This window comes from Myotis yumanensis, unplaced genomic scaffold (assembly GCF_028538775.1).
Source record: "Myotis yumanensis isolate MYYU_CA2020_CCGP unplaced genomic scaffold, mMyoYum1.0.hap1 SCAF_17, whole genome shotgun sequence".
NCBI lineage: Eukaryota > Metazoa > Chordata > Mammalia > Chiroptera > Vespertilionidae > Myotis > Myotis yumanensis.
Window position 1 is genome coordinate 8,708,974 of NW_027223768.1, and position 71,229 is coordinate 8,780,202.

Genomic DNA, 71,229 nt, shown 5'->3' on the forward strand with positions numbered 1-71,229 from the left:
ACCACCTCATAGTTGTTACTCTCCTACAATCACTGCAGGGATTGTAAGTTTAGAACAAATCACTTTGCCCTCCACTCGCATGGGACCCGACTGTTTACTTTAAAATACATGGTTTTGCTTTAACTCTGGGCTATAGAAATGCTTATTTTCATTCCACAAGGGCACGATCTGAGGTCCGAGAGGAACAGTGGCTTGCTGAGCGTTCGCAGGTAGGCATGGGAGCTGGGCCTACATCCTGGTACCAAGTTTGTACCTCCACATCGGACTGCTTCCTCAGCACCAGGGCCCCAGCTCCCCACTGTCCCACTCAGGCCGTGGAGCAGAGACTCTGAGGTCACTGCTGAGTTGGGCCCTGTGTTCCCGTGAGCCCACACTCCCATAGTTCTGGGGCCCCTGCCCAACGGTCGGTCCCTTTCCTCCAAGGAACAGGGACCATGTGGCCCAGGAGGGGCAGCCCCTCTGTCCTCTGCACCCCAGGTTGGGGGCAGCCCCTGCTCCCATCACACAGTTGATGCCGAGACGGTGGTGAGATGGACAGCAGTCCTGGGGTTCATGGGAATGAAAAGAGCCGTTTGGTTGAGTTGCAGACCTGTCTCCCGCTGCAGGATGTCTGTGAGGGGAAAGCAGGTCTCGGGGAGGCTGGGGCCTGCGGTGGGAGGGGGTCAGAGGACTGACTTGGAACATGAACTAGGGTCAGGCTCTGTCTCCCAGATCCAGCATCTTGCCTCAGCATAGTCACTAGGAGAGCTGGGCTGTGTCAGGCCGAGGCGGCAGGGACTTTGGTTGCTGGAGGGACGCTTTGGAGAGGGAGCTGCTGAGGGGAAGGCATCTGCTCTGACCTCAGGGCTTTCCGTGACCCGGGCACGAAAACCTCAGTGAGGCGAGCAAAGGGAACGTTTACAAGACCGACCTGCCACTGCTGCTCCTGCGCAGAACACAGCGGCGGTTTTGAGCCGTTTTTCAATGTGTCCAAGCGTCTGGGGCCTGGCGACCCAGGATGGCCTCTTGGGGGCAGCCCAGTGGGTCTGGAAGCCAGAGCTCCCCGCTGTGTGGGGGGCAGAGTCCAAGTTGCAGAAACCACCAGGCTCAGGGTTGTTTTTGGACCCCTCAGTTCAGGCAAACTGATAATCCCATGCGGTGTGTGAACACATTGGCTCCAGGCTCGGCCTACAGCCAATGCTGCCTTTGGGGAGGGCCGTGGTTAGTGGGGTCAGGGGACCTCTGTTACCCACCCCTCGGCCTCCATCCTTCCTCGGAGGCTGTCTTCCCTCCAGGTCTTGGGGACCCATGTCCTGAAGTGTGGAGTGGCTCCCAGATCCAGACTCCACGCTGGTGGAGACAAAGCCAGCTTCCCAAAGCCCCCGCCCCCCGCCCCCCTCACCACCTCCGGGGCCCAGCAGGCCTGCGCAGCCCTAGGAGAAAGCGCCCAGGAACTGTTTGTTAAGAGGGGCCAGGATGGCTGAGGCCCTGGCACTGGTGCCCAGTGAAAAGCCGCAGACACAGGTCAGTGGGAGGCCTCTCCCCCTGCAGTCTTTATCTGACCAGAATGTTCTGGTTGGTGTTTCTTTAACATAAATCTTTATTCTAGTTGCAGTAGCGTTGATAGGAAAAGCAGGCTACATTTCATCATGCTTTCGCCCTAATCAAATTCCTCTCGTGCCAAAGCTCTCAACGTTTCTAATTCGCCCTATTTGGGTTGGGTTGGGGGTGGGGTGGGCCACGGAGAGTTACAGAGGAATAAGCATGATTATTTGCTTTTTATATCAGAGGGACAATTTGGGCCAGTTCTCATAAAAACTAGGGTCAGGGAAGGGGCGGGGAGCAAAATTCCCATTTCAGTGTAAGTTTCTCTCTTGCGGGGGAGGTAGTTGTGCCTTCAGAGAAAATACAAAACAAACAAACAAAAAAGTTACAGGGCAGCTTGAGGCTGGTTATAGTCCTGTTCTGGACTGTAACCTGGAGTCTGTCACCTCCATCTCTGTCACCTCCATCTCTCTCTAAGACAAGATGCTCTTGACGTTGTCAGTGTTGATTAGCACCCATCCCTCCAAAAAAGAAGACCCCCCAGGGTGCAGGGAGGCTGGTAAAGGTGAGATGACACCTTCCCCCTCCTCCTGCTCTGGGTCCCCCTTTGCACACCCTCCCGCCCTCCTCTCTCCCCTGGTGGCTCCCCTGTTGGGGACCAGCGGAAAGGCACTGTTCCCCTGGCATGGCCCACCTTGCCTGGTGTATTTGTGTCAGTTTTCCTACCCCCACCCTCTCTCTGAGATCCCATGACCCTGCCCACCTTCAGACACTTATGAAAATCACCCAATTAGAACAGAAACATTTTCAAGTTTTTTTTCAGAGCAGGTCTCTGACTCCCCTGAGCAGAGGCTGACATCGGAAGGGCTGCGAGGCCCTTCGTGGGTAGCAAGAGTGTGGAGGCCCTACTATTTCCTCGGGTAAGAAGTCTCTCTGTGGGAAGCGGCTGGAGGAGAAGCTGAAGACAAGCCATTTAAGGACTAAGACAATCCGAACCGTGAAATCAGATCCGCCGTGACAGGCCTCATGTGGTTATTTCGGTGCAGCTCTGCCAAATAGCGCCTCAGCTTTTTGCAGATCTTCCCCTAGAAGCCAGCCAGCCTCTCGGGTCCTTGGTGCGAGTCTCCTCCTGCCTACAGAGTGAGTGGGCCCCCCCAGGACGGAGCCTTCTGATGAGGCCCCACAGACGCCCCGAGTGGAGCAATCAAGGCGCATGCATCCAGGCCGAGGGGCAGGTAATCCAAGGATTAGGAAGCTTTGGCTCTGGAATGCAGAACAAAGTTGCCATCCAGCAGACTTCCTTCCTAATCACGTCCACTGTGGGCCAATATCTGAAACCAGTTAGCCTTCCCGGAAGCAGTAGTGCCGGCTGGGGTGGGCTGAGGGCTCCAGGCAGGCCTTTCAGGGGAGCCAGGGGCTGCTGTGGACAACCTCTCCCTTCTCCCCGCACCCCGGCCGGCCCCAGACTTGCGGATGGTCACCCTGGGGAAAATGACCGGAGTGGCAACACACAGGATGCTTCCAAAAATTTAATAAATAATGATATTTCTTTAAAACTGTATAAACTATAAATTACCATGCAGTCCTTATAATTTAAAATAATTTACAGGTTGAGGTAGGGAGGGGCCCAGGAGAGTGGAGGGAGCTGGGGCGGGGCTGGTGTGCGGTCAGGCTCTCCTCCCAGCCTTCCTGCTGAGCACACACACGCAGGCCGTGTCTATCCGGATGAACCGCCAGGCAGCCTGCTTGTCGTCCATGGTCAGTGCCTTGACGAAGGTGTGCGTCGTGGTGCAGTACGAGTTCCAGTGCTTGGCGTCAATGCCCCGGCACCCGCTGTCCACGGGAGTGGGGTCCCGGCACTTGGTCTCGAAAAAGTACTGTTTGAACACACTGTTGTTGATGTTCACCTCTCCCAACACCATCACCTCCTTGCCCTTGATGTCCGTGGCCGTGGTCTTGTCCCCCACCCACACGCTGATGCTGTCGCACACCGAGAACTCCCCCCTGTGGAAGATGGGGTGGGACGCGGAGCGCTTGCTCCTGTGAGTCCTGTTGAAGGAGGCCGCACCACCGGCCTCCAAGTCCAGCGGCTGGCTGTCCGCGGCCACAGGCGGGGGCTGCGTGCTGAACAGCACGCGGGGTGAGCGCAGTCGCCGCTTCTTAAAAAGCTTGGGGTCCACAGTGATGTTGCAGGTCTGCCCTGCCACCCTGGCGGCTATCGCCCGGGCTGGGGCGCTGCGGGCTCTGCGGAGGGCTGTGTCGAGGGAATGCTGCAGGTTCGTCCAGTGGGCTTGGGGGACGGGGTGCCCTGCTGGGACATCGCTCTCTGCCTGTGGTTCTGCCTGGATGCCGATCAGAAGAGCTGTGATCAGAGTGTAGAACAACATGGACATCACGCTATGCACCTGAAACGAGGCAGAAACGAGGGTCACGCACGGAGGCTCTGTCGCACCAAGGCAGAGTCTGGGTCGCGCAGAATCGGCCTCCCAAGAGGATCACAAGGAGGCTTCACTCAGGAGGCCGTGGGCAAGGGGACCCTGGAAATTACTTTCAGCCTGGACACTTTCGAGAGGGAAAGGGGGTGCTAGGAGCAATGACACTGGGACCACAGGCATAAATAGGCCTGGCTCAGACACCCGGATATGCGGTCATCCTCTCAGGGGTGCGCTTTTCCAGGAAGGGGCAGAGGCCCTGAAAGTCTGCCCTGTGGCCTGGTATGAACGTGGAAGCATCGCTCACAGAATCCCTGGAGCTCTCTGCCTGCCAGCTGGAGGCAGCCGTGAGCGGGTGCGTGTGCACAGGCATGTGCACCAGGAGGCAGCGGGTGAGTGGGCCTCCTCTTCCCTGTCCTGCCCAACAGCTTGACTCCCCGGACGGCAGTGAGCAGGGCTGCCTGGGACATGTCCGGAAGCCTTAGCAAGAACACACACCCTCCTCAGAGCTGCACTGTGTTAGCTCTGAGATCCCGTGACTCTGAACACTTATTATGAAGCCATGAAGCATCGTGTTTGGCAAAAGCTGTGTGGCTCTGAGACCATCTTAGTCAGCCAGCCCGTCTGGTCAGCCGCAGGCCTCGCCTATGACGTGACGCTGATAACGTTCCCTCTCTGTGCGTTGTTGTGAAACTTTTCAAATATGTTCACTTCTAATTTCTCATTAGTTTGTGAGTTAGGTTAGGATTTGTCCTCTTTCTCCCATATATGAGGAAAGTGATCCACAGAAAATCAACCAAGAGGCTTAAAGCCACTCACACACACTGGAACAGAAATAGAATCCAAACCTGGTCCTTTACGGAGCGAGTCCACCCTTCCATGCTTTCCTTCCTCCCTCACTTTCTCCTTCATTCTTCAACATGTCCTTTCTTTCTATTATTTGTTCTTAATGAGAAGAGATCAAGTGGCATATCTGTCTCTCCCCAAGAGGCAGTGCAAGCCCTGAGCATGAGCCAGACGGGCTCCGAGCTGCATGTGGTTGCCCACCAGTAACCAGCCACCCCCCCACCCGGTTCAATTAGCTGTGGCACTAGCTCTCTTCTTGAGCTGGTGAGCCTCTGTTCATATGCGTAGATTCATATCAATTGTCACCTCCTCTGTGAAGCTTCCCCAGGTCTTCTTAGCAGGGTAAGAGCATCCCCTGTAGAGGGTGTTCAGATTCTAAGTCTATCCCTTCCCCCACCTCTCCTCCCCATGCCCATGGGTCCTTCTGCTCCCTGCCTGCTTGTCCAGCCGGGCACAGATACCACCTGCGTCTTGGGACCTTCTCAGATCACTCCAATCAAAAGTGATCTCTTTCCATACTCAACTTCAGAAGTGTGTGTGTGTGTGTGTGTGTGTGTGTGTGTGTGTGTTCTCTCCTACTAAATCAATGTAGTGGAAAGAACTCTGCATTGGACCTGGGGTTAGAAAACCTTGTTTGGATTCCCAGCTTGGCTACTTGTTAACAAAAGGAAGTCACTAATCTTTCAGAGCCTTGGTTTCCTTATTGATACAAGTGGGCAATAAACACCATTTCGCAGGGTTGTTGATAGGATTAATTAGGCGCTCATAAAATCCGCGTTAACGCTGACTCACTGTCATATCCTGTGGCCAAAGACTTCATCTTTCTGAATTATATAGCTGCTTCTTCCGCACCCCGAGCTCACTCCGTCTACATCTTGTCATAGCACCTTGTCTTACCTCCATCAGGCTTCTTTCAAAGTGTAATGATTGGAGCCTGGCCCCCCACTGGCTGTGCCTGGGGGACAGAGCTGTGTCACAGCAGCTAGTCACTCCATCCCTGGGTGGGCGCCTCCCTCGTCGCCTGCCTGCGCATAACCCTACCACCCTCCTAGTGCTGCGGATAACCACTTACACGCCTGTCTCCCCAAGAGCGAGTTAGAAGCTGTGCCTTTTGCATTTAAATATCCCAGGGCCATGGGCAGTGCCTGGCATGTAATAGGTCCTCAACAACTATCGGGAGAAGGGACGGAAGAGTGAACGGGGATGGCCAGGGCAGCTCCCCATCTGCCTTCTGTCCACCATAGCTCATGTCTGGATTTTGTGCCTGTGGCCACACCCAGCGTTCCTACAGCTTTAAAGCGATGCATTCCGCTCAGTACCGTGCTTTTCTGCATCTGGAAAACAGCTCTTTGATCAGATACCAAGAGCAAGACCATCACATTCTTTTCTCTTTGGTCACTTTGAAAACACTCGTGTTTGCTCCAGTTCTCCAGCCGGCCGTGCAGGGGGTTGGGGCGAGTCTGGGCTGCTGACCACGCCTGGTTCTGTTGGCCAGTGGACGGGCCGATCCATGCCCAGCGGCTGTCAGAGAGCTCATCACTCAGGTGGCAGCGAAGTCAAGCCCTTTACTTTGGCTCCCTTTCATGCTTCATTTCTCTCTGCTTCTTAGTACACGGTATCTCTCATTGGGTAGATGGAGGGAGAAGAACTGAAACTGATATTCATCCCTCTCTACCCTAATTAGAACTTGGATAAGGAAATGAAAGAAAGGACTACACTGTAGGGTTTTGATGGCAGTAAGGGCCATATTGCTCCCTGTTTCCCCTTTCCAGGGGTTCCCCCCTCACTCGAGTCTCCCCATTGGTGCTCTCATCCTCTTCTAAGGATTCACCTGAAATTGCTATGTTGTCGATGCCTGGAGACGGACATCTTAAACGCGAGGCATCTGAAACAGTCCCTCTTAGGGCCATCACCTCTTCCTCTTTCCTCAGCAGCAGCAGCCCACTGGGGGCCCCTTGCTGATTACGCAGCCATTCCACGGCTACTGTCTCCGGACCCCTCTCCCCATCCTTCTCCGAGTGTTTCTGCGCATGCCCCTTTCTCCATGCCTGGGCCACTGTCCTTCACTCTCCAGCTCCGGACCTGGGCTCAGCACCGGACTCCGCTCTTGTCTCGTGCCCTCCCTCCAGCCCTGTGGGTTCTGGTTCAGGAGCATCTCTTGAAACTGTAATCTCTCCCCTCTATACCTGGGCCCTCATCTCTCTTCTCCCAGTGCCTGCTACCCCTGGCCGCCCCACTTACCTTCTTAGGGTGCTGTTCTGAGCACATCAGCCCGCTCTGAGCACCCAGTGGTGAGCCGGTTGTCTCACGAGCCAGTGGGACTGCTCAGCCGCACGTCAGGCCCTGCCCGCCTTCACTGCCTCACACGTTTAGCATTCCGGGTAAACAGAACTCCTCCCCGGAGCGTCTGCTCTGCGCTTCCCCACCACTGGCCCCTTCAGACTCTTCTGTCCCAGGCATACTCCCCGCCGCCCCTCCCTGTGTCTTTCTGCTCCCATCTCTGCTGGCTGGACTCCTTCCTGTTGTCTTTTAACACCCAACGAAGATGCCACCTCCACTGGGGAGCTCTTCCTGTTTCCAAAGAGACAAACTCTCCCCCTCTCCATTCTAAAAGCATTTCCTCCAGTCTCTTGTCACCGTTGTGTTCTCTTATCCTTCCTTCCAGAGCAGTGGTAGCCAACCTTTCGGACCTCATGGGCTGCCAGTGGTCCGAGGACCACCGGGCGACCGATATTCTGGAGGGCAACCTCCCCAAGGGCAGAACATCCTGTTCATCTTTGTTGTGTCAGGTGACCTCGCTCCCGCAGCTAGCTCCGCCTCTAAGAATCTGAGTGTGTGGCAGGATAAAAGGCACCGGTGGGTCCCCCCACTCTTAGTCCCTTCAGTGCTCCTTAACTTCTCCATCTGAGTGGTAACATTTAAGGTAGCTTCCAAGTCTGACCTTCTTTGAGTTTAAGCAATTACAGTCACACTTTGGAGATATTGTGGGTTTAGTCTCAAACGACCACAATAAAGCGAATATTGCGGTACAGCAAATAACACAATTTTTTTGGTTTCCCAGTGCACATAAAAGTTATGTTTACACTTTCCTATAGTCCATGAAGTGTGCAATAGCATTGTGTCTAAAAATACAATGTATAACATCTTCATTAAAAACGACTTCATTGCTATAAAATGCTAACCGCCATCTGAGCCTTCACTCAGCGAGTGGTAATATTTTGCTGGTGGAGGGTCTTGCCTCGATGCTGATGAAAACGAAATATCTGGGAAGCACAGCAAAGCGAAGCGTGATACAATGAGGTCTGCCTGCACGAAGCTTCCAGCTCTGCTGAGCGGCCTTGGCAGAGCTCTCACAGGCTGATGCTCCCTCTCAGCCCACCGTTCGCACATAGCAGTGGGGCCTGGTGGCGTGTACTCTCGGCGGGGATTTGCATCATGGACAGACAGTTTCATTAAGATTTGAAGATATTCTCATTTGAGTTTCAGAGGAAAAGGTGTTATTTTTTAAAAAATATTTATTTTATTTACCATAGTGTGCCCTTATAATCTTTTTAAACTAAAAAAGTCTTCCTTTAAAAAAAATCATCAGTAGGAAAAAAAAAAAAAAGAAACGAGTGTGTTTTCTATTTCAGTGATATAATGCACAATGCAGTTTACAAAAGAACATTCTCTCCTTAGTTGGAGTGAACCCGGCAGGACTTTCATCTTATTATTTTTAATAACAACCTTTGAAATGATGACAATCCTGACCAGGGCTCCACTAAGCGGAGCTCCAGAGCTCCATGAGCTGAATGAGGGGCCGTGAAGATAGGCTGAATGTGTGAATGCTCCCTGATTGCCCTGCTCCTCCCAGAATGGAAGATAAATGACTAAGAGTGCGGGGACCCACCGGTGCCTTTTATCCAGGTACGAACAGGCTGCCCAACCCTTTTGTCTCTTCCTGGGCCAGGGGTACCTCACACCCGGCAATAAGAAGAGACATTCCGGCATCAGGTGAATGAGCTTTGCTTAGGTTTTGGCCTCATCTGAATAGGGGATGAAGCTGCTGGACAGAGCTAAGCCACTGGCCCAAATTGGAGGGCTGAGGCACGGGGAGGCTCGGCCACCTGCCTTCGGAGGTGTGTTGCGGAGGGGAGTAGATCCTTCCCGCCTCCCGGGGCTAGCGCCAAGAGCTCTTAGTGATGCTCGGGCCAGAGATTGCATCAGTGAGCCAAGGTCACTGCGTGTTAGTGAGAGGAAATTCCTGCGGCTGAGGAAATCCAGCCTCCTCCTCCTCCTCCATCTCACTCGCCACATTATGACAGTGGGTCAAGGGTCATGTCTTGTTTTACACTCGGCCTCCGCTGTAAATGTAAGCGGCTGCCGCCTTCAGTTGTAGACTCAGACACTCTCAGTGGTCGGGGCCTGTGTGGGGTGTGAGGGATTCTGCGGCTCCTCAGCTCCCCGGGGAGGTAGCCCCGACCAGGGCTGCGGTGGAGAAGGGCACCCAGCCCTTTGCTAGCTTTTCCCAGGGGGACTGGAGGGGACGTCAGAGGGTCTCAAGTCCAGAGGTGCAGTGCATGGGAGTCACCCGGAGAAGGTGTTAAACCACAGGCTGCTGGGCCCCTCCCCCGGATTCTGATTCGGTAGGCCTGGGGTGGGGCCCGGAAATCCGCATTTCTCACAAGTTCCCAGGGGATACTGGTGCTGCTGGTCTGGGGACCACATTTTGAGAACCACTCATCCAGCTCCATCGTTGAACTTGACAGAGCAGAGCAATGGGCCTTGAAGGCTAAGCGACCTGGGGTTATGCAGCGAGTGAGTGGCGGGCTCCACAGGTGGGCCCTTGACGTTGCTCAGCAATTTCCGGGGGACAGAGGCCTGAAGTCCCACACACGTCGTAATTGCTGGGGTCCTGGGCTAGGTTTACTCAACCCCCGACATCAAAGTGAAAATTCCTTTCAACAGACCGTACGTCTTACCCTCCTTAGGCCACAAATCCAGATACCAGGAAACATTTGGATACTTAGTTATTTTAAAATCTAGTTTATCAGGTTTCTGGGCCTCGCGTAAACTTGATCCGAAAGCACTTAAAATGCCCCTGGTGGAAATAAGCAGCCTGAACACGCTGGCACGTGCGGGCACCTGTGGGTTTATTGGTCACTGCAGGGCAGAATGGAAACAGAATCTACCGATCCTTGTTCTTAGAGACACATCTTAAAATGAATGAGGTGAGATCCTATTATCATCTCTTGGGCTTAACTGTCTCATTAACCATCACAACAAGCCGGGGATGTAGGCCTTGTTATTTTCATTTTGTAGAGGAGGAAGCAGACATGGTGAGAGTAACTGGACCATGGGCACATATCTGGAGGGAAAGGAACTCAGAGCCGGGCCTCTGCCTCCACATCTGGGCTCTCCCCTCACTCCATTCCATGGCCAAGGGCACGGGAGTGATCAAGGACCTCGCATTTCATAAGGCTGCCTGCACAGAGAGAGCAGGAGCTGCGTGGAAGGTCTGACTGGTGCTCTCTGTCTATGTGAGGCCCTGTGTCCTGTCACTTTAGTGGTGGGCGCTCAGACTCCCAGCATGTCCCTGGAAGCCCTGAGAGCACAGGGACTTCCTCTCCCACACGGGCCAGGAGAGTCACATGTGTTGGAGGTAGGCCTTATGATCAGCAGTGGGATCCACTGCCCCTTCCCCAGCCTGGGGCTCATTTCTAGCCCTCCCGGCCGTTCCAGAGCCAGGAACCACGGTGAGATGGACACCCCCGGCGCTTACCTCAGTGTGGCCAGGACGGAAAGCTGCTTCCTTGGAAAAGCCGTTATTGGGCCCGGACGCTGAGCTGAGCTTGGGTCCAGCATGCCATCCAGCCACCTGGACTGCACGACCACGGGCCAGGACTCTGTGGGAGGAAAGAGCTGGCATGAGATGGGTACTTTGCCACATTCTCAGGCAGATGGAGAGCTGTGCCCCAGGCAGGAAGGGAGGGATGTGCCAACAGGACAAACCCCATTTCCCTGCGTTCTGGGATTTTATCAGCATCAGAGCTCAGAAAGGAGCTAGAGCCCAGCTTCCCAAACTGCTTGGGGCTGACCTTGCACAGACCTATGGTGGCATCTTGTGCCGGCGCTTTTGGTTTCTGCTGGGACACAGTCTGGCTGATCTTATGCCCAGCATAGGTGCTTCCAATCCCACACCAGACTCCTGCTCCAACAGACCCCGAATCCAGCATCAACACGGATATTATTCTGTGCATCACACACATGTAGATGTAGTAGACCCAACCCTGGACCAGCCTAAGATAACACACAGAAGGAAAAGTCTTGGCACTTGTGAGTAAATTGGTGCTTTGGTGAAAATCCAGGCAACCTGACCACTTGACAGATAATGGAGAGCTCTACAGGACTGGGATGGGAATCTCAAGAACCATTGCACAAGCCAAATTCCAGGAATCAGAAGCTATGGAGATCATTCAAGGAGAAAAAAATGCTACCCAGTTTTAGGTTGTAGTTCCTGGAAGCAATGGAAGTTTTCTATTTTCTCACTTGTGTAAACTTCATGTATAGGTGCTTTACTCATTTATTCAGCAGTATTTCCTGAGCACCTACTGTGTACCAAGCAGTAGGTGCTGGGGACACAGCAGTGAATAAGACGACAAGGTCTCTGCTCTCATGGAGCTTATAGTCTTGTGTAAATAAATAAGATTATCTTCAGATACTTCTTATGCCATGAAGGAAATACGTGGGGTGTGATGACAGCGGGCATGTGGCGAGGGGCTACTGTAGACAGGATGCTTAGTGAAGGGTTCTCTGAGGAAGTGGCCTTCACATTGAGATCTGAAGGATGACAAGAAAGAGAGAGAGGGCATTTTAAGCAGAAGGAACAGCAAGTGCCAAGGCCCTGCGGCAGAAACAAGTTGAAGTTGCTGAGTGAGTAGGGAATCGTCCTAGGAAATGAGTTGGGATGCGGTAGAAGGAGCCAGGTCTGCAGGGACATAGCTGGGAACCATGGTTTTATCCTAAGGGTAATAGAAAGGGAGTGAAGGGATTTAAGCAGGAGAGTTACATGACACTTTTTAAATGAATGAATGAATGAATGAATGAATGACTAAACTATTGTGTCTGCTGCAGAAGTTGTAGGGTGTGGCAGCTCTAATAAAAGAAAAAAATGATAGGATGACATTGTTACCCTTCCTGTCTATATTCTCTTTCCAACGCCCCAAACTCCTTTCCCCTGGGCCTTTTTCAAGTCTTTTTCTACTGTGGATCCCCACCAGTTACCTTCCTTCAACCCCCCTCTCATTTTGTGCTACAGAAGCAAATATCAATGAAGACACTGCGGCCCCAAGTCCCTCACATAGAGAAGCCGAGGACAGAGAGGTACAAGGGCTTCCTGCTGCTAGAACCATGAACCAGGGTGCATCCATTCCTCTTCCTTACCCACTTTGCTCAAAATAGCCTCTTTGCTTTGGAAGAACCAGGAAAACCTTCCTACTCAATTGGGGTTCAGGCCTAGAGAAGAACACTTGCTCAGAGACTCTCAAAGAAGGTTATGTTCTGCAGCAAAGAACATTTCCACTCTCTCTGGGTTGGATTTAGCACAGGAGAGTGCGGATGTCATGCGCCCCAGGGTAAGAGGTTGGCACCATGGCGTCTGGTTCCATCACCTGTAGGAAAGGGGATCTGATCTAGTCCACACTCTTTTTTTTCTTTTTAAGAAAATCTTTATTGTTGAAAATATTACATATGTCAGGGTACCAGAAACGCTTTGTTTTGGTCCAGTTTGCTCTCCTTCTAGCGTAGGTCACTCAGTATCTTTAAGGAGCTTCCTCCGACGTAGGACGAGGAACTGCCACAGGTGATAGCAAAGGTCCCCTCCAGCTCTGATCGTCTGTGACTCGATGAGCGTTAATGTTTTCCAGCCCACATCCCTACTGCGTACTCGACGAATGCTTTCCCCCATTCAAACCCTGGAATTCCTTCATTCCATTAATTAAACATTAAACTTGCAGGTGCCATGCCAGCTACTGTGTGAGGTGCTAGGGACACAAATAATACAAAATAACATTTAACCTCCAAGAGCAAATAATCTCGAGGCGAGGAAAGGCCAGCACAGGAACTTGTCACATACTGAGCACAATGCGATAAGTATGACGGGTAGTGGGCGCGATATGGGAGGAGGACTTAGTCTTACCTGGCCAGACTCACCAGAGACATACGTTCCTAGAGGAAGTAACATCTGAGCAGGGTTCTTAAGGATGAATAGGAGCTCATTAGGGAAGATGGGGAAGAAAGGCATCACAGAGCCCCAGAATTCAAGAACTGGCAAGAGGTCCAACGTGACTTCACAGGGGGTTTGGGGAGAGGTGAGAGGAGTATGTTCTGGGCCTTATACAGAAGTAGGTGCCTATGAGCTTGTAGAGTTCACTGCTGTGGCCCGCCCACTGGCTGCAATTTCACAAAAAGCCCCCACTTTTTATCTAGGGAACAACCAGGGAAGGAAGGGTGACTAGAAATATTCTGGACATTCCACTATATGCCAGGATGGCCTCCAATCTAGAAGATTAGAAGAAGAGTGAAGTTCAAAGTAAATAAAAAAACGCTACAACCTCGAAGCACACCTGCCTTTCTGGGGGTCAGCTATAGACCAACCACAAAAGGTTCCCTGCCCCTATTTCTGCATTCTCTGGCCCACGCTGCCTTGGTGCATGCCTGAGTGTTGTGTCTGAGACCCTGGCCAGCATCTCCCATGCCTTCGGCCTTCTCTTGTTCAGTGCAGGCACAGGTGGCTCGCTACTGGGGAGAGAAGTCCACTGTCCAGGACACTGCAACACGAGATGATTCTCACAGACGTGACTGCCATTGTTTTTAGTCTCATGCTAGTAGCGGTTGGGGCTCTAAAATTAAATCTGATTTAAATATTACCAGTTTCTAATGCAAAAATATTAGGAACAAACAACCCAAAGGCATCTCTATTTTTAAAACCCTGTCTGTTCTCATGAGGTAATCCTTCATCAGATGGCTCTCACACTTTTATACATGCACGAGAATAAATCCCAGCTCCTCTCGGGACCACGCTCTGTTCCTTCCTGTAGGGCACGAAGGGATACTGGTGAAGTCTGGGGTGCCTCTCCTAGACCCGGACAGCCCTCTCCTATCCTGGGTCTCATGCTTTACAGCAGTGATTCTCAAAGTAGGAGTATTGGCAATATCTAGGAACTTGTTGGAAATGCAAATTCTAATGCACCCCCTCCCATCCCCAAGTTTAAGCCTGTTGGTATGGTCCTCTCTGTTGATGCTTATCTCAGTGTTCCCTTCACTTTCTTAAGGCCTCAGTGATATTTTGGTCAACTGCAGCCAAGAAGCTTAGATTATTAATGGCAAGTTGTTCAAAATCTAATCAATACATAGTTGAAGGACGCTGACCCTCTGCTGGTAGTTTATCAGGAGGGAAGGGCATTGGCTCAGCTACAGCAGCCTAACTTCAGTCAGCACCCTGCAGAGTCCTCCATGCTCGCACTCTGTGGAAGGTTCTACCTCCCTCTTGGCTCCCACTTTCTGCTGCCCTCCCTCACCCCAAACGCTCTATGGCAGTGCCTCTCAACCCTGCCACACGCTGGAATCATCTGGGGGAGTTTTAGGAGCTCCTGACACCTGTCCCACCTCCAGAGATTCTGATTTAACTGGTCTGGAGGGCCACCTGGGTCTCAGTTATTTATAAAGCTCCCAAGGTGATCCCAAGGAAAAGCCAGGGCTGAGAACCACTGCTGTTCAGTGAATGGGACGCTTGACATTGACTTTGATAAGCTAGTAATTAAGAGAAATTATCAAGAAATTAACATGGCTCAGCAAATGTAAAGTGCAGGTGTGGTCACATTATTGGCAACAAGGTGTGAGAATATAGCTCGCAGACTCTCTGGGGGATGCTGTCTCTATCTCCCCTGCTGCCCCCCCACCTCCACCCCCCACCCCTGGTTGTCTAGATGTAATTGACATTTGTGAATTGGAAGGTTTTCTTTTTACTCCTTGCATGCCATTTAAAATGTTGTTTGATGTCGGAGCTATGGTTAGCTTATTATTAAGCCCAAGGATTATTGGCTGACATTTTTAATACCAAAGATTTGGGGACGCTTGACCCAAAAGCTCTCTTGGATGACTCTTTAGAAGTAATGGCCGGTTCCAAGAGCAGCTCACACCACATGGAAGATGCTAGAGCGCTGGTGTGAAGAGCAGGCTCCGTTCTCCGGCTTCCACCTGCTGGTGGTCTGCGAGCTGGGAAAACTCACTAAAAATGTAGAGCTTAAGAACACATTGTGGAGGGCGTAATAATTGTTTGTGCTGTGGCTGTGGTTTTCACTGCTGTAACCATCCCCTTTAATTCTCTCCTCTGTCTGTTGGTTCTTATTCTGAGCCTCTACACAAAGAGAACATTTGGAGTCTTTTGCGTTGCATGTCTGTTTTCCTAATTTTTAGCCTAATCAGAAGTTTTCTATTATGGATTATGACTGTGAGGTTTGCTGAGTAGGAGCTCTTTTTTTTTTTTTTGGAAAAAAATTCAATTTTGGCCATTTTGAGATGATTTGATGTGTTTTAACTATTTAGTGGTTTTGGCACATCCAGTAGGAAAATAGTGCATCTGGCACCGAGGACTTAGGAAGACATTAAGGTTCAGCAAAACCACTATTCTTTTTCACTGGAAATTTCAATAATCACAGTTCTAAAGGGCCTTGCCACCCACTTCCCTAAAAGAGGAATGGTCCTATGGCTCTCTCGGAGATTCTGGGATAAATTACAAAACCCTTCCTGGCATTTCCCAAGAGAGTCAGGCAGCTCAAGGAAGAAGCTATTGTGGTTGATTGACCTTGAGCTGCAGAATCAAAGAGCATTTGCTAGGAATGCGCATGACACTCTGGGGCGTGCGGTGGGCCAGTCTGTGTGGCATTTCCCTGACTGGATTCCTGAGCTGTGCAATGCCAACACCACAGAAAGGCTTTGGGTACTTCCAGCATTAACGTGGTGAAGATAAGACATGAAACACACAGCGACCTTCTATTATAGAGCTGAGGGCAGTAAATACATTTTTTTTTTTTTTGCAGGAATATGCTGCTAAATAACAGTCATTGTAGTGCAGCCCATCAAGTTAGCAAATTCCAGTAATAAATCTGTAATCTCCATGGGAGTGTCAAAAGCAATCGAATAGTTTTTCAAACTTTTCTGTGACCCTAAGAAAACATCTCCTTGGTTCCAACCGGCTGATCCTTAAACCACAAGAAAAAGATCCATTTCAGCTCTGCTTTTGGCCTCTCCCTGCCTGTTGTTTCCATATTTGGGACTAAGCACAGGCAGAAGTACTGGGGGAAAAAACGGACTCTCAGGTTGGCTGGAGTCAAAGTGTATATCCAATAATACCAGCACCTATCGGGGTCCCCAGCCCACTGCAGACCTCGGGGGACCCCTTGGGATGGAATATGTACATGAATGAAAACAAAACGTTGCCAGTGAACATGAACTCAGATCCAAGCCCTTTATTCTATTTGTTTTATAGGATTAAATGTCCTCAGCTCTTCTTGAGCTAACCTCTTCCTCTCAGTGTGTGGTATGTTTTCCAAGCAATGGGTCAAGCAATGTTACAACATATAAGTCTATAATGCAATTCAGATGTAATTTAAGAAAGTCAGACAAGCTAAAGATTCATAGTCCTGAGAAAGACCAGGAAAAATCCTGGTTTAACAGACGCAGTGTTCTGGGGCTTTAAAAAAAGGCAGGCAATCCACCCTTCATTAAAAGAGGGATGCAGGACAAGCTATGGGACTCGAATGTAAGGATTCCAGTAGAATGCCGCCTTTACCTTTAAAAATGTCCGTGAGGCGAGGGCATTTCTGTGTCACGGCAAAAAACTGGTGCATCTCAACCAGCCTGCATCCGAGAGAACAAGGACCACAAGTAGCCAGCCCCAAACACCCCGGGGGGAAACTGAGTCCTAAGGCCACGTCAGATGCCGTCTGACTCCCCACCACTCTGGAGTGACAGCTGCCACCGTGTCTCCTGCTCCCTGTGCATGGCTTTGAAACCATCCCCATCCCAATGGGCTCCTACCACACAGGGACATACACAACGGATGAGGGAATGTCGGGGATGTCATGGGTGTGGTTAACTGCCCTGAAGGGCTGTTGGGTGGGTATCCTTAAGCTTCCCTCAGGGAGTCTCACCAGCTCTTTTACTGTCTCGGGAGGAAAGGTCAGGGGAGGTGGAATCCTGCCGTCCCTCCTAAAGTCACTGGAGTCTCACATAATCATATTTCAGAACATTCCCAGTCTTCTAGTGTTTCTCTCTTTAGGTTTTACTTGACCGTGACATAAACAGAATAAACACTCCGCACTAGGAAATTCACTCCGGAGCTCACCAGAGGCCCACAGAGTGCATCTGTCTCCAGGGACCCGGCACAGTGGGCAATTAGACAGTCAAAGATGGGGCAGAAGTTTTCCCTACTCAATCATGATAGTGGTGGTGGGGGGAGGTGGAGAGAGAGAGAGAGAGGGAGAGAGAGAGATATCAGCCACTCACCCCGTTGCTTCTAAAGAGGTAAGTTTGGATGTTTAAGACTCAGAGAAATAGAAACTAACTTCAGAATCTCAGCTGTTATTTTACATAATTCGACGTTGGAGCCGTGAAGAAAGGGCACTGATGACTCTGCGGTCCAGTGGCTTTCCCTGACAGCCGGGCCAATGGAGGCTCGAGGCCTGGGGCTGGTTGGATCCCAGCCCCACCGGTTTTCAGCTCAGTGACCTTTAGCAAGTGACTTAGCCTCTCTGTGCCTCGATGTCTCCACTCAAAAATCAGAATAATTATACCTTCCACCCTGGGCTATTGAGAAGATTAAATAGAATAAGCATTTAGCTCAGTGCCTGGCACCTTGTTGGTGCTACATAAAGACAGGGTGTCCCCAAAATGTATACACACTTTAACAGCTGATACCTCACTTAGTTTTCACTCCTTTTCAGGTTTAACGGATTTGAAATAATGGGTGAAGCCAGACTAAGCTTTGAAGAAAGAACATTTATCCTAAAGTGCCGCTAGACTTTTTTTTATGGGGATACATAAAAGATAAAATTTACGGTAAAAAACTGGCAGCAGTTGACAAATTGAGGACACACACATGCTGAACAAAATGATTCTTGATGCTTATGACTCCACTGCTTCACGTTATCAGCAGTGCCTGGACCAGAGCGGCCATCAGTTTGAAAACATCGGGAAAAAATTATGCCTGTCTGTAGAGTCTTTTAAATGTTTCAAGTGAACTGTATGTTAATCAACACTGACTTTATAACCATTCAAAGTGGGTAAACATTTCGGGGGACACCCTGTATTAGCTATTCTTAATATCATTAGAGACAGCCAGCTCCACTAGTCACCAGGCAGCGAGTTACTGGCAGGCTGGGCGCAGAACAGAAGGGAAGTCTGTGTCCACCCCGTGTCCCCATCTGGCTGTCTCTGTGCTTCGCGTCCCAATCGTGGCCGCAGTGGCTGGCCGTGCACATGCTCAGTGGCCCCGTCTGCAGCTGCAGGACGATTATCTGCAATCATTTGCCAGCCAAGATGCTGAGTAAGAAACTGAAACGTTTGCCTTTGAAATGATCCATTTTCTTCAGCCCTGTTGCAGTCAAACAGAGGAAGCTGCTCGCTATAACTAGTTGGGGGCGACAGGGAGGGGCCGGCGGTGCAGCGCCGTGTTCTTTGGGTTAACAGCATAGAGTTAACAGCATCTTAGCACAGGTAATTGCCGCCTTCCAAGGGAATACATCAGGAAAGTGTCCTCATTGTCAAATTTATGCTCAACGATCCAGGGATTTGGGACACATTTAGGCGCCAGCTGGATGGTTGACTTCTTGAGGCCTTTGGTGTTTTTCCATCTGTGGGCCGGTCCTGGACTGGGCACTTAATGATTGTTTACCGAACAAAACTGAAAACTCTTCACGCAGCTGCACCCAGCTTATTCAAAGGGAATCAGTATTTCATATTATGTTGGGAAATAACAAGTGGCCCTCCTTTCTATTCCTGGGTAACTGGGTGCGCCCCCACCACTTTGGCAATGTGGCGTTTCCCTGAAGGAGCGCGCCCCCTGGGTGGGTGACAGGTGCACTGCTGAAGAGCTAAGAGACCTCGCTCAGTAGACCTTCATTCCGCCGTCATCACGGGCACTAAAGAGCACTCACAGGTGTTGGACAAAACCTACTCCTTCCTGTTTCCAGCTTGCTTATTTTTCTTGTCCAGAATTTCCTTGGAGCAAGCTCCGCTCCAGCAGCCGCTGGTAATGTGCAATCCACTGGGATGGCAATCACCTCATTGTTTAGTTACCACCCCTGAAAGGAGGAAAAAAAGCAAGAAAGAAAGCAGAGCTCACACATACAGAAGAGGGTGGAGGCTGCGTGATGATAATGAAAACCATTTGCTAGCGTTTCACTCCTTCCTTTGTGAACCAGCCGAGTGGCTGGCACCAGGCCTCTGTCGGTGAGGGAGCTGCACCTCCAAGGCCTTCCAGGGACCCGCTCCATCCTGCCCATCAGGACTGTCACCCTCTGTCCCCAGGAAGGAGGGGGCTTGACTGACCGCCCCAGCTCCCTCGTCCACAGCCACCAGGCCATCTCCGGCTCTCACCATCGGTCTCCCCCAGGGCACCACCCCTCCTGTGTGATGGTGCATTGACCTCGGTTCTTTCCAAGCTCTGCCTGAGCCAGCCTTCGGTTCACTGTGTGGGACGGTCTCTCCTCTCTAGTCTGCATCCTGTCCGCCTATCTGTGTCCAGGACTTGCAGCCCAGCTTTCTTTTTAACTGTTTCTACTTTTCTTTTTATTCCACAGACCTGGTTTCCATATTCCTAAAATATAGATTCATACTTTTTTTTAGGATAAGAAACAAAAATAAATAAAAACTTACAAGTAAAACAAACAAAAAAATTCCAACAAACAAAAACCCCAAAACCCCGCAACAGGTAGAACAGTGTAGATTTGCCAAAGCACGTCTGTTTGGCTTGCACTGTCCCTGAGAGAGGAATCGCCTCCAAAGGCGCATGTTATAGGTATGGACAAGATCCCTCCCACCAAATGCTCTGTGCTCAGTAAGTCTGAGTGCCCTCCTCTCTGCCCACTTCTCAAATCTACCACAGCATTTATACACGGCCTATTCAGGTCCATAGAGCATGGCAGCGTTATCTCCATCAGCACCTCCATCACCATGACTATGACCTCCACCCCCATCATTGCCTCACCATCACCATCACCACCACCATCATCTGCTCCCACACTTCCTCCCAACACCATCCTATCACTACCTGTTACCACCATCAACATGACCACTTGCACCATTTTACCATCACTGTTACCACTCCCACCTTCAATACCAACACCACCACCACCACCACCACCACCACCACCACCACCAAAGGATTAAAGAACTTTCTGAAGTCAGAGAACTGACCACTGTTCCCCAAGACCTCCTCTTAGGCTGTCAATAGAATCAGCAAGACTGGGGGTCACTTAGTCGCTTCCCGAGTAGGTAGATGAACGGTTTAGGTCCATATAACACCCAACTGAACTGGGTCTGTTCACTAAAGCATTGCTCTCCTGTATATTCTATTATAGTATATAATTCTTTTTATTTTATTTTCTTTCTCCTGACATATTTTTGAGTCAACTTTGTTTTCCCAGTAATGTAGATGTCAACATTATTCAGTTTAGACCTTGATACATTTATCTCCAAAGAGGAATGACTGTCACAAGGACATTATGTACACACACACACACACACACACACTCCAGAAGGTAAATGAGGAATTATGGGCCTTGGTCCTCCAAAACGAGGCAGGTTCTTTTGTTTGCCTGATGGAATGAGTTAAGGAAAAGTGCACAATGTTTGCCGATCACTTTTGAGTCTTTCTGCGTCTTCACCCCTGGAGACAAGTGGATTTGTGCTTAGGTCTGCAGGAGGGAATGCTCTCTCTCACCCCTCCCCTCAGCCTCTGCCTAGACTGACTCCCTGGCAGTGATTGGCTCCCGCTTGAAAGAGGGGCGTTCCCTGAGAGTTAAAGGCCAGGCTCTCTCCTGGCCCTTCTGTCCCAGCAGGAAAAGGGACCCTCCAGCTAGCTGGCCCAGGAGGCAGGCTTCTTTCTCAGCCACTTGTTCAGACTAAGTGGGGAGCTTCTTCCTGTAGGGCCATGAGGGTGAGTATGCCAACACTGGAAGTTTGAGCTTGAGCTTGGGGGAGAAAGGGCAGGGGTGGGATAGAAATCCCCAAGGAGCCCCCTTAGGCTGTCTGAGAGGTAGTGATTAGGATAAGAGTACCTATATTTTAGGTGTAAAGTTCAATGTAATGTAATATGATGTGTTAAAACATGTTAAGTAGTTCCCTAGAATAAACTGTGGGTTAGAAGTGAATGCAATTACTACCACTGATCACAACATTTATTGTGTTGTATGTGCCAGGCGCTATACCTGGGGCTTTCTATATGTCCTCCTTTAAAATACTTACTAAAATCTTCTGAGGTCAGTATCATCCCCATTTGATAGGAAAGGAACTTCAGCTTAGCATGCAGAGGGGAAGTGCAAAGCCACCCTGCCTAGGGGATGGGAGGATGGAAAAGCCCAGGTCTCCCACTCTCTGATCTCTCCTCTTCACCCCGCTCTGATCTGCTCAAAATCTGACCATGCAAAGGAGCAACGGCTGGGTTCTCTGGGTTTTGCATTTGAGGGCCCATTTCTGCTCCTGTGATATGGATAATGTATGGGCAGGATTCTGCACATTTTCTATTCTTGAATTTACTCATTTCTTTTTAGAACCTAGTACCAATTTTCTAATTGTAATTGGCCTTGACTCCTCCACTTGTCTGTCACCAGACCCTCCTCGCTTACAATCTTGAGGGTGACCACAGACCATGCTCCCTCCTCACCGAGATACTCTATCCACCCAGAAACAGTTTCTTGGAAGACCCACAGTTCTGGCAGAAATGTAGGCACAGAAGATAGATGCTTAGAATGTGGGGTTGTTTCTTACTGGGCAGTTTATAAACATAGGAATGTGGTGATTCCAGTTACTCTCCTATATTTTCTGGATAAGATTTATTGTTAATTGTGAGACCATGGAGGGGGCTGGCGGCGGGTGGGGGGGGGGAGGGCACAGGCAAGACATGATCTACTCACTCTGGACTGGGGTGGGATTCTCTGTTGGTTGGCATTTTGGGCGTGAAGACCAAATCTGAGGCTGATGGAGCCAAGTGGGGTCTGTTAATATTGCCATTCATGGACATGCACTAGAAAACCACCTTATGCATTTACAGGAAAACATCGAATGTAATATCTTTGTTGAGTTTAATCAGAACCAGAGTAAAATTCCAGTTGCCAAGAATAGAAACTTACCCTAATGATTTCATTTTTAGCCCAAAATATACAGTGTTTTCTCTGCCTGCTCTGTTTGTCACTTTCTAAAACAAGAAATTACCCAGCGACGGCTTTGGTTTGAGGGATGGGAGGGAAGTGATAAACACTGAGCAGCAAAGCAAAGCGATCGAGTGTCGAAGGGCCTCGGTGGACGGGCATTCGGAAGCGAGTTCAGCTGGTGAATCGTTGCCTTTATTTCCCAGGACCCTGTGAACCACTCGGTCAGGGTTCCCTCGTCCAGGCTGTGTGCTCTCGGCAGCGAGCGCTTCATAGGGCAGAAGTGAGTCAAAGGCAAGAAGAGGAGGTTGAGTTACCATCTGTGTATTTTTCAGGCAGACATAGTTGTTTTCAGAGTTTCATCTTCTAGAAAATGGCCCTTTTCTAGAAGAAGGAGAGTCTCAGGCTGTGAGAAAGAGACAGGGCACCTAGGCAGAAGAGAAGCTGTTCGTTCTGATTTGTCATATGGAGTCGAGGAAATGGCTTAGATTAGGAATCATGCTGCTCTGAGTGCAGCAGAATGGTGGTTTCCACTTTCAGATCTGGGGTGAAAACCTGGCCCTCCAGCCTACTGCCACCAGACGCTCTTTAAAAGAGACAGGGCCGCTGCCTTCTTTGAACTTCTCAGGAATAGCGTGAGCAGGAAGGAACAAGTCATCAGAAGGCTCTCCACCAGGGAGCACTGACTGTCACCTATAGGACAACAGTGACATTTTGGCAGACGCATCAGAAGGGCACACACTGGCCATGAATCATGTGGCTTGGCCCCTTCCCACTGGGCACCATGGGAATCTGAGTAATGCTGGCACTGAGGATGGCCCTGGCTCTGGGGCTGGATCTGTTGCTTCCAATTAGGGGCCAGCCTGGGGCTGAGCCCAGGTCAGGGACAGAGGGAGAAACCGATCTCATTTCTGATCAGCTTGGAGCGTGATGAGTGCTTGTGGCATGAATGGATGAGTCTCGAACAGATGGACTCAGACCAGCCCAACACCTGCAGGCACTGGGAGAGCTGAGTGAGCTGGGATTCGCCCTACCGTTAGGAAGCCTGATGTCAGGGTGGAGGGAAAACGAAGATGTGGAGGGAGGAAGATGGACCTAGAGTACAAAGCAATTGAGAGAGGAGGGGAGTGGGAGAAAGAATAAGAACAGTAAACGAGGCGCGAGAGAGGGCAACAAAATGACAAAGGAGAATGAGCAAGGAAAGGAGGGTGAAGAGAGAGACCCAAAGGGCAAAGGAGCAATAGAAAGAGAGGGGAGCAGCTGAGAGAGGAACCGGCGAAAGGAGGAAATGGAAGATAAAGGCAGAGGTTGGGAGCAGACCTTGAAGATGGCCTTGGCCTCAGCTTTTGGAAAGTGGAAGAAATCCTTGCACAGATCATAGTCTGTGCTGGTGAGATGTGACTCTGGGTTTCCCTAGAGAAACAGCCCGAGCAACAGCTAAACAGCCACTAGCAACTCCCCCAAAGAACCCAGATTTCATCAAACTGGCTTCTGGTAACCTTACCAGATAATCCTGCTGATATTTTCCAATTAGCAGCCTATTAGAATATGATTTTTACTGGAAACATTCCATTTGAGCCCAAACCCAGTGATAACATTGCTTGGCAGAGTGACACAGTGATTTCATTCCATAGGTTAGGACAAGGCCACATTCCAGGATACTCCACAGCATGTTCAACACAAAAGTCCTTCATCCCAGACCCGCTGTGCTGGGTGTGCCAGACTGGCTTGCTTAAGATAAATGAGATTAAATGACCTCACTATTATCAGATTCAGAGAAAATGCCTTGGAAAGAAATGGCAAGTGAAAAGGATCAAAAGACAATGTGGGGGGAATTGGGGCTTCCCATTGATGCTCCGATCCAGCTGCAGTTCGTTAGAATGTAAACTGTGTTCAATCAAATCCTCTGTCATGAATAAAACCCCAAACCAAATCCAAACACAGATAAATGGTGATGTACTTGGATTTCACTTAGGGCTTGCATCATTGCTCCACCAGGTGCCATGCATAAGTCTCGGGTGCAGGCCACGGCTCCATTCTGCCCGCGCCACCGCCATTTCCCTGTTACTGCTGCCCAGCCAGTGAGTGAGTCCTTCTCTTCCTGGCACTCAAGCATTAACGGCAAACCAGGAAGGTGGGGCTCCTGGAAGCCACCCCCTAACAAAAACGACCAGATGGATTAGGAATGTTACAGATGCAGGAAAGCTTTCACGGCACGAGGGAGAAGAGACACAACTGGGATGAATGAGGAGACCTGGGGTCTTCATCAACATGAGGTTGCTGAGAATATCCGGCAAAAGGGCTGCCTGCTGAGGTGAGCCCTGTTCAATGCGGGAGAATGGCCTCTCATAAAAGAGTACTAAACTAAAAGTCTATTCAATTTTAAGCAACCAGGACAACTCAAAGGAGGAAGGGAGGCAGGGAAGGAAGAAGGAAAGGAGGGAAAGAGAGAAAATGCGTCATAGTGTCAACATGAGGGTGATTCTTCATGTTCCACAAAGTGAGCCTGGGAGGTGGAGACCTGCAGACTCAAGTTACTCAGCTGACTGCCTTCACTGAGGCTGGTACCACATATAACTGCTCATTCAGGAAGCCTCATCTTGGTAATATTAGAATAAAGCTAATTTTAAGTAGATGCATATGTTAAAGGCAGACACAGGGGGCGAAAGACTAGAAGGAAATACAGCAAATGTTAGCGGTACTTGAGTTAGAGGATTATGGGTAATTTTTGTTTATTCTTTATACTTTTCCATATTTTCTAAATTATTGCAATGATCCATGAATAGCTTTTATAATCAGAATAATGTATTTTAAAATACTTTGACAATATTATATCTAAAACTATTGAAATGTCCATAGATTTTACCTATTAATTCCACTTTTGAGACTTTATCCTAATAAAATAATCTGAAAAGGGAAAAAGATACACTCATGATTTTTGTGTGTGTGGGCAAATGATTTATAATTGCAAAAGCAGACGCCAAGTGTTCTTCAATAGTGGGATAGTTGTTAGTTACTTTGTGGAAATTCTTTTTCAGAAACTTCTCTGTAGTCATTCAATATGAAAAACTGTGAAGACAACAGGAACAAGGAGACATGCTTGTGCTGTAGTGTGGAAGGAGGGAGAAGCAGGTTCGAGAAGACTGGAATCATTGCAGCCTAGGGAAATCACATGTGCATAGGAGCCAGGTCTGGAAGTGAATACTTAAAATGAAACCAGTTGTATTGAGTGTTAGAACTTCGGGTGATCGCCTCCTCTCCTTCATTTTCCAAGTGGTTCATAATGTTGTTATAATGTCTTTATAATGAAAGTAAAGTCCATAAACCTTTCCATATGTTCTTTCTGTAGACCCTTCAGGTTTCGGGCGATACCAGATACATTCCCGCGTCAGTGTTCGCCCCACGGTGCCTAGCCTAAGCTGTTTCGTTCTGCAGTGGCTCAGTCAGTGCTGCTGACTAAGTCCCCAGGTTTACTCTGTGGCTTTGGCGGGTGCAGGTAGCGGACATGCTCAACCTGTGAGCAGCCTCTTTGTTTTCTCAAGTTACAGATTTATCATGTTGAACAGAGAATTAGAAACTGCTGAACAGCTCGGATGTCTGTGGACACATTCCCTGTATTCGGCAGTTCTTGGCCATGAATGTGAAGGGTTGAGGACTCAGATTCTCCTTTATCTATTGTTGGCTTGGGCGGCTGCATACTCTAAAGCTCACATAAGGTTTGGATATAATGTCAGCTTCTGATTATCTGTTACATGGGAGGAAAAAATTGGAAACAAACCGCCAAGCTATTTGTAGTGCGTATAGTTTGGTTTTGTACACCCCAGTTTGGGGGCAAGAGCAGTGGGAGGAGGCGGAGGGGAACCACCAACATCCAGTACGTGCCTGCCACTTGCCCAGCGTTATACTAGGGCCTTTCACCGTGTTGCTCACTTACACTTATCAGATAGACAAGGGAACTGAGATGCCGAGATATGGTAACTTGTTGCAGGCCACACAGGTTAGGAAAAGGAATGATCTAGTCCCAAAGCACATACTGACATAGTCCACAAAGTGAAACAAATCACTTGCCATTAGTCTAGAACTGACTTTAATCACCAGGGGTTCTTTTACCACCCGTGGTTCTCAACTAGGAGTGATTTTGACCCCCGACACCACCCCAGGAGACACTTGGCAACATCTGGAGACATTTTTGCTGGGGGGTGCTACTGGCATCTTGTAGGTAGAGGCCATGGATGCTGCTAAACATCATATTGTGCACAGGACCACCTACCACAGTGAAGAATCATCTGGGCCAAACTGTTAATAGAGTTGAGGTGGAGAAAGCTTGCCATATCATAATAGAACCCAATGTAACTCACCCCACTAACTTCACTTCCTGTTCACTTATGATATTAAGTTTCCGTGGCCCTGAACAGTTCTCAAAGATATGAAGCATCTGAGGTGCTGTTTATTGGTCATATAATTAGGAACCACTGAGCATATGTAAAGCAAATAAATGTGCATAAAATCTGGATGACAGTGCCAAGTTTAACTCTGAAATTTATGAGGGGAGTTCGTAGTGAAATTGCCAGCAAGAAATTAACAACTCCCCAAGTGTTACCAATTGTGGCTAACCCTAATCTGTATTAAATTCTACGATGAATAGCTAAACATTCACGGAGTCTCACTCGGGATTCCCATATGTAAAATCGGAAACTTGGCTGCTCTCCGATGACAAGGTCAAATCACTAAGTTTTAACACTTCAGCTGTGTCTATAAGCAGAGTGTAAATTGCTTTAGTTTGCTGTGGCTGGCCTATTTGGAGGGGGTGCACACATTAATTTTGTTCCTTCTATGTCATCAAGACAGCCCCTGGAAAACCGGAGTTAATGAATTAGTCAATATTTTTGTGGTTCACCATAATTTGGAGGCATAGAATTGTAACAGTATTTGAGAAAGACTCTTAGAAACTCTGCAAAACTGAAAAGGACTCAGGGATCATCTAATTTAGTCTTTAATCGATCAAGTGGTATTCATTGGATGACCTATGATGTGCCCAACACCATGCTCAGTACTGTAGAAAATACTAGGTAAGTATAAAGCATGAATTTTGCCTTCAAGTAATAAACAATATGGGAAGGAGATAAGACAAATGCACAGGAAATATTTAGTGAATAACTTGGGTTCTAAATTGTTTTGTACAGACTGTCAGCAATGACGGGTATTCAGGGAAGGTGTATCACATAAAATTGTTGATATTTGTTCACTTGTGTATCTGTCCATTATAATGACAGCTACCTGCGTGCAGGGACCTAGAAGGCACTTTCTACTCTGTATCTGTCTTGGTGTCTAGGCAGAGCCTGGCCCGTGAAAGCCAACTAGTAAATGTCCATTTAATAAGGGAATGAATGATCTCAATGGGTAATGGGACTGATCTTGGCCTTGAAGCCACAGGAATGTCTTGACCAACGTTTCCCACTCCTGGGATGTCCAAAGAAGTTTGGTAAAACAAGGGTTCCATGGCCAAATGGTTTTGGGAATTGCTGGGTTAGAAATAGCTCTCTCTAATCAGAGCTTCCCATATTCTAATACGCATTGGGTCTAGGACTCACTGACTTGGGGTCAAATTTATTTGCTCATGGAAACGTATCTTACTAAATATTTGGTAACATAAATTTGACTTAAGATACCAAGAAATCCACGTTGAGAATAATTAGTCTAACTATCCAAAGGAAATAGCTTCTTGAGTTGACTAATGCTTTGAAAACCAGTATGCTGGAGCTCATACAGTTATGATTTGGGGATCTTCTAGAAAGAGTTCAAAGGAAGTCCTGTCCTTTGGGGCCAGGCCTGTATGAAGGAAAGACCAGGACACTTTTTATGCCGCCCTAAGTAGCTGTTCTCAACGGCCTCTTTGGAGCTCTGGCTTAGAGAGTCCTACTTTGGCGTGTGGCCATGGCTTGAGCCTGGGACGCACATTTTTTAAAAATTTGGATGAGTCTTTTCTTAATATTCCCACTGGGCTTGTACTTTTATTTTTTAAATGTCTTTTGCCCTGAACTGCTCAACTGGGCTTGATAACTTCCCAGCAGGCTGCTGGCTGCAGAGCATGACCTGGGATAGCGCCTGTTTGTTTCTCTGTAAGTCTGCGCTTGCTTTGATTTGGGTGGGTTTCCTTCCATAGTTTCCCATTATGAGGATCACTTATGGGACCAAACCACTAAAAAGGCAAAAGCAAATTTGTGTTTCTTTGTTAAAAACATTTTCCTTTTGAAATATATCTTTCAAATGTACAGTTATTTTTCCTTTTTTGATCAAACTTTGAAACAAGTCTTCCAGACCCCAAAGGGTTTTTATTAAAAGACAAAGCAGTTTAAAAAGAATTGATGGTGAACTGGGGAGTTGAGTAACGTTCTATTACCATCAGGAGCAAATACAAGCAGACGGTGAGACGTTTTGTGAATGATTTCTATTTCAACATTTGAGCCTGAGGATACAGTTGAGAAGGCAGAACTAAATCCATTTTTGCAAGTAGCTTTGATTTTAAGATAAATTTGTAAAATGATTCCTAGCACATTGTGTCATATTCTATCTATCTCAACTCGTGGCCATGAATTTTGTACCTGGACCCCTCGCAAAGGAGCCGGTCATAGCACAGCCTTGCCTGTACTGGGACTGGGGCGGGGGGGGGGGGGGTGGGGTGGGGGTAGGGGGGCGCGGAGCACGGGTCCTGAGGATGGCATTACAGAAAGACCCCACCCAGTCCGTTACTGCAAATCATTGGACGTGATTCCAACATTGAGGAATGAAGTTGTCAAACTCTATGGCAATGTGGCAGAATGAGGCAGGAGCAAAAGTCTAACTCACCAAGATTTGTCTACCTGCTGCTATTGTGGGCGTATGGCACACCCTCCCCTTCAAGACAGGCCCTGTGACCCTAGTGGCTCAGGTCTCATCAGCTCTTTGGTCACATTTACTCTGCTGCTGTCCCCAGCGCTGGGCTCTGCCTGCGCAGGCCTGACGGGAGGTCACTGTGCACTGCTCTGCTGTGGCTGCTCCTGTGTCCAGGGTTCGAATGAAACACGGAGACCATCTCTCAGAAAATGTACAAGCCCTTTGGGCACAATGCCTCTTGTAGATGATATGAACTGGGCTTAAGTCACATAATTTATGGCTAGTGCTTGGCAACTGTTCAACTGAATTCAACAAACATGTAATGAGCACCTGGGCCCCGCAGGTGCAGCATGCTGGGAAGTTAGGAGGGGAATAGGCTGGTCTGGGCGGGGTAATAAGAGAAGCACACAAACAACTAACCCGAAACAGAATGAAAGTATACTATTGACTCACTTGCTTAGCAAATATATAGTGAGCACCTACTGTGTGTTAAGAGCACTGTTCTAGATGTGGGGATTCAGTAGTGAACAGAGTGGGGACGGGCTCTGCTCCCAGGGAGCTTAAATTCTAGTGGGGTGGACAGAAAACACAGAACAAATGAGCAACAAAAAGTCAGTTGGTGGTAAGGGCTGGAAAAAACAAAGCCTGGTGAGGTTTGGGAATCGCAAGTTGAAGGAAGTGCTGGTTCGGTCAGGGAAGGTCTTTCCGATGAGGTGATTTTATAAAGAGACCTGGATGAGTATGGGAGACAGCTCCGCAGAAACGGGGCCGAGGGTGGCCAGTGTAAAGGTCCTGAGGCAGGAGCACGCTTGGCAGAAACATCGACTGTGCCCCTGCGGCGGGGTCAGATGATCACCGCCGGAGAGAGGAGCAGAAGGTGAGATCTGAGACGCAAACAGAGCCAGCTGTTGTAGAACGTTATGGATCCTGGCGAGGGCTTTATTCTAAAGGAGAAAGGAAGCCATGAGAAGGCGTTGAGCAGGAAAATGACATGTCTTGATATGTTTTTAAAGGAGACCCTGGCTGGGAAGAGCATGAAGCAGGAAGATTGGTTAGATCAGCGGTTCTCAACCTGTGGGTCGCGACCCCTTTGGCGGTCGCCTAACACCATCCTGCATATCAGATATTTACATTACGATTCATAACAGTAGCAACATTACAGTTATGAAGTAGCAACGAAAATAATTTTATGGTTGGGTCACAACATGAGGAACTGTATTTAAAGGGCCAGAAGGTTGAGAACCGCTGGGTTAGATGGTTCTTGTAATAACCTGGGTGAGAGGAGGGGGCGGTCTGGGCTAGGATGGCAGGGTGGAGGAGGTGAGAGGACATTGTAAGTGGGGGAGGTGGAAGGAACAGGGAGATTAGGATCCCTGAAGTGATGTAGAAAAGTGGGGAAGGGGAGAATCAAGGATCCCCAAGATTTCAGCATCCAGCTGGATGGAGGGGTGATTTGCTGAGATGGAGAGCTCTGGGGAGGAAGCAGGTGTTAAGAGCAGAATGACACATTTAGGTTTATACATCTTAAATTTGAGCTCTTTAGACATACAAGTGGAGTGTTTGAGTAGGCAGTTAATACAGAAATTTGGAATCAGGCGGAGAGGTCAAGGGCTACATTTTGGAAATATCTCGCTTTGGAACTCATCTGGATAAGGAGCCTGCAGAACTAGGTCACCGAGGTTTATTACGGGATTCAATTTCTGACCTTCATTCTTCTGCAGATGAAATTAAACAAGTCTCCCCTCTCTGAGACCCCCCTAACCGCCAATGCGCCTTCCCTGGTAAGTCTCTGGAAGGTTCCTGAAAGCAGAGACTCTGCCTTATTTAGCTCCCAGCCCCTCACACGGCCGTGCATGCACCTGTCACATCAGCACCCACAAACCACAGCTGAGTTGGAATGCCACCTACTATGCCCCCAGGGCTGTGCTGCGTGCTGTGATGTTGGGAGTGGGATCAGGAACCAGTGGGGAGTCAGTCTCATCATACATCAACCAGCAGAGAAACTGAGGGACCATCTGTCAGGAAAGAGACTCACAGCGGCAAGGGCCCCAGGGTCCAGTCTTGTCTCTGTTACTCGGGGACGCTGGGTATGTCACCCCAACTCTGGCTTCAGTCTCCTCATCTGTCCAATGGTCTGGACTGATTATCTCTAAGATTCCTTCCAGATCCCTGCCTCACCAAAGGAAGCATTACTTGTAGGGTAGCTGGGAAGAGATCTAAGACCTGCTGAGGGCGGGGGGACTTGAGTTCGCCCTGATATTCCTTTCACACTCACATCTACCTCAGGGAAATTCAGAAAAGAAGACAATTGATATCTGCTCATTTGCCAGCTTTTTTCATATCTTTAAAAGAAAATTAAATATACATATTTATCTCAATGAATATATATATTTCATTTTCATATGACTAGTGATAGCTAAGATTTCTCAAATATTTTGTATATGCCAGTGGGTATGAAGTGGATGATCTCACTAGCTCATGCTAGCTCTGAGTACAGTTGTTTTCCTGCACAGAGGAGGAAACTGAGGCCATATATATGTTTGCCTTGCTGAATTTCAAAAACCAACCAACCAACAACCAGATACACTCTAACAGTGTTTTACTCAAATTACATCATTTTAACCTAGAAAATCTCAAAGAGTGTCATACAACTGAGATTAAACTTTTATATCTTAGAGCAATTAAAATTGTTTATTACCTAACTAGCATTTTAAGGCAAATTTTTCTCAACAGATAGTGTGTATATATATATATATATATATATATATTTTCCTCATAACCTCAAGATTCATTTATAACTAATGGAATATTTTTGGGGGATTGAGTGTAATTTTCTCAAACAAGTATGCAAAATTCCAGATATTCTATCGTGGTTTTTCCAATCCAGGGATAGCTAATGCTAACTCAGGGATAACTAATGTTAACATTTAGGGCACAGCCTTCTAGAATTTACTTTAGTTTTCTAAAGGATCTTATTTTGACATAGGCCTGGCCCCTCGGAGCGTGTGATGGAGAAGGGGAGGTCTTTCTCGTGCCCAGTAGGTAAAAATGGAGTTTGGCCTGGCAGTGAGGAGGTGGAGTCACTGCTCTTGTAATTTTCCAATGGGATGGCACTTGCCTGGAGCCACCATCTGTTTGCAGGGCAGCTCTGAGTGCTGGGCATCTGATTTCAATAAGCCCGGAGAGCGGTCCTGGCCTACAGCACATTAGCAGCAGGCACAGCTGCTCTGTCTCCACACCCCACAAGCCCACGGAGAGTTGGTCTCGTGGCGCCGTGGTCCCGCGTGACAACAGAAGACAGTGGTTGCTGTTGGACCCTGTCCAATCCTGCAGAGGTCAGCTCTTGACCCAGAGCCTTCTGGAGCGTAGAGAGGCCAGGCTGGTATTGTTCTTTATGATTCGTTGTGTTGTCTCAATTAGAAAAAAGAAATCTATGGAAGTCTGGGTGCAGAATTCTCAAGTCTGGAATTCCGCCCACATATGGAAAACAAGACTCACTCACGGAAACAATGCCACTGTGTTTGTCACCCACGGACTCGGGGATGCGACCACAGAGAATGATTGGCGCGTCCTCCCAGCGCTCTCCGCCTGGGACTGATAAAGGGCCATCCCCGAGCCCAGCCGCAGTCAGACCCCAGTCCAGCGACGGGGGCAGCAAGTGGCGCTCACTGTCTAACGGCAAACACAGCCCCGCCGCTGGCAGCCGGCCCGTGCTCACTGCCATTTTGGCTACTTATCAGCAATAAGATATTTTATTTCACAATATTTAGACAATGAACACAAGAACATAAACAAGTTAATTATTTCAATGTTAATAAGGAAAACATCCCTTCATCTCCAGACCACATGCGTTTATTTCAGTGGAGTGAGCGGGTCACCCTGGGCTGCTGGCTCTCGCGGGCCTTGTTAAGTGGGCAGCACTAGACTTCACCTTGCCCTCCTCCAACCTCTGTCCCTCCTCTGGCCCCCACAGTGCTGCCTTCCCCCTCCTCCGGGCTTACCATCCTCTCCCGGGGCTCCCTCCCAGGACCCTTGGGGGCTCCCCGGGGGTCGGGCTGCAGCTGGGCCGCATGGGGCCCTTGTGTGAATTAGCAGAATGAACCCTTTTCTCAGGCAGACTCAGCTCTGTGCCAGGGGGATGGTGTGGTGAGCAGAGAGAGCCCTGACTCACCCCCTTGGCTAGAAGCTCTGTGCCAATACAACCGGTACCACCGCCACGGAGACTGACTGCCCACAGCACCCTCCCGAGGACTGGACGGGGCTGGCTGCGGCCGGGGCTGACTCGCAGTGCCTGGCCCGGCCCCTGAATTGTTGCACAGGCCCGGAGGGTCCGCAGGTACCCCTGGGCTCCCAGGCGGTGTCAGCAACGGAACGGGGAGGGGATGTGACATCTCTGCAGGGCAGCTGGGCGCCCGTCTTCACGTCCACCCAGCTGTTGTCTGCGGAGCTGTGGGTGGCTCACCCTGTGCCAGCCTCTTTCCCACACCTGTCAATCCGGCCGCCCCCTCTCCTTTGTCTCCTCCGCTCTCTAACCACACCACACCTGCACACAGCAAGCACTCCAGCTCCCCGCCTCCCCGCCCGCAGCCCACCTGCTGGCCTCTGCCCACCTGCTGGCCTCTGCCCGCCCGCACACAGCCCTTTGGGGAGCCCTTCTCCCCAACCCTGCGCTCATCCCCAGCACCCTGAGAAGTGGATTCCAGTCCATGTGTGAGAAGCTGGTGATGCCACCCTGATCGCTCCTGAGTTCGCGTTTAAGGGAAGCCTCCTGGAGACTCACTGTCACCAGGTGGCGGTGCCTAGAGTGGTGCCCTGGGCAGACAATGTCGGGGAGCTTCACGGGACCCCCTAAATCAGTCCCCGCGTGTTCATGCCTGGCTGTCACCAAGAAGCCTGGTGGGAAGACTGACTGGTGCCACCCAGCTTTCAAATCCAGTAAGTGGTTGAGCTTCTGTTGCCCAGGGGGTGCCTTCCCCAGCCAGGACAGCTAGTCCTGATCAATAATAGTCCCAGCGCCTGTCCAGGAGCCAAGAGATGGTCAGAGGGAAAGGAATACATTTGTTGATCTAGAGCAGTGATGGCGAACCTATGACACGCGTGTCAGAGGTGACACACGAACTCATTTTTTTGGTTGATTTTTCTTTGTTAAATGGCATTTAAATATATAAAATAAATATCAAAAATATAAGTCTTTGTTTTACTATGGTTGCATATATCAAAAAATTTCTATATGTGACACGGCACCAGAGTTAAGTTATGCTGACACGCCGAGCTCAAAAGCTTCGCCATCACTGCTCTAGTCCTCAGCTTCTCTTCCCAGCCAGACCCCATGGCTGCTCTGTGCCTTTAAGATTCCCCATCTCACCGCCCTGCATGACTGCCTCATGGTGCCCTGTCCCCTGTCTAGTCACTGTTTGTTCCCCCACATTCTGTGTGCACAGCAGACACCACACACACACACACACACACACACACACACAGGTGCACACGCTCCCTGGAAATAAAGATGCTTCCATTGCAAACCACCCCCCCCCCCCCCCCCGGGATGCCCACCCCTCCTTGCTTCTTGCCCGTCTTGGTAAAAACTCAAAACTCACTTTTTTGTTTGGCCAATCTCTTCCGAGAACCGGGGTTCAGTGGGAGCGCAAGGTCAGTGGATTCCATTGTTTTTAAACTTGATCAAATCGTATATATTGTGAGCTCTGCCTTCCACTCACCTGCTGCTTCCTGAGCCTAGACACAGACTGGGGAAACCGGCGGTGGGGCCAGCTCCTAATCTGGTGCCCTCGGCTGGGCTCGCAGCCCTGGTTCCTGTGCCCGGGCAGCCGAGTTATATTAAGGAAGAACAGTGTCGGCCTGGCAGCCTCTGCCAGGCCCCGAATTCCTGAGGGGTCACAGCCTGACTTGAGATCGGCCTGGCCGAGTGTCTCCCGCAGCGCTGGGCAGGCGTGGGCGGTTGATAAATATCGTTCGATGGCAAGGGGTGACGAAGACCCCAAGAAAGGGCTCTTTCTTAGTTGCTCGCTACTAACTTGCCGGCATGTTCCGGATCCTGGGAGGAGCCAGGGGGCCCAGGGTCTGAAATAAACAGCCCCAAGGCCCAAGGCCCTTGCTGACAGTGCCTTTCTGGGAATAGGTTCTTGATCGAGTTTCTGCAGGAAAGTAGGCCTGGGCTCAAAGCAGGGTCTGTGCTGTCCACAGCTAGGAAGCAGGTGGAGTCCATGCAGCCTGGTAGTGTTGGTAATTGCCTCTCCCAAGGCAGGGGCTGAAGGGGAGAGTAGGCCTGCTTTGTGGCATCTGCTGCTTTCTGAGGTGTAAGTACTCCCACTGTGGCCAACTGCAAGCTACCAGTGTGACCTCGTGAGTGTGGAGAGAAGAGACGTTCCCAGTGGAGCAGGAGTGAGCCCGCATGAGCTGCTCCAGCCCACCCTGGCTGCAACATTGCCCGGGATGAGAAAGGAGAACTTCCTTTATCTTTGGAGCATCTCACCTTCTCCTCCTGTTGACCTTTCAGATCTCAGATGTACCATGCCTTCCTCCAGGAAGCCTTCCCTGCCTGCCCGATATGCCCTCTCAGACAGCATACAGCGCGTGGCTCTCTCAGGGCCCTGATCGGAGCGGGACCTCCCCTTCCTTTGTGTGGTTCTTGGTCACTGTCCTCCTGACCAATCTGCAAGCCCGCGCGGGAGGGAACTGTATATGGTTTTTGTCCACCTGTCTCACCAGTGCCTAGCACAGCTCCTGCCACAAAGCTGGTGCTTGAGAAATAGCTCATGAGTAAAGTAGAAGGAAAGAAAGGAAGAATGGGAGAAAGAAAAAGGAGAAAGAGAGAAAGAAAGAAAAGAAAGGAAGGGAGGAAGGAAGGAAGGAAGGAAGGAAGGAAGGAAGGAAGGAAGGAAGGAAGGAAAGAAAGAAGGAAGGAAGAGAAAGAAAGAAAGAAAGAAAGAAAGAAAGAAAGAAAGAAAGAAAGAAAGAAAGAAAGAAAGAAAGAAAGAGAAAGACCTGAGCTGGGCTTTGCTGCTAACTCTGATTTTAGATAAGGCACTTTATCCACTGTCTTCTTTCTTTATTTCCCCCTCTCCCCATCATATATTTAAAATCTTCCCCATGCAGGATTTCTCATGATTCTCTCGATGCTAGGATTCTATGGATCTTTGAGTCAGAATGGTTATGCAGGTCTTGAATATTTGCAGCTGCCTCAGCAAAGTCTCTATTTTTGTGTGTGTGGTGTGTTTGTGGTTACGTGTGTGTGCGCGCGCGCGCATACGTGCATATGTGTGTGTGGTGGAGGGTAGACGGGGCAGTCAGAAGAAGCCCGCAGAAGGGGGAGAAGTACATTTTATAATGAAAGGCCTTTATTCCCTTTTCATGTCCGAGGCTCCCAGGTCATTAAAGAATCCTCCTGACCCTGCGGTATTAGATCCATCCCAGTGATTCTTTGCCCGAAAGGCTAAAGGCTTCCTTGGAATTAAAATGCAAGTAAAAAGGGCCAATCAGCTTGTAGGTCCCTTGCAGGCAGGCCTGAGTGGTAAATGTCCTAAATGCAGCTAATGCCCAGGGCAGGGCAGTGCAGTGAGAACTCAGTAAAAACGACGGGATAGTTCGCCTGAAGACAGACCTCACTTTGGCAGTAAGTACTGGTTCTAATTAAGAACTTTGGTGGGACCCAAAGTTCCTCCATTTTTATGTGTTTACTTAGGGACATATGGGCAGACACAGCTTCAGAACACTTTATAAGTTTGGTAGCTTTGATCACAAATGAGACAACCCTGCAATTACTTCTCCCTGAGTCCAGCCAAGCTAGAGGGCTCTTGTCTCTGGCGTTTCTTTCCTATCCCGGTCCAGCTCTTTTTGGCCAGGCCAATGGCAAAAGCAAAGCTGTGGGCCCCTTTCCCTTGTGCGGCATAAGTTCATGCCAGAGACCATGGCTTTGTCGCCTTTGTGACCACTGTGAGAGGGGAAGCCACCTCCAGGCCCTGGTAAGAAAGGAAAGGAGCCTGGTCTGTGCAAAGCATGACACTGACTTTGCATGTGACGAAGCCACGTGGAGGCAGCGTGGAGAGAATCCCAGACTTCTGTGCGAGTGAGTTTTAGCTGCCTGAGAACGCCCTGTGACGGGAACAGACCCTGGAGGCGGGGGAGAGCTGTCCCGGCCTCAGTCCTGGGTCAGTGCTCAGGAACCCCTGTCTGTGCAGAAGCTGTTGACCTGTGTGAGGCGCTGTAGAGGAACCAGCAGGGGAAGATGGGTTGTGGCAATGCCAGCAATAATGACAAGAACACTAAACGTTGTGAGGCTATGTGCCTGGTGCAATGTTACCCATTTTATAAACATTATTCTATTTAATCATCACAGCAGCCTTATTATTACCCCCAACATATAGGTGGCTTAACTGAGTTATCCCACAAATGAGTGGTAAATCACAGTGATACTGTGGCATTGAACCTGTGTCTTCCTTGTCTAGAGGTTTCCTCCCAATGTCTTAAAACCCATTTCCCTTTCCTCTCACTTTCCAAGGACCTCATACTTTAAAATACCCCCTTGAGTCATTGACTGATGTTTGAAAGTTGACTCCAAGGTTTTATTAATATAATGAGGACAGCTGCCATTTGTTGAATGACTTTTATGTGCCAGGTACTATGCTGCTACATATATTCTCTCATTTAACCACTACTTTGTAAGGATGTATTACTATTACTCCAATTTTATAGTTCAGGAAACTGAGCATCAGGGGGAGTTTATATAATGTATTTACAGTCCCACAGTCAGTAGGAAGGAAGGCCCAAGGCCAGCCTTTTGCTTGCTCTGTTGCCTGTGCGTGGTCCACAGCCTTCTGACCGAATTCGATGGCTACTAAAAGCAGTCGCCTCTGGCATCAGCAGCAGCCGAGCATTATCGGCCATGCATTGCTTATGAATGAAGGGTCAGAGGTCACTTTTTGATGGCGTAGAAGTTTGACGGCATCAAACTTCTGTGTACCAAGCAGAGGACCTAATGATCAAAGTGGGCCCGGTGGCAAGCTGGCAGGCAGGCTTTGTGAACAGAAAGTCACAGGGGCATGTCAGCAGCTCTCTGGGGAAGCAGGGAAGGGATGGTCAGCTCGAGGTGTGACTTCCGAGGCTGTGTGATGGACAGCCTCATCACCTCAGCCCTACGAGGCACACAGGGCCCAGGCAGCTCTGAGAAGGCGTCTGCGGGAAAATCTGTATTTTCATGGACTGAGTCAGGGCTAAATTAAACACTAGGGTAATCCACCACATCTGAATTTCATCGCCATTATATCATTCTTCAGACCTTGTAAACGTTTATAATGATATTTTTGGTAGGTTGGAGTAAGCCGTCTACATCTGAGGTGTATTACTTTAAATCTACATTTATAGACTAATAAAATGAGGTATTGGCCAGCTCGTCTCCTATAGTCATATCCTCATGAGTATCCAGGCAGCAAAATGAACCAGGGTTATGAGTAAGTGTCCTGAGGTAGCCCTGAGGGCACAGGCCCTAAAATATCCATACGTGTCATTAGTAGGAGGTGTGGGGATGACCAGACCTGTGTGTCTGGGACCAGGCATTCCCCTCTCAAGAGAGGCTCAACGATCTGCATCTCCTGGAAATCTGAGGCCTGGGAAAAAGGAGCCATGGCCTACACCCCCTCCCCCATCAGTCTCGCTCAAGAACTGGACATCAACATCCTTACTGTGAGGTGGCACTGGGGGCTGACCTGGGATGGGCTGAACATGAACTATGCATTATCACAGGTGGCATTACAAGAATTACTTTTTAAACGGAAGCAAAGGGCCAGTGTTTGACACTGGATCAGAATGTTTGGAATCAAGACTGTCTTGGAGCCATGATTTTCCTACTTATCTCACATAGACTCAACTCAACAGGTCTGGTCAGGACAGTCTCTGCCTGGCCTTCCTAGTGGCCCTGATCCCTCGCTCACTCCTGGGAAATGATGGTAAAAGACCTTCCCAGTTCCTTCCCCAGGAACTACCGTGAGCCCCTCGGGATGAGCTGACTCAGAGATTCTCCCCTGGAGATGGCTGCTCTTCCCTCCCAGGCCCCGCCCTCTATACGGAACCAATGGCAATTCACCTCTCTTTCCTGACTCCTCTGTTCAATTACACATCTTGGGCCTCTGAGTCCTCCAGCTTTGCTCTTTATACTGAATATTAAAGTCCACAGCTGGCTCTAATCTACAAGGCGGCCAGCCCTGCAGGTACGTTCATGCTTGAGAGGAAGCTGCACATCCAAAGTCCTGCTCCACTTTGGGGCCAGCTTAGCTGTAAGGGCGGGGACTCCAGAACTTGCAATGCAACCCATGGCACGCCCCCTCCAGGAAGCCTTCCCCGAAATGCTGCATCCCACTAATCTCCTTTCCTAACCTCTGTAGTTTCTTTGCACCATCATCAACAATCCATTCGTTCAGCACACTCACTGAGCTCCCACCATGTGATGAAGTACTTGGTGAGCACAGAAGTTCCCGCCCTCATTCTTAACACAAGAAAACAAATAATAGAATGAAGTACTAAGCAATAAATAAAGTTGGGTAAGGGAACAGAGTCTACTGGTGGCAGGGTTTGGTGGGGGTGGGAACAGACATTTTAAACTAGGGGGTCATCTGAGCAGACCTAGTGGTGAAGCAGATCTGTGGGTAGGAGTGTCCTAAACAGAGGAAACAGCATATGCAAAGTCCCCGAGATAGTCACAAGATCAGTGTGTTGAAGACCTAGCAAGAAGGTCAGCGTGGCTGCCACAGAGCAGGCAGGCAGGATGCAGACTGTTGGAGAGGGTGTCAGCGCCAAATCATATAAAGGCAGGGCTTCTCTACCTCAGCCCTGCTGATATTTTGAGCCAATTCCTTGTTGAGCGAGGGTGGGTGGGTGGTTATAGCCCTGTGCATTGTAGAATGTTAAGCTGCATCCCTGGACTCCACTGATTAGATGCCAGTATCACCACCACTACTACCCCCCCACCCCATCCCCCCGCACACACACACTGTGACAATCAAAAATGTCTCCAGCTGTTGCAAATGTCCCCTGGGGGGGGGGGGGGGGGCGGAATTCACTCCTAGTTAAGAACCACTGAACTAAGTCCATGATAAAAATTTGGGTTTTACTCTGTGTGTAATGGAAAGCTGGTGGAGGGTTGAGAGCTGGGAAGTAACATGACATGACTTGCAGCCCTAGAAGGGCACTCTGACAGCTGTTGGGTTAAAAGGTTGTGAGGGAACAAGGATGGAGGCGAGGTGACCCAGAAGGAGGTTCCCGTAGTCGTCGGGTGAGAGGGGATACTCGTTTGGACTAAGCAGCAGTGGTGGGGTGGGGAGAAGTGACTGGATTCAGAATTTCGTATGAAGCCACCAAAACTTGCCGGTGGTTTGGCTATGAAAGGTGACGAGGAAGGCAGAATCAGGGATGCTTTCTAGATCTGGGGTCGGAACAACTGAGGGAATAATGACATCATTGAGACTGAACCGAGACGTGAAGAATAGTTTGGGGGTCAAAAATCCTACATCTGAGATGTCCATTAAACATCCACGTGGCCATGGACATTGGGATGGAGATCTAGAAGTTGTAGATCGTGTTTAATGCCTGGGGAGCATGAAATCATCTACGAAAAGAGTGATACAGAAAAGAAAGGATCCTGGAGCGGCTCCAGGGCACCCCACTATTTCGAGGTCCGGGGAAGAAGAAGCTAGCAAAGCGGGTGGCAGAGGAGGCCAGTGAGAAAGAGGGACATAAAGAGAGCTCCATGTCCCCAAGGCATCCTGGCCCCATCACTCAATCTGCCTGAGACTGTCCTCAGCCAGGTCACCATGCAATCGGGAGCTCCTTGGGCATTCATTTGTGTTCAGCATCACCGACCACTCAAACACCAGGATCTAAGCAACCGGAAGACTTCACAGACGTCTCCTTGTTTAACCCTGACACTCACAAGTGCTATTAGTCCCATTTTATAGCTGAGGAAACTGGCAACCGGAGAGGTGTGGTACCTCACCCCCCATCCCTCCCGGGCCTGGCACCCTGGGGAGTCTGATTCCATGTTCAGCCTCTTTCCACGGTGTCCTTGGCCAGGGGCCCACTCAATGCCTAGCACAGGCCTCCTGCCTGGGAGGGGCAGGCAGGAGCGTGGAGCGTTCGTGTAGGGCAAGTGACTCTTAAGGTCCCTCAGCCACCACCGTCCAGCATTGGCACCTGGAGTCTGACGCTCCTCACCTGGGGCTCTCACATCTTACCCCTTGTCTACGGCCACGGTGTTTCCCCAGCCCTCAGACCATGGTCAATGCAGCAGCCCATTCAGCAGGCAGGGGTGCTATTATTAGTCTTACTTTACAGATTCAGAAACAGGCCCAGAGGGGTTCTGTGACTTGCCCACATTACACAGCGAGGAGAAGGCTGAGCCAGAAATAAATCCCGGCTTTCCTGAATTGCAGCATTACTGTGTCGAAATAAAGAACCCATCCCTGACTTAACCGTTATTCTGTCTTACACACAACTTTCCCAATCCATAAAAGAAATAAGCTTGACAGGTTTGTGGACTTTTCCCAAGCCCAAGCATGGCCAGTCCAACTTCTGTCCATAATCATTTAAGAAGCTGAAATGACTAGAGTTGAACGTTTAAAATTTTAAGATTACTTTTTTCTTTTTTTTGCTTAATCATAACGGTGCTTTTCAAAAGAACCTTTGAAACATATTTGTTGCTTTACTAAGTCCTCCACTTTCTGACATGCCCAGTTCTTTTTCAGAAAAAATTAAAAACAACAATGCTTAAAAGCCCCACCCCTCAAATGTTTTCTTCCATCTCTAAGATACAGACAGAGAGATGCTGACACCCGGCCATGAAATCTGGAGTCAGGTTTTGGTGTGTGACCTCCTCACAGAGGAAAAGGAAAACATTGTTAAAGGTTCACACTTTCCCATCAAAGGGCAGACACGACACCCTTGAGCCCGGGCGAAAAGAAGGTAATTCGTTTCGTGCCTAGGAGACATTCTTGGCGGTGTGTCGTGTCCGGGGACAATTGATTCCGTTTGTCATTATGAGTTTCAGAAAGGGTGGATATACACTTTCCATACCTCCCCCTCCCTTTTGGGCACAGAAAAACTAAGTTGACATTTGCTTTTCCCTTCAAAACAAAACAAACAACAAAACCCCAAAAACCACCAAGGTGCAACAGCGATGAATTCAAATAGCCTCTTGGCTACTTTGCTTGCGGTGCACTCAGGTTCAATACAGTCCCCTGCGCTGAGGGGAGGGGACTGGGTGTGATGTGACACACGTCTCTCTTCTGCTGTAAATGTTACTGGAAAGGTGCATCTGGCCTGATGACAGTGTTACCGGGAACAGTGGCCTGAGCAGTGGCAAGGAGAGAGGGATACTCAGACGAAAATGACACTAGAAACAAATGTTTTCTCCCCTTCCCTCCCCCGACCCCCCACTGGCCGGTAACCTCAAATAGAGCTGCCATAGCTGCCTAGGCAGGAGCGTTGGGACTGGAATTCAGCATTTGAGGAGATGTCACTAATAATCTCTCTGAGTCCCGGTGGTGAGCATGGGGCCCGGTGGGAGGGCGTTTCACAAGGGGAGAGTTGGAATGAGCCCCAGGGGAGCATGGGAAATGCAGAAGAGGGAAGAAGGGGAAGCTTTCTTGTTAAAAAAAAGAAGGGGGGGGGATTGTCACTGCTGATCTGCCTGCAGGGGCTGCGTTAGCCAGGCTCTCAGGAAAAGGGGACAGGTCACCTTTGTGGCCCCCTCTGGGTGTGCGTCACTCTTTCGCACACCCTCCCCTGGGAAGGGAAGGTCAGGCCTGGGGTCAGTGACAGGCTGCCCCTAAGTTAGGGCTGGGGTTAGGATTAGGGTTTGGTTTCCCTGAAGGTGTCAGCTCCAGTGTCCACACCAGGAGCCTAAAGCTGTTTATAGGAGGGGAGAAGCTTAAACGGCCCCCTTCCCCGCCCCCCACACTGCAGCAGCCTGGAGCCTCCCTCATGAGAAAATGGTAGGCTCTCTGCTCTGGGCAGGGACTGCTTAAGAATTTGACAATGTCAACACTTTAATGGCATCTTAGCCCTGCTGTCCTTACAAAAATATACTGAGGGGAAGGGATGCGATTTGTGGGGACAGAAGCTCCTCCCAGAGCGACTGCACCCACAGGAGGACCAACACAGTTATCCCCATCCCAGGGCCGTGGTGCCCCTCTGCCGCCCCAGCGGTGGGAGGAGGATGTCTTGTGCCCCTTGGACAATTGCGGTCACGGTCGTGTCCGGGGGCCAGAATCAGAGGAAGGTGGCTCTGCAAGAACGAAGTGGGAGGAAGATGACATGGAAGGTGGGGACAAAGGCCAGATATGATTATTGTTTTCTTGCTGGGTTTGCCAGAGAACATCAAACCGCAGGGATGAAAGCGGGTAGGGAAGTCATGGTGGTGATGAAGTTGCGTTGTCCTAAAGAAGATAGAGAGAGAGGAGAAGGAGGAGGACAAGGCAGAGGGGAGGACAGACGAGGACAGCAGCTCTCACTGACTCGGGGCCTCCTTGGTGGCAGGCACAGTACCAGCCACGCTGCACACTTTGGTCAGTGACTCTACACGCCAGCCCTGCGAGGGTCATCATTCTGACCTTATCCACTGAGGCTTAGAGAGCCTGTTGCCCAAGGTCAGACAACTGGGAGCCACAGAGCTGGCCCTTAACCCCGGCCTCTGAGCCCTGCCTTTTCCTAAGCCATGCTGTCATCCATACCAGTAGCTTGTAAGCTTTTTTTTTTTTTTACCCACGACTCACAGTGAAAAAATACATTTCCATCATGATCCAGTTTGCACATGTATATGTGTAACATATATACAACTGAAACAAGTTTCATGAGTACTTTCCCTGGCTGCATGCAATACCCACTAATTGCTGAAAATCGTACTCTGCTCTCTTTCATTTAGAGGGAGAGGGAGAGACCAGTAAATTGATTCCACATCTCCATATGGGTCTTTGAACAACATTTTCCTTTCCTCTGGCCTCTGACAGTCGATTTGAAATGTTTTCAACTCCCTGCTTGATCTTGTTGGATGCCGGGCCGCACCTTTGCTTCTGAGGCATGTTGCTAATTGTGCACTCCGGACCGTCCCTCTGGTCAGGGGCCATCATCAATCAAATATTTCAGAAATTACAAATATCTGACAGAGACGCTCGCTTGGAAAAGAGTCCGTCCAGGAAACCATCCAGAACACATAACCGCTGATCTCAGGCCCCGACTAGTAATATTTTAGGCGGTTGATGCATGCTTTCGCCAAAGCAGCTATTCTCTCTGTTTCCAGAACCTAAAGGTCTCCTCTGTTCTGATGGGGCAACGCACAGTCACCATCTAACACTAAATGCCAAAGGACAAGAAGAACGCGAGGGGCGGTGCGAGATCTACCAGCCCACCACCAACAGCAGGGCTGTCTTTCTCAGTTTTTGGTGATCACGCTTGCTTTTCGGGGGTGTGCGTGTGCCTCCACCCTGCTCGCAGATTTGGGGGGTGATGTGGTTTCGACAGCCAGGGGCAGTGCCAGGCTTGGCTGAATCAGATGTAGGTCATGGAAAGTGAAGCCCAGATCAGGTGGCTCGGCGTGCGCCGGCCCTGATGAGCCGCGGCCACGGTGACTTCACTGAGAGCAATGTGCACACTAATTGAGAAAACATGTTCCTGTGATGGCCTCATGCAAAAATCCAGTTACGAATTTTTTTTTTAATTCCTAAGAATTCCTTGAATATTTGCCGTGCGTGTCTATACAGCCTCCCGGAGTACTTTTCCTTCTTACTGAGAGGAGCTGTGTTTTTCTGCTGAGGCCCAGGTCAGATTTTTAAAGGGGTAGGATTCTGACAAGTGGGCACAAGGACACAGACCTCGGGAGGAGCAGGGAGAGGGCCGGAGAGGAGAAAGGTCACCTACACCTTCTGTCCGTTTCCTGGGGCAGGAAAAAGCAGTCGAGCTCAGGCACTTGCTCCATCAGCCTCTGGTCTTAGTAAGGGCTTTCCAGCGCCCTCTCACTCACCCTCACCGCTGACCTCTGACACTGACCTTATGGTTCCCTTTTATAGATGAGGAAACGGAGGCTCAGAGGGGTTACGGAATAAACTGATAAAATCTGTCTGAGTTTGGGCCGGGCTCCTTCTATTAAATCTACTCGCCTGCAGGACAGCCCCTCCCCCAGGAAGCCTTCCTGGAGGGCACCTCATCATTTCTGAGGTCTTATGGCCACACAGTCAGCACCTCTTCGGCTGGCTCCCCTGATACAGCTCTCAATTGCTCCAGAGTCTAGACGAGACGGTAAAAAAGCCTGCTGACAGGTTCTGTTGGTGCTACACGGATGTTTTGAAAGTGAAGAAATTATACATTCAACCTCAGAGTCTTGACTTTTCTCAAAAGGTTGGAAGATCTGGCCACACTGGACTTATCATGGTGGAAAGCAAAGGGGACACACGGCCTGTCCCCTTTCCATGGGCCATGCCATTTGTAGTTCACTGCACCCCACCAACCTGTGGCCTTACCTCACTCACATGCCCTGACCAGCCCCTAATGCTATTTTAATTTCGGCTCCATAGCAAGCTCCTTGGGCAGGATCATGATTTACATTTGTCATGACTCCCCTGGTTAGCACGGTGATAGAGATGCTAATTGGGAGGAGGGGAGTCAATCCAGCGGCCTGATAGCTGGTGGACCTCCCTCCCCAGTGGGGTGGGACTGTCCCCCCTTTGGCCACAGGGATATGCAATTCCGCAACAGCTGCCCGGCCCCTCACCTTGGCACGGAGAGTGCAGGCGCCCTGCTCTCGTGGAAAAGTTCACAGCCTCCTTCTTCCTTCTCCTGGAAATTCCATAAGACACAGAAAGTCCTACAGACACCAGTTGTTGGAGGAGGAGGAGCTGCTATGCGGGTAAGGAACCAAACACTCTGAAAGCTGCCAGGACAAATGGCCCTCCTCGAGAAGTGCCTTATTTAGAGAGCGTTGCATAACGTTTTCTGAAGTACGAGTCTGAGGGGAAGCTGCCTCGGAAAGAAAACCGCCGGAGAGTAGCCACAGGTCGCCTTTTACCAAGATATTATGAGGCAAGAGAGAGATGCATGTTTCCTTTCTTCACCCTAAACATCTCTAGTTCTTCCAACCATTCCTAATAAAACATAGTTTCAAGTTTCCAAAAAAAAAAAAAAAAAAGATATTATGAGGCAAAGAAAATGCAGATGAAGAGACTGGCTAAAATTCTATGTAAATGAGAATGTTCATCACAGAAGGTCAAAATATAGACTTAGAGAATGAAAGGTGGTATTGACTGACCTGAAGTGAAGAGGCATCAAGAAAGGTACCGCCCCCCCCGCACCCCCCCAGATCAGTCCTGCCGAGGGAGAACAGGAGGGGAAGGGTCGCGTGTTGTGGAGTGCCCACTGTGTGCCAGGCCCGGGCTGGAGTCCCACCGGCAGCATCCCCACTGTGCACTGCAGCCCGGCAGAGAAGGTACTACTGCTATCTCTTTTCCAGAAGAGCAACTGGGATCAAGAGATGCTGTCCTGCATCTCTGTCCCCTGGTGCTCATCTCCGTCCTCTCTGCTCACCTGGTCCAACATCCTTCCTGCAGTCAGAGGCCAGCATGACCGCCGCTCCCTTCAGAAGCACAGCCCTAAGGGGGCCTGACTCTCTTGGCATCTCCCATCTCCGTGGGGATTCGACACAAGGTTGTGGCACCCCAGTGTGCTCACCTCCGAGCCTGGTCTGCTCAGGTCCTAACAGGGGATGGAATGTCACCGGAGTGGGCAAATGAGATACTCAAGTCACTGTAACCACACCCCAGAGCCACAGCGATGAGGGCCTGAGACAGCACCTCCCTGTACCCCGACCTGGGCTGAGCACACCTGGCTTCCACCAGGCAGTCCTCCTGGGCGCACCCTGGAGCAGCATGCAGCAAGCAGACAGTGATACGCACCACCGACCCTGGCTACTGACCCAAGAGCCAAAGGAAGACGGCATGGCAGCCCCTCTGTACCAAACAGCAAATACTATGTGGTTCCTGGGAAGGTCCCGTCGCTGGGGGCTGTGACTGCCCTCCACGTGGCAGGGTTTCTGTGCGGAGCTCGGGGCGTCCAGAACCAGACCCTCCGCACCTGCAGAAGCCACCTCAGGCGCTGCCCGAACATCGCCCTCTGCTGAGCCTGGTGGCGGGCTTACAGGGAAACCCTGACTGACCCTGACTAATTCTACTAGTACTGCTCATAACAATAAAAGGATGCTCCACAAGTGGAAGGGGTTGGCCAAACTCTTGGGCAATTCAAAAAGCATCTGCTAGTCCCACCTGACAGACCACAGTCTCCGCCAGTCTCCTCCTTACTGGGATCTCACTGGGGCTCCCAGCCTTTTTTATTTTTATTTTTATTACTTCGTTACAAGTCAACTCTCCAAACTCTATCAGCCCTACCCCTTCGGTAGTTTTCTCTCTCCTACTACTTGGGGGTAAGTAGCAAGTAGGCCTCCCTGTAACATCCTCCCAGACACTCCTTTTGGCCCTTGACACTATGAATAACCAAATGGTTCACACTGCCCTCCAGGGAGAGGTTGGGTCAGAGGTAAGGATCCTGCGAGCTGTTCTCCTCGAGAACAAGCCCAGCGCTAGAAGCACCTAGAAGCACCGTCCCTCCAGGGCAGCATTGCCAGCCTCCTTTTTTCACTCCAATGTCACATTATTGGTTCCCATTTATCCTCACAGCTGGGGCCCAGGTGTATTAATTTGATAGCAACATGTACCCACGTGGCATTAAGTGCTGCCAGTGCCGGGGAGGGTCTGCTTCCTCATCCTGTCATTTGGGAAGGAACCTCCTGGTGCCACAGTGTGACCCACTTAAGGAAGGAGGAGAGGGTCTCTGCCCAGAGCTGCGGGCACCCCGGGCAAACCTATGTTTTTAGTAGCAAATAGCACAGATAAAGGCCACCACGATCTAAAGCAGCCGTGGGCAAACTACAGCCCGTGGGCCAGATCCGGCCCGTTTGAAATGAATAAAACTAAAAACAAAGAAGACCGTACCCTTTTATGTAATGATGTTTACTTTGAATTTATATTAGTTCACACAAACACTCCATCCATGCTTTTGTTCCGGCCCTCCGGTCCAGTTTAAGAACCCATTGTGGCCCTTGAGTCAATAAGTTTGCCCACCCCTGAAACCCTGCTGGCCCTTCTCCCCATTCCCTCTGGTTTTGTTTTCGTGTGGCTCATTTGCAGTCACACTCCACTGACAAAAGGCAAAGGATGAGGCCTGGTGGGGCGACAGCACTGACTTTCCTGCCAGTGGCTTCCCAGACCCTGAAATGCTGATTCTTGGAGAATGGAGCCCAGGCTCCATTCTCAGTGATAAACAGATGCCCAACATTAAGGCCTGGAAGAAAGGGCCTCGCGGGTAATTTCCAAGGGTGTTCTGAACTGGGAGCAAATTATCCTTTTAATAAGCATTTAACCATATATGGCATGGCAGAGAGGGGGTAATCTTCCGTTGTCACCCTGACTTCCGTCATTCAGTAGCGAAGGTAGGGATACTAAGCTTCCTGCATTAGGTAAATAGGTCATCCTTACCCAAGAAGCGCCCCCAACTGCCACTGGCCCCATTGAGAAACACGAGTAATTCAATGCACTGGTCCTGCCGATTGGGAAATGGAAGCTGAGAAGTTCAGTGACTTGCTCAAGGGCACAAAGCTACTTTCCCTCCTGTTTCAAAACTCAGGAAACGACCACAGGAAGTTACCTAAAATACAGGAGGAAAATATCAAGGGATCATCCTGCGATGTTTCAATCTGATTCCTGCTGTGTTGGAGGCCAGTAGTCTACGGCGACTTCTCAAGAGCATGTACCGTAGCCCCTAGGAGGATACGGGAAGCATCACGGAGCACGGAACTCTTCTTCGTTGTACGCTGTCATCATTCTGGTCTTGGCCAAACTTTGTGGCTGAAGGGCTCTCCGCCTCGGCTCACATGGTGACAGTCCTTGTGCACATCCACCCAAAGGCCGGGGACCCCGGGCCTCCGTGTCTCCAGCCCCGCTTCTGCCTCAGGACCATCTTGGCTTTACTGCTCTTTGGAATGAGGATGTTAACGGTTTCTCCACGGCCAGAAGGCAAGTTTCCTGGGAACGGGTTGGGGAAGGGTCCTCCATCTCCGTGCGTTTGCTTCCTGCCTGCCCCCACCGTATGCTGTTCTGTAAAACTGGTCCATCACGGAGCTGGTTTCTCAGACCAGCCAGGCCTGCGAGCTGACGGTTCCGCCGAAGGTTTGTAAGATCAGAGGCGCCAGTTACAGAAAGACAAACCCTCTGGGCACACGGGTTGTTTGCTCAGAGATGTCCAGGCATTTTAAGAAAATCCCCTGCAAGCCTGCCACTGCCTCCCGAGAGCAGAAAGTGTTTGCTGCCAGCAGAGGTCTCCAAGACTTACCTGCTCTGGGCCCTGACATCCCTACAAGGTCTTTTTGGGAGAAGACAAATGGCCGGGCCTCTGGTGCCGGGTGTGGCACCGATGTCTGCGTGGGCGACTGCTCCATGCCCGGTCCGGAGGGGCAGGAGCGCGTCTCCTTTGCAGCTTCTCTGGGGCTCCATGCAGCTGCGCAGCGAAGGGCACTCCTGGAATGTGCAGCAGGAGCGCTGCTCGCATTTGAAAGTGAAGTGCGGTGGTTCTCATCAGTTTCATCTCAGCGGTGATGAGAAACTTCCCTGAGGCTGCAGCCCTGCCCTGCCCTCCCTGCTGCTGTCGCAGCTGGGCCCCCTTCCTGGCCAAGGCACAGATTTCTCCATGCAAGAGAGAGCGAGAGAGCCGAGTGTGAAGCTTCATCCCCTCCGCCCTCTGGCACTCTGGGTAGGAGATGTGGGAGGGCAAATGGGACAAGGTGAGACCCTCACTCTGAGAACGGCTGAGGGTGCAGTGCTGGGATGCCTGCCCTGAGTGGACCCATTTCCCAATTCGGTAGTGGGGCTGGGCTGCTGCAGGGGTAAGGCGGCTGCCCAGGGAAGGCGTGGCACCAGAGCTGGTTATAAAATCCTCTGTTACTCCTCCAGTTCTTTCAAACACGTGTCCCCATGCCCCAGAGACCCTCCTAACATGTTCCCCTTCCAGGCTGCCCTTTTTTTCACCTGCATACAAATATAGGGAAAGCCTGGGGGAGAGGTTTGGTAGCCTGTGCTGGTAGCCCCGCCCCTCTCCAAGGACCCAAGTGCAGGAACGCTCATTTCTTCCCGGTGTCCATGCCAGCAAGGCCAGTCTCAGCCCCCCCGACCACTCTCACTGCCCCCCGTGACCCCAAACCTCTGGGAACGCTGCCCGTCATGGAGTGACAGTGGGGTTGCCCAGGTTGCCATGTGACTTAGTCCACAGAAGAGACCCATCCGGATCTCAAGTGGACTCTCTAGACCAGTGGTTCTCAACCTCCCTAATGCCGCGACCCTTTAATACAGTTCCTCATGTTGTGGTGACCTCCAACCATAAAATTATTTTCGTTGCTACTTCATAACTAATTTGGCTACTGTTATGACTCGTCATGTAAATATCTGATATGCAGGATGTATTTTCATTGTTACAAATTGAACATAACTAAAGCATAGTGATTAATCACAAAAACAATATGTAATTATATATGTGTTTTCCGATGGTCTTAGGCGACCCCTGTGAAAGGGTCATTCGACCCCCAAAGGGGTCGCGACCCACAGGTTGAGAACCGCTGCTCTAGACTCTCTCCTGGGGCTCTGCAGAGGCGGAGTTTCAGGCGCAGAGCATGAAGCCCCTGGAGATAAGTTACCGTAGGCCCTCCAGCAGGATCCTGACTTTGCAGAAGGCAGCTGGCGGCACATGTGGGGGAGGAGGGGCTGGCACGGGCAGTGGGTGCGCCCAGAGGACGGAGCCAGGACATTAATCAAGGGCCTTTTCTCCAGGATGACAGACAGGGCAGAGGCACCCCGGCGAGCACTGTTTTTGCTTTCCAGCTGGGAACGTGCACTAAGTTGTTCTTGAATACCCACGGCACCCAAAAGGCTTTGCTGTAATGCTCTTCAATGCACGGAACACCCATAAATTATCCTTCCCACTCTCACAACTTCCAACCTGGAACAACTTGGAAAAACCAGCCTAGCAAGCAGGCTCCTCTCAAATCTCAGTTCGCAAGAGAAGAGAAAGTTCAAGCAGAAAGCACCTTCCAGGAGAATCGCAGAGATTATTGTTGTTGAAAGAATGAGGAAAGTCGTAATGGAACAGCGCAAAGCCTCTTGTTTGCCTTGGCTGAGCGATGCCGCTCTCTGGCCCCTGGGTCCTCAGTCTTTGCTGCCTGGACCAAGGCGCTGCCCGCCCCACCCCTCCAGGCCAGCTTCTCACACACCTGGCAGCAGACAGCCGGTGCCCAAGAAGCCCGGGCCGAGCCTGAGCGACCTCGGTCGGTCGGGGCAGCTTGATGGAGGCCCCTCGGCCCGCAGGCTTCCTCCATCAAGTTCCGGGGGCCCTCCCTCGTGAATCCCAGCCCTGCAGCCACGCGCAGAAGAGCCCACAGACACTTGCTCCGTTCCTGGCAAGGTCCAGCGCGCCCTGCCCTCTGGTCCCCTCACCTGGGGAATTTCCAAACTCGGTGCACAGCCCAGCCGGTGCACACGCCCTCCGGTGCAGACCACGCTCCTCTGGTCCAGGCGCGCTCCCCTCCCGCGCGCATCCCTCTCGCCTCCCGCCACCCCGCTCACTCGCTCTCCCTCACTTGCGCGCTGTCCCCTTCTAGCCCCGGAGCGGACAGTCCCTGGCACCGCCACGCGGCTACCGCAGGCGCCAGGGTGGCCTCCGGACTTCGGGCCATTGGGAGACTGTGAACTCCGCCACCGGAAAGACCGCAGCTCCCCACGACTTGCCCGCCCGCCTGCCGAGACTCCCGCACCCCAGCACCCACTGGAGACGCTCTTCTAAGAAGCCTCGGGGTGCACGGAGGTCTGGTTCGTGGGGCCGGGATGTCCCGGGAGCCCGGCCCCGCCGGCCCCGGCCCGCCCCGCCCCCGCCCCGCGCCCTCGCGGGGGCTCGCTCCAGCCTCCGAACTCACCCTGCGCGCTCGCTCCGTCCCCGGCGCTCTCTGCCGAGCGGGAGCGCCGAGCAGCTTTTACACTCACTGTCTGAAATCCTTAGCCCCTCCTCCCAGACTCCTCCTCACTCCAAACCCGTCCCGACTCCATCGCTCCCGCTGGAGCCCCACACCTGTCTGGGCTGGGCCGAGAGGTCCCACGGTGGTAGATGGTCTTGGGGACTCGCAATCGATCCTTCCCCGAAGGGCTGCTCCGCTCCGCCACGGAGGGTTCAAACCCCAGAGGTCAAATGGAAACGCACGGGGGTGAAGGGGCCGCGCACTCCGAGCGCAGGCGGGGGTTTTCTGGGGCACCAGGCAGTGGTGCTGGCCAAGGTGGCCCATGGGCCCACGGGCTGTGGGTGGGCGGAGTTGCCCCCGGCTCCCCCCGCCCCCACCGACTTTGCCTGCAGCCAGTGCCTGGGGGTCTGCCTGGTGTTTACCATCCTGCCTTAGGCTTGGGTTATTCCTCACAGTCTAGAGAGAGAGAAGCCAGGGTGCTTGTCACCCCCGGGAGAAGCGAGCACCCAGAGGAGCCCCGTAAGATGCAGGTGCGGGCGCTCCTCCGGCTGGAGGGCGGTGGCCCCTAGCACCAGAACCGGCTGGAAGGATTCAGAGCCTGCCCTCTCCTACCCCAGCCCCACAGGAGCAAGTCAGAAATATCCCCGAAGTCAGATTTTTCACCAAATGTAATCATGTTCTGGGCCCGGGATTCATAGGTCTTTCAAAGTCATAGCCCACTTTTTTTGGTGTTGAACTCAGTCAGATGTCTTCACTTCCTCCCTGCACACTGTGTGCTGAAGCCCTACCCTGTGCCTGGTGCAGGGAGAATGGGATGTGGGGAGGAAGAGGCTCCTCATGGTGAAGGTCACCCTCGGGGACGTGGATGTAGTGCTATAGGGGTTCCTGTTGTAAGTCCCGGTGGAAGGCACTTGAGCAAGGTGAGGCTCTCCGTAGGCACACAGATTGGTCTGAGGCCGCCACTGCTTCCTAGTTTCACCTTTGCCCTAAGTTCACCCCATTTGTGCATGGTCTGCGAAGGACGAGGTAGGAGGAAAGCCCCAGAATTGGAAGTCAGTTTTGGCTTTGGTCTGGCCGCATTGCTTCCCAGCAAAGGCTTGGCCACTTCTGCATTGTTCGGTACAGACTGCCGGGTGAGCGGGCACACCTTGGAGGTGAGTGCTGGCGACCGGGCCACCGTAAAGGACCCTTTTGCAGAAGCAGTCCCCGAGTCGGGGTGACTGGTGAGGAAATTTATCATCGTCAATTAAACAAAGAAATGTCTGGACAATAGGACAAATTCACTCATCAGTCATGTCATGTATAAACTTGTCTGAAAGCACTAGCCGTAAGCCTGACATAACAGCTGCCTGAGAATTTAGGGGTGAAGTTGAAAATTTTAGAATAACAGAGAATTTAGTTGTTGAATGCAGAGCTTTGATATATGTCCCTGTGGCATCACCCAGAAGGACAAAAGGATTTGGGGCACTTGTGGCTTTTCTTTTATGTGGTGTATAAGAGGGAAATGTAGAAATGATGTAAGCAGAATATAGGCCTAGATGCCCTCCTCAAATTCTTGATCAAATTCTGACGGCACAGGCTGGCTTAATGAGAGCTCCTTTCCATCCGTGACTAGCTCTGTTTCTGTCCCTGAATTTTAAGGATCTTAAATAAGAACATGAAAATAAGAATATGTAGGTAACAAACAAATACTCCAAAGATTAATTATGAGCGCCTACTATGTGCCAGGCACTGTGAGATGGCTGAGGTGCCTGTTCTCAGAGAGCTCGTGTTCTAGCGGAGGCTGGATATTAGGCCCTGGCCATGTTTATCAGGGTTTCCCCAGATCCTAGCACAGGACCTGGCACACAGTAGGTGTTCAGTAAATGCTTAGTGAATCCAATAATGGTCAGAGCCATCTGTGACTGTCAAACAGCCCATCCACACGGGGCTGGTTTCCGGCGGGTTCCAGATGAGGTCGGTGTGGTACAGAGCCCACAGCCAGGGGTCTCTTCTCTTGCCTCTTCCACGTTCATGATGGGTTCAAACGGGAATGTTGTTCTCCTGGGGCACCGAGAGAAGGACCTGAAGGCTTGGACCAGCTGCATGTGCAGGAATGAGAAGCAGCTGGGAGGGCAGCGGGCAGAGGGAATGGTGCAGACAAGCAGAGGAGAAGAATGTTTTTCTGAAGGAGATTTTTCTCGAAAGAGCTTTCTATCCAGGGTATCAAAATAACTGGCAGCGGATGCATTTGCTTCCTTGGCGGACAGAGTGTGGTGCGCACAGGAATTATTTCCGAAGATCCAGAGCCTGCAGCCACAGCAGCACTCAGCCCAGCACAAAGCTCTTGCTTCGTTCCAGAAGCCACGGCCAAGGGCTCATGCTGTGTTACACGCCGGGAGGCTCAGCCTCGATCTGCCCGTGTGGACGCTGTGGCCGGCTCTGCTGGCAGTAGGTCTGCAACAGAAATATTGTCCCAGTTGTTGGAAGGAGAAATAGCTTCAGCGCAAAGATTGTTTTTCCTTCCTTCTAATCAGAGTGGAGAAAAACTTGAGAAGAGGAAATATTTTATAAAGCTCAGTGTGATGACATGGCTACAGAATCACCAAGATAATCCCTCCGGCCACCAGGCGGAGGACACAAGAGCCCAGGAAGGATTGGGGCTCAGCCAAGTAGGAATGGCCACAGTCAGACCAGAACTGGAGCCTCCTGACTTGTAGGCAAGCCCGCTTGCTACCTCACTCTCTGGAAGAGGCCGAGGAAAAGTCCTCCAACCCCGGTCTTTGGTGCGGCTGGTAAAGGAGCAAAGGCAGGCGGGGTGCAGAACACTGGGCCCCCCCTCTCCTCTCGGGACCATCTCTGCCTGCTCCTGGCTCTACCTCTCTCTGACAGCTGCCATTTCTCACCTCTATAGATTCCCTCCCTTTGCCTGTGCCCATCCACTTGACTTTTCTCAAAGAAACTACTAGTCCTCCCGCTGCCCAGCCCCTGGCCCTCTCACCTGCTTGCACTACGGAACTCCTCAGCACCCACTCTTTCTTCGGTTCCCCTTGGCTTCCTGCCATCTGATTCCCATCTCCTTCATCTCCCCTCCCCACTGAATGGACATTTTCTTCTTAAAGGTCACCAGTTGCAATAACATCACGACCACCAACGTAATAATCAACATAATAATCACAGCATTTTTTGAGTGCTTCCTCTGTTTGGGGTTGGGGCCAAGCATTTTACTTGCCCTATGAGTAGGTAACGCCCATTTATTTGTAAATAAGGTAACTGAAGCCCTAAGGGGCAAGTCTCTTATGCAGCAAAAGCCACTCAGGTGGCTGGCAGCCATCAATGGCAGGGTAGAGACTTGGGTGGTGCCTGCGGAGCTCTTGCTGTTAAACACCGAGCCCTCTCTCAGCCAAGCTCAGCGAAACTTTGCCAGCCCTCAGCTTCCTCCCCGAGGACGGCCTGCAGGGAGCAGTTTTCCGTCAAGTTTCTGTGGCTCAGTCTGCGTTCTTCTCCACCCTCAGCCTTCCCGCAATGCCTCCTAAGGTTATGATTCCACCCCCAGCTTCAACTCTGACCTTGGTGGTAACTTATAACTCAGGCTGCAGGAGCCTGTGGATCTCATCTCTGGAACCAGTCCTGTCTCCATAGGCCCAGGGCAGTTCAGCTCTTCTCCAGTGGGGGCACCGCAGCCCAGGAAAGCTACCAGCTTGGAAGGGGGAAGATTGAGCTCACCTACCCTATCTGTCCTCTCTGGTGGGGTGGCCGTGTCCTTGTTGAGCCATAATAACTATGATTGCTTATAATCATGTTACTCATTGTATTAAATAAATAGGTTTGCGCACCTGCTATGTGTCTGTCCTACTCTAGGTTCTGGGGATTCAGCATGAACCAAATGAGTGAGACAGCCTGTAGCCACATGCAACTTAAGTTCTAATAAGGTGCACGCCTTAGTTCAAGCTGTTCCCTCCATCTGACATTATTTATGGAAATATTTAGTAAGTATTTATGTAGTGTACATTATACAGGGTGGGGCAACAGTAAGTTTAGAGTTGTTCATATGGGAAATAATACAATAATTCATAACTAATAAGACAAGAATAATCTGTGTTTCGCATACTCACAACTGTAAACCTACTTTTGCCCCACCCCGTAGCCAGGCCCATAAATAAAAAAGAAAATAGTGATTTCAGTGAGCTCGGTGTGGAAAGGAGGGTGAGAGGCCCAGGCACAGAGGAGACAGGTGATGAGATCCCAGGTGCTGGTTGATTAGAATCTGTCCTCCGCTCTCCTGACCCGAGCACGGGTGAGCCTCCATGTTCTCAGACTCATCTCTGTCCCCAAAGGCCTCCAATGACCCGATGGCCACCAGGTGGACAGCGCAGGTCAGGTCTTCACGGGTGGCGTCTTCGGACACCTCTGTGGTTCTCACTGCTCTCCCATTAGGGCCGGTGCTCAGCTTGTCCTGAGCCTGCAGCCTGTTGCTGCTCCAGGGCTGAGCTGGAGGGGTTGTAGCAGTGCGTGGGTGATGCCACAGGTTAAAGAGGGAGGGACTGACAGATGCTTGGGGGCGACAGGAGACAAGGCTGCAGACTGTCCTCAGCCCCTGTCCTCCTCACTCTGCGCCTGCAGAGCTGTTCCGGATGGAGGCCCGTTCCTGGCGTGCTAATTGTCACAGTAGCCCGTGTGCAGAAATGACTTTGTTCTTCAGCAGGAGTTTATTTCCTCCTCTTAGCACAGTGGTTCTCAACCTTCCTAATGCCGAGACCCTTTAATCCAGTTCCTCATGTTGTGGTGACCCCCAGCCATAAAATTATTTTCGTTGCTACTTCATAACTGTAATTTTGCTACTGTTATGAATCCTAATGTACATATCTGATATGCAGGATGTATTTTCATTGTTACAAATTGAACATAATTAAAGCATAGTGATTAATCACAGAAACAATATGTAATTATATATGTGTTTTCCGATGGTCTTAGGCGACCCCTGTGAAAGGGTCGTTTGACCCCCAAAGGGGTTGCGACCCACAGGTTGAGAACTGCTGTCTTAGCATCACATTTACAGTCTCTGGCAGATTAATCCCAGCCATTGTTGTGCTGCTTATTCTGCACAGGGTACAACTTTACTTTCAAAATGTTACCTCCATTAAGAAGGAAGTGCAGCTCCTCATCAGCTCCTCATCAGATCCTAACCAGAACCTAGCCAGAGAACATGGCAAAAGATCCTGGACAGAACCTGGCTACAGAACTTCACTGGAGAACCTAGACAGAACATGGCAAAAGAACCTGGATAGAACCTGGCTAAAGAACCTGGTGACTGAACCTGGCTGGAGAACCTGGAGAACCTAGCTGGAGAACCTAGCGAGAGAACATGGCACCAGAACTTGGTTGGAGATCCTGACCAGAACTTGGTTGGAGTTCCTAACCAGAACTTCGCTGGAGATCCTGACCAGAACTTCGCTGGAGATCCTGGAGGGAGAACCTCGCTATGCTGATGAACTGAAACCAGTTTCCATGTCATTCATTCTTCGCTGACTCCGTCCACACCTTTGGGGATCCCTGGACTCGCTGGGGTTGGACTCCAGCACACACTGTCTTGTCCACTGTGGGGCGCAGTTACAGTGTTTTGGCCAGGTTCAAGCCTCGAACTAATGAAAGGACAGGGTCCTCTCACTGCCACGTGCAAGTCCCAACTGGAGGGCAGGGCCCTCCCAGCACAATCATAGCCAACGGCTGTGGTTGTAAGCTTGAACCTATGGTCTGAACACGTAGCCCCATATGCAGTTTTACGCAGTACCATACGTTAAAAAAGTACTAGGAACTTTAATTGTTTAATTGTTTTTGTAAATAAAAGTTATAATTATTGAAAAACAACACCTAAAGTGCACTATGATCTGTAGTTATGATGATTTAAATAACGTGCACTTTGCCCAAAAACATGCGGTCCCTGGTGTATGGCTTAGAGATTTCTATGCAGTACGCAATGTGTTAATACAATGGAATACTATTCAGCAATAAAAAGAACAAATTACTAATACATACAATGGCACAAAGAAATTTCAAAAACATTATGCTGAGTGACTAAAGCCATGAATGCATAATTGCAATGATGTGAAAAAAAAAAAAAAAAAGAAGGAAGTGCATCAGGGGAAGGCATGTTTCTGACAGGCTGCCCTGGCCACCAAGCAGGTATACGCCCTGCAGCCCCCCACCCTCATGGCAACCCCTCCAGCAAGGAAGGAAGTGAGTCCTGGGCTTATATGATGTGGTGGGAGGACTGCAGATACCTTGGCTGAAGCCAAGTTATATATTTTTCCAAGAAATTTTCTTCTTTGCCTTTGTTAGAAAGCAGCATGCCTTTGCGTTATGTAGCATAAAGAATGTGACTGTAGAGGCTTAGAGATTGGGCCTGTGGCTTTCAAGTGTCTTTTATCCTATGTTCCTTTATCCTGTCACAATCTGTGTGACCTTGGGCAAGTTACTTAACCTCTCTGAGCATCAGATGCCTGAGGAGGCAGATCCCCACCAGGGATGCACCTGGAAACGTGGAAAGATTAAGCCAAGACCACGCCGGCGAAGCATGTTGGGATGTGTCTGGGCACACAGTGAGGGCTCTGCACAGGGACCGGTATGGACGCATCTCCTCCTGCTCCGCTCAAGCTGGGGGGGAGGCCGACCTCGCCAGCTTGACAGTTTGTGCAGGGCCCACCCTGGTTTGGAAAGCGCCTCTGCTTTGAAACCACAGAATCCAGAAACACATTTCAACTTCACCGTTACCCTCATTCTGGACCCAGAGCCAGAGACCAAGCCGGTTGGAGCAACAAGTTCATTTTTAAAAAAAAGAAAAACGTTTTGTGGCGAGGGAAAAATGCCTGCACAAGAGGCCCCAGAGGAAAAGCTCCTGTCTTTGATGTCGCCCCACTGGGCCGAGATGAAATAAAGAGCCACTTTGCCACCATGGACCTCAGGTGGGCAAAGAGCTGGCTGAAACGCTGCCCCTGATGTGGCTTTGGGGCAGGTAAGCCCTGATCCAGCCGGTGATGTCACGGTCAGTCTCGTTGTCAGACCCGACTGGTGTGATGAAAGTGATGAGGAGGCCTTGGACGTGAGTCTGTGCTGCCACAGAGAAGGAGATTGTTGAAGGACTTATCCCTGTGGTGGGACCTGGGAGCCATCAGGCCCCTAGCCAAAGAGCTGCAGAAATGAAAACCACAAAACGAAACTAAAATTCCCATTGGGTGAGACCACCATCCCCACTTGGAATTCTCGATTAGGTCCCAACTACAGTTCTTTGGTTGTGTTGGGATTTTGTCATTTCAAACATCGAGCCCTCTGAGCCCAGCTCTGTGGCCTTTTCCATCTCTGCATCGGCAGATCTGAGCCCCTACGGTACCTGGCAGAATTTGTTTCCCATCATGGTCGTGACATTGAATCGGGTACAATTATTCTAAGCAGTGGGCCATCATTTAGGATATTGGTTCCAGAGAAATCTTTGTTATAATGAAGCGTAAGCACTGTGCTTTCATAATAGCTGGGATCTGTTAGGGTGGAATAAAGGCGTATAGGGGGGTAAAGACTGAAGGCAGCCCATCTGGCATTGTCATTAATGGACTTTAGAAGTTAATACACGAAACAGGCCGCGCGTCAGAAGCAGCGCACAATGTCGCCTTGTTCCAGGTGTGGCTTTAGCAGGCGTTCCAAACTCCTTGCACGCGCGCAAGGAGAGACACGATCCGTCTGCATCGGCAGAAAGGGAGGTTTTCCCAGGACATCGAGGACAGTACTTACAGATCGCGCAGCGGGGGAACGAGGCACAGATTATGCCTTTTTATGGGGACATTTCTTTTCCAATGAAAGCAAAATCATCTGTCTTAGTTCACGTTTTTATAGGCTTTGATATGCTTTTCGGCACTTTTATATAATGCAAATACTCATTTAAACTTCAGAAGGAAAAGCTAACACCCTTTCAGTTTATCCTGCACATTTTTCCAATCCTGGGGCCTGGTGAACATTACACACTGTCCCTCGGCTGCCTGGCTCTGGGCGGCTATTTGGGCTCTGAGACTGCGAATCTCGTCTGCAATGCTTTTCTCCTCAGGTTATTCGTTACCTTCTCCTTCGAAGAGGAGGCTCAGGTCTGCACCTCCTGTTGCCTCTTGCCTCTGCCACTCACGGGAAACGTCTGGTCCCCAATGACCTAAAAAGGCAGCTTGGCTTTCCCAGACCCCAGCGCAAAAGTCTAAGACAAAAGCCACTAAAAATGGGCATTGTCGGGGATTTGCAGAAACCACAGAGGGGTTCAGGGTGAAATGTTTCAAACAGCTGTTTTAAAAGGTACAACTAATAATAAAAACCTAATAAAATGATAGTCAGGCGCTTGTAGATTCGAAGCATGACAGAAAAATGCTTAATACAAACGGTTCTAGTTGGCATGCCAGGGGCCGTGTGCTAGGCTGAGAGAGCCGTGCTGGCTCTGGCTGCTTTTAGCTGTGCCCGACCCACGGGGAGCAGCTCGAAGAACGCTGTGCCGGAGCGTGGCGCAAAGCTGGCAGGCAGGAAGACGCCAGAGAAGATGGAGGGAGCACATTCTCTCTGTCCCTCTCCCTTCCTCTCTCTCTCTAAAAATCAATACGAATATTTAAAAAACAAACACACCCTTGGAATCACCTAGTCCAAGCCTCGTGTTTCATTCAAAGAAACAAAGGTCCAGAGAGGTAATGTGGTCCATGCTTGGTAGGATGTGCGCGTGCGTACACACACACACACACACACACACACACAGAGTTGAACTGTATTTTATTCACTTTTACAAATAATTTTTCTTCTCGGGTTTGGTTTTTGGTTCAGGACAAGCAAAGCCAAGGTTAATGTGGTGGAAGGATTTGCAACCTTGAAGGAAGTTGGACTGGAGTCCTGCTCAGGACTGGTCCATACAAAATACTGAAGGAGACAACGCTCCTTTTGCATGCTGCCCCTCTCCTCCCTGCACCCCCTCCAAGGCCTGAGCACAGCCAGGAGCCCCCTGCCCAGGCCGGACCAGAGGCAGGGGAGAAAGCGATGCACTGGGAGGCAGGAGTCCTCTTTGGATACCAGCTCAACTCTCATGTTCTACATGACCTTGGACAAGATCGCTTACCTCTCTGGACCTTCGTTTCTTCAAATGCAACACGAGGCTTGGACTAAGTGATTTCAAGGATGTGTTTGTTTTTTAAACATTTGTATTGATTTTTAGAGAGGGAGGGAGAGGGATAGAGCGATAGAAACCGTGAAAGAGAAACATCATTGATTGGCTGCCTCCTTCATGCCTCCTACTAGGGATCAAGCCCACAACCTGCCTAGGAATCAAACCGGTGACCTCTTGGTTCCTGGGTCAACACTCAACCACTGACCCATACCATCCAGGGCTCAAGGGTGTCTTTGAGTTGTAAATCCAATCCACAGTAAGCAACCTCTCTAGTGGATATTTCCATTTTGAAATAAGCTTCCTGAGAAGGGGCATTGATTCTCGAAGAGGAATGACTTCCATGGTGAAAGGTCAGGCATTCTGCCTGCCATATAAGAAACTTAGTTCTTTTTTTGAAGTGTGTGTATCTTGCATGGTGGGGGTTGGAAGGCTGACAGCTCTTTCAAAACTTCTGGTTGCCCACATCAGAAACATTGGTCTCATCTTCAACTCCTTTCTTTTCTATCCAGTATTCAATTCATTAGCAAATACTAGTGGTTCAACTTAATGTATCCAGAATCTGATCACTTTTCATTACCTGTGATGAGAGCAGTATTACTGATGATCAATAGACCATCATCTTAGTCTCTCACCTAGATCAGAGCAATTCTTTCTTAATTGCTTTCTCTGCTTTCTGCTTTGGGTCTATTCTCAACACCAGTGGCTGCCAGAACGGTCTTACCAGAACTCCTCTTTCCAAAAAAACCCGTCTTGGAATCTGTATCAGTCAGTTTGGGCAAGGTTGTGCTGAGATAACAAACAGCACCAACATTTCAGCAGCTTAACCCAACAAAGCTTGTTTCTTGTTTAAAGCTTCTGCTTGAAAGCGACCTCTGCTCCCATTTTGTTGACTGAGCAAGTCACATGGCCACACGTAACCTCAAAGGGACAAGGAAGGGAAATCCTATGGAGTAGCCAGAGGGGAGATACTTGTCAGAAAACATAATGGCTACCATAGCTCCTCATGTCACTCAGAAAATATCCCAGGTCCTCACCATGCCTGGAATAACTTCCCAGCCCCCTTACCTCTTTGGACTCATCTCATTCTACTGTGCCCCCTCCCTCCATTCCAGCTGCCTCCTACTGTAGGCAGGTTCCCTGAGGAATTGTGACTTATCGTAAGAAATAGACACAGGGGTGGTTTATAGTTGTGAGTACTAGTATATGAAATGCACTTTATTCTGGTATTATTACTTATTAATCAAGTACTGTCTTTTTCCACAGGAATAACAGTAGACCTACTTTTGCCCACCCCTCTATTTGGTCTTCACCCCCTTTCTGGCACAGAGTTCCTAAAACCCTTGGAATTTCCTGCAATGAGAGCAGTAAATGTGTCTTTTGTTATATTAATGAGGCGACTTTTGGACCACACCTAAGGATGAGGTCTGGTTGACTGAGGAGCCAACCCTGTGATGAAAGGGTTGGAACTCTCTGTCCCAACCCCCTGACCCCTCTGGAGGGAGAGGGGCTGGAGTCTGAATCAGTCCCAGGCGGCTGATGAGTTAATCAATCACGCTTCCCTGAAAACCTGAAAGGACAGGCCTCAGAGAGCCGCGGGGTTGGCGGACACACAGAGATCAGGGCAGAGCGGCGTGCTCCGAGAGGGAGTGGAAGCCCCGTGCCCTCTCCTCATACCTGGCCCTGTGCATCTCTTCCATGAGTTACATGCTTTGGTAAGAATCCAGCAGGTAAAATGTCTCTCTCAGTTCTGTGAGCCATCCAGCAATTTCATCAAACCCTAGGAAGGTGGGGTAGGGTGGCGGGGGGAGGGGGCATTAGAGTCTCCAATCTATAGTTGATCAGTTAGAAGCACAGGTGACAAACTGGATTTGCTATTGGTGTGATGTGGTGATGGGGAGGGGTAGTCTTGTACGATTGAACCCGTAGCTTTTGGACTCTGTCACTATCTCTGGGTGGAGAGTGTCAGAACTGAGTGGAATTGTAGGACATCCAGCTGGTGTCGGAGAATTGCTTGTGGTATGGAAACTGCTGCCCCCACGTTGAAATTAGAGGCAGGACCTTTACTTGATCTCAAGGCCTTTGCACTTCCTCTTCACTCCTTGTAATGCATTTGCCTCAGATGCTTGCATCCCTCACTTCCTTCAGGTCTTCGCTCCAGTGGCCCCTTCATATAATATAATATAATATAATATAATATAATATAATATAATATAATATAATATAAACCACCCCCTCCCACACATACACCCCAACACTTTCTGTCCTGCTTCCTGTTTTAATCCTTTTTTCCTTCTGAGCGTATCACCTTCTAATGTAACATATGACTGACATTTATTTTGTGGTAGAACGTTATTACTGAAAGCACGGCTCTGTATTACTTAGGTTCAAATCCATGACTCCTCCACTTCCTCCACTTCCTTGACCTTGAGGAGGTTACTTGACCTCTCTGCCTCAGGTTCCTTGTCTGTAAATTGGGGTTAATAATAGGACCTTCCTTTGAGGGTGGTGGAAAAGACGAAGTATGGACAGCACCTAGGAAGGGGGTGGCACACAGTAACAGCATTTGCTGTTCTTATTGGCTGACCGGTTGGCACAGGCCATCGGCTCCATAGGCAGTGAGTTTTGTCCTTTTGTGGCCTGGGCCCTAGAGCAGCATCTGGTGACAGTAGGCACAGCAGAAATAGTTGTTACCTGAACGAGTGACTGACTGCTAGACCGACTGGCACACAGATCCAGCTGGCGGGCACTCACTCTGCTCTGGCTCCTGCATTACCACTGACGTCCCCAGGCCTCCGCATAAGGAGGAGGGCTGAGGGGCCAGCTCTCCGCACCCCCACCCCCCAGGCCAGACTGCACATGCTCTGGTCCCTGAAACACTTGCCACTTCCTTGGATGTAATGATGTGTGATGGGTGGCGTGGATTCATTCCACTGGGAAGCGCCCTGCTGCACTTTGAATTGAGTGTAGGAATGGATCCCAGACTGCAGACGAAACCCGAGTCCGCTGCGTAATGGCAAACACTTCATCAGCCAGGCAGCCCCGGCTGTGGCCTTGACCCCGCACTCCGCTCCTACGATGGTGGGCATGCCTGTTCCTCTTGCAGGTCAGTCACTTGCCACGGTCATCATTTGTCTCCAGTGGGGACCTCTGACCGCCCAGCAGCCGTCGCTGGGCCAGGCACACAGTAGGTGCTCAATAGAGATTGGTTAAATGACTGAGTCGACAGATTTAGCAACCTGCTAAGTGGAAGTCACACTGTTCAGATCCTCCCCAGTATGTTGTAGAGGAATCTGATCACTGACGTGCGGGAAACTGCCAAGAGAGCTATCGGTGCCGAACTTCTTCTTGTAATTGGACAAATTAATTCAACAGCACAAACGCAGAATGTCTTAATAAGGAGCATCTGGATCCCTGGACGTTGTAGCGCTTTCCCGGCCAGCCTCTCAGACCTTCCCAGGTGGGTGGCTGCCTGAGGGGACTCGGGGCGAAATGAGCTGTTTCCTGGTCTGTCCCTTCCAGGGTGCACCGGAACTTTCTGCGGGCGAGCGGGCTTAGGATTACAAAGCAAAGCACAGATACCGAGGCCGGTGCGTCGTTTGTAATCTATTCCATCTGGCAGCCTTTGCGGAGTGGAGTGGTGAGGGAGACGCAGGGAGAGTATCAGGTACCCTGATTCTTAGTTCTGGGCTCGATGCCTTTTGTCCACGTCTGATTCTGTGCCAGGGCTGTGGGAATCTCTTCCCTGCTCGCTGCGGCTCTCAACCTGTGAGAATTCGGTGGATGGGCACAAGGTCATGACTGACAGGAGGTAAGAAGGGAGAATCACCGGGATCCTTTCGTTTCCACCCTGGAACCCCGTACGGGAAAATGATGATGGATGTGTTTGCTCAGATGGGTGCATGGCTCGTACCGTGCTTTCTGGGTATCTCCTGTGCCCTCTCTGGAAGGAAGCAGAGGGCACCTCCTTGGGGGTGAGGCACAAGTGCCCCTTGACATCACACCAGGTAGAGAAGTGCCCTGCCCTCACCCCACCTCATACCTGGTCTCTTGCTGGGAATACAGAGAGAGCTGAGCTGTGACTTGTCCGGGGCTTGACCCTGGAAAGTTGACCCACACTTCATGTTTTTCTATCCCCTTCCCAACCCCTGCGATTCTCAAAACCCTACGAGGCCCAGGCAAGTTCCTTCATTTCTTTAAATGTCAGTTTGCTCACCTGTGCAATGGTATTAATACTAGTCTGCCTGTTCTTAAAGTCACTTGGAGGAGAAAATGAGGATAGTTTCCAAAATGAAAGTTTGATGCCCTCAGTACCGCGTCTCAGGAAAGGCTCAGACATCTCCCAGGGACATGCGTGGTTTAAACCAGCCTTTCCCAGAGCAGCTGCCTTTGAACTTGAGGAACCGAGCAGTGTGACTGCTGTGGAAAGAGCTTTGAAAGGCCAGCCTAGATGGAGAGCACGTGAGGATGCTCCTTGGGGGTGAGGCACAAGTGCCCCTTGAAATCACACCAGGTAGAGAGGTACCCGCTCCTCCCAGGAAAGGTGCCCTCTGCTTCCTTCCCGAGAGGGCGCTGGGGGTGGAGAAACAGGAGGGACAACACTTGTAAGTCCTTTGCTGTCTGCCCCTCCCCGCTTTTGTGCTTGAAAAGAGACTCATGCAAAGGCTGAACATGCGTCCCCTTTGCCTTATTGCCCTACTTTCCAGGGCTTATGTCATGATCGTATTCGTAAATCCTAGAGCTTTTTAGGTGGAAGAAATCGTTCTTAAAAGATTGCCACGAATGCCCCTGGCTGAAGGAAACTTCTGAGTTTCCAGCCCGGGGAAGGGAAAATTCCTAATAAGCACAAGTTTAGTCCTCGCACTGATTAAATATCCGCCTTTACCAACAGTTCCAATAAAATTTACAAATCAATGAATCAGAACAATTCACACACATCTAACGTTGGCATCTGTCCTTATGGCCGCGGGTGCGGGGTGGCTGCTGCCAGTGAGACCTGGTTAACGCTGCCCGCCTGGGCCTCATTGGTACCATCAAGATACACGGGGGCCTGACCTTAGATTCCATGAAAACACCACTGAAACAGAGTTTTGTTTGTTGGCTCAGGGAGCATTGGCTTCTGGACTCTTTCTGCTGTCAAGTCACTGAAGGGTCATTTGTTTATGGAATTTGTTGTTGTCCAGGGAGGGACACAGCTTGGGGAAGTGGATTTTGAGATTTGGTCCCACACGAATGGACTCATGGGAAAAAGTTGTGGGGAAAATTGTTAAGCTCTTTCTGCAGGTACTGCTGTGTGGTCTGTGGATTTTGGAGTAGCGTGTGTGTGTGTGTGTGTGTGTGTGTGTGTGTGTGTGTGTGTGTTTTGAGGATACTACCTAGGCCTCACTCTACAAAAAGCCAATAGGCCACAACCCAAACTTATAGAGAAAATAAGGGAGATTTTTCACACCGTAGATGCATTTTGCAATGCCCTTAGTGCCTGCATTTGGAAACACAATCCATTGGTCTCACATTCAGTTTATGCACTTTATTTCAGGAATCAATGAACCATGGAAAGTAAGGCACCACTGTACTTATTTAAATAGAAAACATTTCTATAGGATAAAGCAACCCTTTTGCAGAATCCCATGAACTGACTTTTGCAGCTTAAATTACATAAGGTATGAGCTTCCACCTTAGCAAACGCCACCTTTCAACTTATGATTTGTGATAAAACATTTTACGGCTTATTCCAGATCTTACCTATTGTAAATAATGCTGCTATGGACATAGGGGTGCATATATTCTTGATGTTTCAGGGCATTGGTGGGGGGAGCAAGGGGGGATATTTGTAATACTCTCAATAATAAAGATAAAACACACACACTCAGAAAACATGTTAGGGCTTAATCATAAACTCAGTGTACAAGGTTGTTGAGACAAGCCAGCCTTTCGTTTGTGGTACGCATCCATCCCTTGCCATGTCGCGCTTTTCTTGTCCTGTGCTTATTTCTGAGACCTAGCCCCTAGCCTGGCTCCCTCCCGGGCTCCACTAACTTGTGGGAGGATGTGCTCTTTGTGTCTTCAGCATCCACAGCCCCCACCTCCTTCCATGTTCTCTGCGAGGCGGGTCTTCCCACTTGAACCCAGGAGCCATTTTTGTTTCACTGGGGCATGAACTTTTATGAGAATGGAGCTGTATAAGATAAGGAGAGAGAAAAAAGATAATAATGACAGCTCTGTACCCCTGTAGGCAGCCATGCCCAAAGCTAGACCTATGCCTTCACCAGCTTGGACTGGTGTAACAAAATACCATAGGCTGGTGGCTTAAACAAACTATGTCTTACAGCATGGTTGGGTTGTGGTGAGAGCTCTCTTCCTGGCAGATAGAGAGAGAGAAAGAGGGAGGGAGGGAGAGAGAGAGAGAGAGAGAGAGAGAGAGAGAGAGAATGCTCTGGTCTCCCTTTTTAAAAAAATATATTTTATTGATTTTAAAAAAATATATTTTATTGATTTTTTGCAGAGAGGAAGGGAGAGGGGTAGAGAGTTAGAAACACCGATGAGAGAGAGACATCGATCAGCTGCCTCCTGCACACTCCCCACTGGGTATGTGCCCGTAACCAAGGTTCATGCCCTTGACTGGAATCGAACCTGGGACCCTTGAATCCACAGGCCCACGCTCTGTCTGCTGAGCCAAACCGGTTAGGGCTGGTCTCCTTTTTAAAGTATTATGTTTTTATTGATTTCAGAGAGGAAAGGGTAAGGAGAGAGAGATAGAAACATCCATGATGAGAGAAAATCATTGATCAGCTGCCCCCAGAATGCCCCTCAGGCATCTCCTCCTGGCCGGAATAGAGCTCGCAGTCCGAAGGCCAACGCACTATCCACTGAGCCAAACCAGCTAGGGCCGATCTCCTTTTATAAGGTCACTGATCCTCTCATGAGAAGCCACCCTCATGACCTCATCTAAACCTAATTAGCCCCACGGTCCCCACCTCTAAATACCGTCACAATGTGCACTAGGGTTTCAACCTATGAATTTGGGGAGGAGACAAACCTTTATGTATCACAACCTGCCTCTAGGCTTGTGAGTAATGTGGACCTATAAATTAATATATTGCTGTAGACTAAGCTAAGCTGAGTTCTTTGTCATTTGTACGTAAGCCTTAACTGATAGCACAATACATCTTGGAGACAGACATAGTAAGAGTTTCCATTTGTTCCAGGATTAAAACTATTTCTTTCTCCTCCACCCCAGTCTTCTCCCCCGCCGCCTCCTGAGCACAGGTGTGCCCCACATTGGAACATTCCGAACCAGAGTTTTGGATCCTAACTCGCTTCGTGTGCCTACTTCCTGGCTGGGAGTGAATTCAACCAATTACTCCAATAGAAAGTATATGAAAAGATTTAAACGAAGCTCTGTTTTCATTTTCCTCCAGATTTCCCTACGCTGTGACTTCCACAATAAATCTTCATGTACTTTGAGTTTATGTTGGGCCATAAATGGTTCCATGGAACCAGTCTCAAAAGGTTACCATTGCCCTGCTGTTTTCCAGACTGTCTGGAATAAAATATCTGGGCAACCGAGAGCGGTTTGAAGATCTAGGCTGTGGCCGTGGGCAGCCATGTTTGTGGCCAAAAGATTGCAGCGCTGCTGGGTTGTTTGTACTAGTATATACTGGTCAATAATTAAAACGGCTGCTTCCTCCGTGGTACTGGCATCTCTGGAAGCCTCTGCCGGTCTTGTTTCCAGGGTAGATGGGGAACCTGGGAGGCCTCCAACCATGGACTTGGGGTGAGCAAGAAAGAAAATATGGCACGTGGTGAGAAACTTGGACAGCCAAGTCAGATTGACCTGGGTTTCAATCTCAACTCCACTGTGGAACCTTTGACAAGTCACTTACCTTCTCTGTAAACTGGGGATCATGATACTTACCCTGAAGAGCTTTTATGAGGATTTCAAAGTTTCTAAAACAGCGCCTGATAGATAAACTCACAACAATTTCCTTTCTCCCTCCACCACAGTACAATGGGACAAACACTGGACTAGAATTCAGGAGGCCCTGATTCAAGCCCGGCTCTATTCTCAGTCACTATGACACTGAGTTAGCCCGCGTCTCTTTATTTGCTACTGCAGTAGCAAGAATAATATCATTACTGCTATTTTATAGGTGAGGAGAAGAAGGCTTAGCGACTTAGACAAAACCATGCATTCATAAGTGGAATTGGGAATGGAATCCCTCTTGAAAATTGAGGCAAACCCATCCATCCATCCACCTTCTCATGCATCCACCCACCCATCCAACCATCCCTTTATTAAAAAAAAATATTTAATTGAGTATCTACTCTGTACCAGGCAGCATATTCAATGCTTGGGTCGCAGTGGTGAACAGAATACTCCCTGTGTTTCAAACGGTCTGTGGAGTCCAGTCCTTTCCTTTCTGCCTCCGAGGATAATAATGAGGCCCACACGAGGGAAGAAATAGGAAAATGCTTTGTGAAGTCTAAAGCGTAGTAAAACATTACCAGTTTCTGTTTGACCATATTTGCCATACAAGAAGGTTTTCCTTAGTGCTACTTGAAGTTGAGAAAATACCCAACATAGAAGCGAATGGGGTTAGGGAAGTTAAAAGATCTTAGTTCAAGCCCTACAGCTCTGAAAGACGTCAGAGCGGAACTCAGAGGTGGTCCTGGGAACACTAGACCGAGGTCCCGTGTCTGAATCCGGGTTCCCAAGGAGGTGATGGGCTCTCTCAGGTGTCTGCCTGGGGCCTGGGCTCTGACCCCACCTGCCGCCTGACCCTCAGGTGGGTGTCTTCATTGGACCATCTGCCTGTTCTTCGCTCTGGCATCTGCCTGGTCCTTGTGTCTGAGATCCCTTTGGATCCCCTTGCCCAGCCCTGGCACCCAGAACCAAGGACGGACTCGCTGGCACTCCCCTTGTCTTCCAAGGCAGTGAAAACGTTTGGAAGGAAACCCGATTGTGAGAAAGGTGCATTTTTAAAAAAGTACCTTCCTTCTGGCCACTACTCATTTCATTGGCATCTGACTGACCACTCCTGGGCTGCTTGTCAGCGGAGGAGGTCCTGGACTTGAGGACACCTGCCCTGCGTGGCGGCTATGGACACCGGGGGTGTCCCCACTGACCATCAGAGCAGTGGTGGGGAGTAACCGGGGATGAGAGACTACAGGGCGTGGCCTCTAGCTGGGCTGGGTGGGGCCTGGGGTTGCGTTGGTTTTGTAGTCAAGCTCATGCCTGTGGTATCTGAGGGGAACCATTCAATCTGGGAGGTTTTGTGTTTCTGACAGGTGTACACCCTCAGGGCTCCCCACAGTGTCTTTTAAGAGGACTGTGTGCCCCCCACCCCTCGCTTTCTAGCTGGCTTTCCAGAGGCACCAGGCCCCTGTGAGTCATCCCCTGAAAGTGAGAGAGAATGCGCATGTCTGAAACCTGCTCCCTGCAGGTGTGGACCGGGCCCAGGACTGTGCCTGGTCTCTGCGCTGCCATTTGGGCCAGGAAGGCTGGTGGCCCCTCATGGCCACGCCCACTGCTGCCACACGTCCCCTAATGACACACGTTATAGGGCACACCAGTCTGTCCTGCCTGCAGCCAGGCCGCCTCCCCTCCCAAGGGTCTCTGCAAGTCGGTTGTCATCTCATTGTCCCAGGCCCCTGTGCAGGGGCCTCCTACTGTCCCCCACCAGTCCTCGCTGGAACCTGTGCAGGCCTTTTAATATGCGGCTGGGAAAGGGAAAAATGAACGTTCCCAGTGTTTTTCCCATTCCCATTCCCTCTTCTACCAAGAAGACCTTAAATGAAGGGAGGGGAGCGTCATACCAGAGGCGAGTTTGCAGTGAGAATCTCTGAGTCTATTTTCGTCCAGTACCATCTGGACACAAATCAAGAATCTAATTT

The 71,229-nt window shown here is 50.1% G+C and overlaps 1 protein-coding gene across 4 annotated transcripts; it reads right to left on the reverse strand.

Annotated features, from left to right (window-relative positions):
- Nucleotides 1–3,038: 3,038 nt before the first annotated feature.
- On the reverse strand, nucleotides 3,039–52,199 carry NGF (nerve growth factor). Of its 4 annotated transcripts, none has more exons than XM_070395975.1 (3): nucleotides 52,143–52,199; nucleotides 10,564–10,687; nucleotides 3,039–3,929 (listed from the first exon to the last, which is right to left on the reverse strand). In XM_070395975.1, the coding sequence occupies exon 3, from the start codon at nucleotides 3,915–3,917 to the stop codon at nucleotides 3,192–3,194; it is 726 nt and encodes a 241-aa protein (XP_070252076.1). In that variant the 5' UTR covers nucleotides 3,918–3,929; nucleotides 10,564–10,687; nucleotides 52,143–52,199; the 3' UTR covers nucleotides 3,039–3,191. The 4 variants fall into 4 exon arrangements, 3 of the variants coding, with proteins under 3 accessions (XP_070252076.1, XP_070252074.1, XP_070252075.1); XM_070395973.1 differs by lacking the exon at nucleotides 52,143–52,199 and adding an exon at nucleotides 34,681–34,816; XM_070395974.1 differs by lacking the exon at nucleotides 52,143–52,199 and adding an exon at nucleotides 10,891–10,980.
- Nucleotides 52,200–71,229: the final 19,030 nt, after the last annotated feature.

Coding starts and splice junctions, on each gene's coding strand:
- NGF (XM_070395975.1), bottom strand. CDS start 3,917: ATGTCCATGTTGTTCTACACTCTGATCACAGCTCTTCTGATCGGCATC.